Consider the following 70,191-nt stretch of genomic DNA (forward strand, 5'->3'; position numbering starts at 1 on the left):
ATCAGTGTTCCGTCATCGACACATCTACCCCGGCCCTGGAGCGCCTCCGCCTCCACCTCCATCTCCACCACCACCTCCCCCTGCTGGGACGACCTGCTCACAAATTGTTCGCCCCTTGCAGTCACACAAATGAATAATGAAACGCTTATTGTCGCAATTATTTTATTGCCCTGATATCTGTAGCCTCAAAACATACACCAAAACCCGACGAGACGACACAGGACTGGGGAAGGGGACGGGGACAGGACATGACGCTGATGACGAGAGCCCAAGCATCGGCAGCTATAACGTCCCTTGCTGAGAGAAAGGAGGATCGGTGTTTGACGACATCTGTATACCCTTCAATAATGTTAGATTATGTGATTGAAAGCAGAGTCCGTCAAATTCCGAAAACTCTTTGTGCTAATTACACATATATACATGTACCCATTTACTAGTTATAGGACTTGGACGTAAACCATACTAAATAGGATTATTTCCATACAAAGATAAGATTGTGAAGTACTTTGGTTGCCTCTAGTGACCTATATTGGTTAAGTTTACTAGATACATTCACGATTGAACGTTCTAAGAATCCAGAGCATATATTTCTATACTATAACAAATTTATATAATTAAAATTGATACGTGAATTAGAATTCCTCCCATCCAAAATCAATTTGGAAAGAGCATTCATCTCTTCGACTTTCGTTTAACCACTAAATTTCTCTTGTTGTTCAATTCCACTAGGACAATGCCCTCTCGGTCTGCCTTCGTCGAGACCCAGACCTAGAGCCGAACGCAGAACCAGAACCAGACCAAGAACAAACCCCAGGCCTGAGCCCTGCTGATGTATGGCATAATCCTTGCTATTATTCGGGGTTGATTGTTCGTGAATCGGGAGTGAGCGTTTTGTTGCTCTATAGTTTTAGGGGTTGACGTTGTCCTGTCGTAGAGGTCCTGTTCTGCTTGAAGCTGCTCGGTGCTGTTCTATCCTGCCCAAAAACAACAACAGTGCATTAGCACTTTAATGCGGCTAGTGAGCATAGAATGTAGAAACAAATGCTCTCGCGCCCATTTCAATTAAATGCTACACTGAACGGAGCAAGGGGAGAGCAGGACCTTCTACACCAAGAAGGAGACCGAGAACCGAGGACGGAGGATGGAGGACAGCATCAGCATCAGAATCACCCACCCACTGGCACTTTCATGTCAAGGCAATTTATTTCGAGGGTGTTGATGGGCGGTTTGTTTTCATTGGATTTCTGTTGCTGTTTTTCTAATGCCGGACAGGAAGAGCCGGAACTCTGAGCAGGAACTACCACGCCAAAGTATTTCCAATCAAAAGGCGAGAGTCACCACCAGGCTGACGCTGAGGCTGACACTGTGGCTGTAACACTGACTGAGGAGCAGAGCCCGAACCTGCGTGTTAAATGCCAGCATATGTGAAAATAAGCTATGACAAATGGCTTAATTTAGTCGTCAGTTCTGGGGGCCCGAGGGGCTGCGATTGCGGCGACATCACCATCGACAATTGTTTAACATGCTTTAAGCATGTAAAAATATTGGCACATTAGGCAGAGATAACAACAACCTGGCATGGCCTGGCTCGGCCTGTCGTGGGTGTCCCTCAAAAGGTTGAAGATCTTGCTAGTTGACCTGCTGTTAGCATTTGGCACGGCTTTTGCCCCGCACTTGACTGGCGGTTAGATCTAGTATATGTATGTATGTATAAAGGTTGAGATCCTGGGGCCATGCACCTGCCTGCGTGAGGACTGTCATTTTGATTTGCATGTCAGTCAGGTTTAAAAGTCGAGCAAAAGAAAAACTTTTGGGCCATAGAACATCTGCCAGCATTCAGCGGCGCTGGGGTTGGGTCTGCTCTGAGGCAGAACCAGACGCTGGCGACGCTCTGTCGACGGGTTAGACATGATTGACAGTCGCCTTATGAATGGGCGCCCATTGTAAGGGCAGGTACTTAAGCGGAGCTAAACTGGCGACACTGCAGCATTGAGCAGTGCCGAGGGTACGGCTACGGCTGCGGCTGCGGCGGGTATGGGATTTTTTATTAGGATTGCACCCGCGGCGACAGTCGGTAAGCTTCGCTCCATGCGGCGATCAATTACAGAGGATTTGGCCCGACTTGACGTTTACATGTGTTGCGGTAAGCTTTGCAGCGGGGGTGCCACCATCACCATCACCATCGCCATCAACATCGCCTGTAGTTCTGAATATGGCTATGACTCTGTAGCGCATATGTATTGGCATTGTTGTATTACTCGCACTGCTGCTCAATTGGCCAGAAAAACTGTTTGAGCACACACTCGGGGCACTCCACTCGAACAGATGACTAGAAAAGTGCATTTCCATTTGCCATTTGTGGAATACCGAATGCCAAATGCCGATTGCTGCTCATTTGATGTGTTGCGGGGAATTCCGCCTGCTTAAATCTTTTTGACTTGCAATTCGGAAATGATGGCTTATCCTGTTTTCTTTATTGGTTAAAGATTCTTCCTCTCTCTGTTTCTGTCTCTGCGGATGAATAGTTTTTGTTTTGATGGCTTAGCTGGCTAAACAATCGACAGGACGAAAGGATCCTATGGACTCTGAATATTCTCAGGCCAGATAGGCCCTGGTCTGTTGTTCTGTCTGTCTCTATTCATGAATGGATCAATGGCATGGCTGAGCCTGGCGGGCAAAGGGATGCGCTGCCAAATGCATTCACCTTTGAGCTGTCAATTTCTGAATCCGAATCCGAATCCCAATCCGAATGTGAAGGCAAACATTTGCAACAATCAAAATAAATTGAGTAATTTTTAATCATTGTAACACCAAATGCATGTATTTGGAGTTCCCTTAAGTTAAGTTTACCAAATCGGATGCTTTTGAGAGTCACAAATAAGGAAAAACCCATGAAATTGGGGCAGTTGGTTTGTGTGTCAGCTCTGGCTCTGGTTGTGGGCCCTGGGGCTGGCTGTTCCTCTACAGCACTTGAGCCATTTGAAGGACACACATGGACCCTACGATCCGAATGGGTCATGACGGCAAAGATGCCTGCCACTGCCCCTGCCACTTCCATTGCCACTGCCAGTGCCTCTGCTACCCCTGCTGAGCTATGCAAATCTGAAAGCCCAACATATAGAGGGGGGGAGGGTGTGGCGCCCACTTGACAAATACCATTTTCGAAATTGAAAGACAAACTTTTGAACAGTCGACGTCGTCTGCTGCCGCTCCTGAAAATGGAAATGAGACACAATGTGCACCAACAGCAGCAGCAGAGCAGCGGCACCAGAAGCAGCGAAGGCATCCGCATCCTGCTGACGAATTTGCTGAGTGTGTTGATTTGTTGATTCGTTTCGCCTAATCGCACCATCACCACCACCATCCGAGCGAGAGCCAGTGCTACGGCCAGAGCCATGGCCAGAACCGGAGAGCTATGTATGCCATGGCCAGAACCGGAGCCGGAGACGGCGACCGGAGCATCCGGGCAGCAGACAAACTTGTCCAGTTTCGAGCATTGTCCCAACTTTGAAATGGTCCAGCGGACTGCTTGCTGCTCCTCCTCATCCGTACGCAAATGTGTTTGTCCTCTACCAGGACATGTGTGAGTGTGAGCGAGTGGGCATGAAAAGTTTCACTCTCCTTTCAGTGTGTGTATGGGTGTGTGGAAATGTGTTGAAAATTTATTGACATTATTCAATTAATTATTGTGCAAATATTTTCGCACACAGCACAGATACACAGGCACACACAGTGATGCCGCAGAGACTCGTAAGTGGCAGGGAATTTGTCATTAATTGTGAATTAGATTGCATGAAAATTGTTGCCTGTGCTCCAAATTTGTTTATTCTTGTTGTTCTCCGTTCTCGCATTCAATCACTCACTCGTCCATTCACTCACTCATTCATTCGTTGATGCAGTCAGGCGTTTTCCGCAAACAACGAAAAGCAGCAGCAGCAGGAAGGAGAATGGTGATGGGGAAGCGCCATGACCATGTCCGTTTCCGCTAGCCGCACCGGAAGCGGTTGCCAGCCATCGCTCCCGATATGCAGGATCCTGCTAATATTCTGCTCCTCTGCCGATGATTTCACATTAATTTCGCCTGCGTATGCAAATAGATTTCCAAATAAATGAATTTAATTTAGTTGGAGATTCTGATTTGATTTTTGCCAAATGCCAAATGTTAGGCTTATACGAGTATTCGTACATATATTTTATCCCTCGTGCCAGTGTGCAACCCAACCGTAAATGCAACTGTTTGTGGAGGCTTGCATTAACTTAATTGCATTTAAATTGAAAATATTCTAGAGTGAATTCTGTTGCGAATTTTAATTAAAATAAAAATAAATAATCAACAGAAAATGAAAATGTAAATGGTTTGCATTTTACACAGGGAACTCCTCAATCAAATGGCTTTGATAAGCAAGGACTCGTTGTAGTATATTCCCCGGTTTCCAGTGATGCTTCTATAGATACATAAATTATCTTTATGTGGGAATATGGTAGAGGCACACTCTTTGAGTATATCTTTCGGCTCCCCATAATGGTTATTTTGCTGACCAAGCACTCTCCCATTCATTCATCATCTTCAGGTCCTAATGAGTCACTCATGCCACTCGAAGACCTCGTCGTTGGCCTGTCAAAACACAATTTGATTATTAGCAGCGTTGCTGTTGTTGGGGTCGTCTGAAATTTCATCCAATCGAATGGGCTGCTGTTCCCCGATAAAGGTGTGTCGGAGCTGCCAATCGATAAGCCGCCGCCCCCTGCTCCGCCTGCACATCAGTCACTGTCACCCTACAACCAACCACAAATGGCTGCCTGCCCACCCACTATCCACACTCCCACTTAATGCCCGTGCCCCCATCCACTGCCACATGCCGAAACGTGATTAATGCGTTGGCGTTGCAGCTAAGCTCGCTGTTGCCGGCCATCAACATCAGATACAGATACGAGCAAGAGTACTCGTACTCGTCCAAGATATCGGCGAAAAACGTATGGCAGGATGTTTTCAGATAATGCCCTGCAAAATTTCACACCCAACCCGAAGAGATTTGTAATGTTTTGATTGCCGGGAGAAAGCTGGAAGAGAGAGATGGACGGCGCGTGCCGTGGTCCATGTCTGACCAGGGAATCTTTACGGCAGACACGTGCCCGCATTTTCGAGCGTAAGGTTTCGCGGATTAATTTCAATTTGCTGCAAGAAGAGCACAACGATGAGGAGGGTGGAGTGGAGCTTTGCTGCTAATTATGTGTGGAATGTTTTAGATAAACACGGAGCACAATGCAGCAACAGTCAGAGGCACGTCGACGGCTGCACGGACAACCGGCCAAAAGGACAACCGGGCGGAAGGCGGCCACTTGTCAGCTCGACCCGCTGCTACTCCTGATGCGGCTCTGGCTGTGTTGCTGTTTCTGTTTCTGCTGCTGCCGGCCTAATCCGTAAGTGTCGTTCTCAAGCACGCAGCAGCGGCAGGCGCTGATAGAGCACACACACACAGAAACCGAAGGGAATGCCAGAACACTGAAGGAAAACAGGAAACCCAATAGCAAGTTACCAAAACTAGTTTCAAAATGTTTCACGACTTTACATACGAATTAAGTAATGAAATCTTCACTTAAAAACTAATATAAGATTCGGAAAGCTGAGAAAATAATCTTGATAGAAGTTTTTACAGGTTTTACAGGTTGGTTAACGTGCATATGTTACAAATAACATGAATAGTATTCGATTGATTTTGCTTTTTTGTTGTTTCGCATGTATATTTATTCCCGATGTTAGAATAATTTATTTTCAGTGTAAGTGGGCGACACCAAACGGAGGACAATGAGCGGTAGAACTTACCCGGACGTGTACCCGTACTGGCGGCTGCCCGCTCCCCCGTACATAATGATGTGGCGCTGTCGACATCGACGTGTCATCGACAACCAGCAACGGTTTTGGGTGGGGTCGTATCTGGCTCTGGCTTTGGTTTGGGCCCGGCCCTGTCTCCGTTTCTGTCCCTGGCTCTACGACAGGCAGCCAGCCTGTTGGTCAGAGATAACAGCAATTTATTTTCAAGTCATCATTTTAATTATCCCGTTCGCAATGTTGGGAACAACCTTGCGACTGGGCGCGGTTCGCATTAAACGTGACAACAGCAACAGCTACAGGCACCAACACCAGCGAAAAGAGGAGAAAGAACCACTGCGATGGCGCGTTGGTAGCCATTTTGCTCATTAAAATATAATATGTATTTTTTAATTTCAGAGAAATGTTTGCACAAAAATTTCCTCGAAACAAAGTTGAGAGCCATGCCGCTGTCTCTCCTCCCCTACATTCTCTTCCCTTTTCTCACTGCTTCTCTGTTCTGTGTCTACCCCTCTCGCTGGTTCTGTTTTTGGGGCAGTACTCGTCTTTTACTCGTACATTTCCATCTTTTATTCTATGTCTGTCTCTGGCTGCAGCTCAACCGGAGACCGAAAATCCTTTTTTGAAGCATTTTCCCATTTTCCATTTGCCTAACCGAGCCCCAGAGCCAGAACCCTCTCCCAATCGCCAACCAGCACACCACCTATCCTACCCCCAAAGACCCAACAACCCCTAGCGAACCCCCTTCATGCGTTTTTATAACCGGAAGCGTTCATGAGAAAGTTTCCGCTTTCATAACCGAATTTTAATTAACTTTCGAAAACCTAATTACAAAGTATTATTATAATGAAAAAGCAGTGCACAAAGCGAGTGGAGCTCTCAGAGAGGCGGGTCCATGGGGGTCCAACCATCCAACCATCCAACCAGCCAGCAACCAGATCCGAGCGGATGCTGCCCCTGCAGCGACAACCACGTTGCCACACTGCCTTCCTGCCTCCGCCATTGCTACGTGGCGCTGTCTTTGACTGCCACCATGGGGAAAGGAAGCAGAGAGAGAGTGAGGAAAATGCCAGATGGGGCTGGCAATGGAGGCTACCAAAGGCACTACTACTTCCTGTGTATCCATCCGGCATAAGCCGCTGCTGCTCCATGCTGTTCCTGCAGCAAAGGAAAAAAGGGTTGCGTTGCCCGACCATTTTTCTACGTGGCAGCATCTCCACTCCTTTCAGGCCCCACACCCACAACCCCAAACCCGGCTGTGTCTCGTTTTAAAATTAAATATTCCATTAGAAAATTACTACAAGATTGTGGTTCTTTATTAGCAGCAGAACAGCAGCCGTAAAACCTCAAGCCCTCGGCCGGCCTGGACTGGATTTACTCGCAAATTTCCTGCCACAATCCCTACTGAACGGAAACCGAGCTGAATTTCGGATGTATGAAATTTCTAACTAAAAATTCAATTTACAAATTTTTTTTACTAATTTCTATGTTTTGTCAATTATACAATTCTAGTATATAAAACACATTGGATATAGGGAATGAAAAGGGAGAGTGCACCGAGGTCATAGACATGCGATGATTACTCGTGTTTCAATAAAACTCTGACTCTGGCCATCATCAATGTTTAATGACCAACCAAATGTCATGACAAATTGTACACTCTGCTCTGCCAATTTCCTAATGGTTTTGTTCTGGGAAGTTGTAAAAAGTTTAACCCGAACTTGTTGTTTGTTGAAAATGGAATTTTAAATCTGTCTTCGACAGAATAATTACATATTGATGGGGTCGGGTCGCTCACAAGCGGCGGCGAGCCGTGTGGGTGGCATTTATGAATAGATATGGGAGGACATGGCTGGTTCTGGCTTGTCTGGAGAGCTCAACAAACTCGGAACACCACCATACCATCGGCATCCCCCCCATTGAGCGTCTTCAGCGCGCATGTCTGGCATTAAGGCATCGATATATAAATTGTCGACAACTGGAAATGGGGGGTGGCGCGGTTGAGTGGGTGGCTTGGGTGTTTTTGGGTGGGTTGTCGGTTTAGCCGAACCAACCCCAAGACACAGATCTCGTAAGCCCCGCACACAGATGGGGTTGTTTGCGGGAGTAAAATGAAGGAACTCTAACAAAATGCTGACAGTCACAATGTCAAGGAAAAATCGAAATTGAAGCGACAACAAACCAAGCGCCATTTTGTTGTCGCTCCCAAAGCGAGACCCAGACACAGACCGAGTCCCAGTCAGAATTGCATGGACAGACAGACCTACTCCCCGACCAAGTCCCAAGCCCCTGACGAACAACAAAGCGCGCTCTTTATGGAACAGTGCTGTTCTACCCATGGTAGAGGCCATAAAAAATGTATTAAAGCAAGTTGCCCACATATAAAATGTATATAGATATCTGTCGGTATATAGAAATGGTGACCTTCCTGCTTAATTAAAAAAGACAACAGCTTGTTAAACGTTCGCAGGGTCTGCAGCGACCAGATAAATGAACTGTTTGTGAAATTGCAATGCCTCTGGCTACCAGGCCCACGTCCGAGAATTCTGGAACCATAGATTCTTTCAAATGAATCACACCGATGATAATCAACGTTGGATAGGTTGTAACTGTCGCCCTACCAGGGGGGAAATGCGACTGATCAGGCTGTAGTTGTCGGAGTATATACATACATATATACATATAACAGAGATAAGGTCCATGATAGGGTATCGTATCGTATATTCCTCTCTTTATATTACTAGAAAGCAAACAGAACAGAACCAAAAGAAGAGGGATAGGTGACTGGAAGTATGACTGGGACTGGGACTGAAACTGGGGTTGGGTTGAGATGGGTTAGTCAGGTCTGGGACGTGGCTGTTTACCTTCTTGTTCCGTTGCAATTTATGAGTGCAGGGCGATAAGAGCGGGGTTTATCAACGGAAAACAACGGAAAACTGGGAAAAACTGCACTCTGCATCTGGGTAGCGATAAGATAGGGATGACACCTCTCGGAACCACTATCGGTCGTTCAATTTGCTGCATCGATACCATGCCCGTAGATAGGACCGGGGGACGGAGACCAGCCCAATCAATATAGAAATGATTGTTGGAGGTCAGTTGTTTATGTCAACAAAGGTAGGTATTGCTTTGATTGCCTGGGAAATTAAAACTAATTTATAATTTTTTTTTTTTACTTTTTTCATGTATTTCAAACATTAAAATAGTCGGTTTGTTGCTGTTGTTTTTGTTTTGCATGATTTATAATAGTATTAATTTTAACTAGCTTTAGAGTTTGGATTTTAATTCTTGCTTTGACATTTATTGAATTTCATATTGTGTTTATTTTACAATAAATTTCATTTGTTTCAGTGTGTTTTTTTCATATTTAAACTATTTTTTTATCAAGTTTAATTAATTAGCTTAGCTCAATGTAAAAATGTGTCCTTTTTATAATTTTTTCATACTTTACGCACAATATAACTAATATTAAAAATTATTGAATAATAATTGCATTCTCATATTCTTTTCTTTTTTTATGCTTTTTTTTGCGTGCTGCCTTCGTTATTTATGCTAATTAAATGTTAAATGCTATACAATATTTATATATGTTTAATTTTATTTCATGTGTGTGTGTGTGAGTGTGAGGGTGTGGCATAGTTTCATACAATTTGATTAATTCTCAAGTTAGTTTAAAATTGTTGTTGGTGGAGGGGGGAGAGGGTTTTAGTGGGGGGTTGGGTTCTCTCTCTTAGGAATACGTACTATTTATAGATTATTTACAAAAATGCCTAAGCCTAACGAATTCGTACAACAACAGAAGACACACAATGTAAATGTAAATGAAGTCTGATATATCTGCACATACCCGATCCGTGGATATTCTCGTATGTGTGTATATAAATGACAATTTTTCATAAATTATATAGTATAAGACGTGACGTTTCCTATGCATGGCCAGATTTCTTGTTGTATTTTGAAGATTCTTAGGGTGTTTTGCTGGACTGCTGAATATATGATGATATAGGGCTTAGTTTTTTGGTTTTTGATCATTTGCGATTCGAATTCGATTGCCTTTGGATAAAGGTTTCACTTAGTATTTGTATTTGCGCTTCTATTTGGGACATTTTAGTTTAGTTTTAGCGTTTCTGACAGAACATTACACACGATCCCGCTAAGCTCACTCTCTCTCCCTAAGGATAGTATCCCTACCATCTCTCTCTCTCTCTCTTTCTCTGTGTTACATTTAAAATGTTTAAATTTGTAGTTTTAACCGCTTTGATTGTTATTGCTTGTTTCGACAACGAAAACAAATGGCACGGAATTATATTTTTGTATTAGCAAAAGAACATAAAATTTTAACAAAAGTTCTTAGAGCACGGGGGCAGCCACATTGGATTGGTGCCTCCGATCGCTGCACTTACAACTACATCACTTTTTTCTTGTTTCTTGGTTTCCCCAACAGAACGATACACCGGGTATTGGAAAGGAAAGGAAAAAACATAAAGGCAAAGGCTAAGACAGTGCTAGCAGTAGAAGGGTTCGATGGGTCTATGTACAAGTGTGTGGGCCCGAACCTGATCTCGAGCCTAACCCTGGCTGGCTGGCTACTCACGTGCTCAAAGGATGCGCCCAGGTGCTAAAAGCCAGTGGAACTGCACTCGCTAATTGACAGGCCCATGCCCATGCCCTTGGGTGCCACAAAGCCGCCGCTTGTGCGGGGCCAGGGCTACAGGAGGTTCTGCAGGGCGGCGGCTCCATTGAACGTGAGGCTGTGATTCCAGTTCCGGTAGCTGGCGGCCGCCGCGTACTGCTGGTAATTGTTGTACTGCTGCTGTGCCGCCTGGTGCTGCAGTTGCTCCTCGCTGAGGTCGCTGGTGATGTTCGAGGAGTCCTCCTGCAGCTCCGCCGAGAGTTGGCTGTGCAACAGCTGTTGCTGATGCTGTTGGTGTTGCTGCTGCTGCTGTTGTTGCTGCTGTTGCTGCTGCTGCAGCTTCTGGGAGTAATTAACGACCGATGCTGAGGCAGTGGCCAATGCCGATGCGGAGACTGATCCCGAGCCTGAGCCTGAGCCCGATCCGGAGCCTGAACCCGAACCCGATCCTGACTTGCTGCTGGCCTTGGGTGCTGTGGTTGGTGTGGTATTTGAAGCGGATGTCAGTTGCTGCGCCGCCTGCTGCTGCTGGTGGTGCTGCTGCAAGTGCTGCTGCTGCTGCGAGCGCAGCATCTGCTCCGCGCGCCCTTAAGCTAAGGGGTACTGGTGGTGTCACAAGCTCGTAGTGCCGGCGGGCGCGTGGTAGCCGAGGCTCTGGTAGTACGAGTCCTGGCCTAAGGCAGCGTGTGAGTTGGTCAGCGGGCTGAGGGCGTTGTAACCGGCGTACTGGCTCATATCGTACATCTTGATGTCCGCCTTGGACTCTGTGGGCAGCAGGCGATTGATGGAGAATGGGTGGCTGGAGGGAGTGTAGCCTGAGGGCTCCTGTTTCAGTGGATGCATCGACGAGTGGTAGTCGCTGATCAGCGACGGGTGGCACCGGTTGGCCATCATGGCCGACAGCTCCTCCTGCTGCAGCTGGTGGTGCTGGTGGTGGTGGTGCGTCGGCACGTGCTGTGGCTGCTGTCCCAGGCAGAGCTCCGCGTTGGCATGGAGCATTGCCAGGGCCTCCGCATCCTTGCTGTGCGCCGCACTCAATACATTCACCCCGGCCAGAGACGCTCCGCCCGCTTCCTTGTGGTGCTGGTGGTGCTCCAGTCGGCTGTGGTGATGGTGGTGCATGTGGTGCGAGTCCTCGTGGTCCTTCTTTCCCGGACTGGTCGCCTCCAGGCTGCTGTGCGACGGACTCTTGTGCAGCTGCCGAATGGCCTCCTTCTTCTCGTCCTTGAAACGCTTCTGGCGCCGCAAGTAGCATCCGTTCTCGAACATATTCCCGGAGTCGGGATGCAGGGTCCAGAAGGATCCCTTGCCAGGCTTATCAGGCGTCCGCGGAATCTTCACGAAGCAGTCGTTGAAGCTCAGAGAGTGCCGGATGGAGTTCTGCCAGCGCTGCTGGTTCTGCCTGTAGAAGGGGAACAGGTCCATGATGAACTGGTAAATCTCCGACAGAGTGAGCATCCGCGTCGGATTATTCTGTATGGCCATCGTGATCAGGGAGATGTAGCTGTACGGCGGCTTGGCGTGCGTGTAGCTGCGTCTGTAGGTCGTCGGCTTGTCCACACGCGATCTGCCCAGCGAGTTGGGGGAGCCAGTCTCCATTTCCCGCGATCCAGGCGGCATCGGACCGTAGTTGCCGCTTAGGCCCGCCGCCGACATGCTGGCCGCTGACATGGCCATGCAGCCGCCCATGTTCCCGAGTGGAGAGCCCATGCTCGCGTAGCTCATGGAGCTGGGGGTCATGCAGTTGCCGCCCATCGAATTCATAGCCGCCGCTCCCATGCTGCCGGTCATGCTGGCCACCGCCGCCGAGTCGAGGACACTGGAGCCGAAGGTGGCCGCCGCCTGGGGAGATACCGAGGACATGCCACCCACCGGGATTCCCATGCTGTTCATTGTGTAGGCGGATCTGGCCAGCGGGCTCATGCTGCCGCCGTTCGAGGTGGGGTTCGGGTTGTTGTTGATGCTGGAGGGCGGAGGGCCACTCGGCGGCGGGCCCCCAGAGGACATGCTCACCGGAGCGCCGCTGCTGGGCGGCGGCTCCGCGTAGAGCTTCTGCATGATGTCAATGGTGGTCTGGTGGGGGCTACCCTTCAGAAAGCTGTTCAATAGTTGCGCCGTTATGTTGCCGGCTTTCGGACGCACTGTCCCCAGGAGAAGCGAGGGAAAGTTTGACGCGTGCAAGGGACGCGCACAAAAAACGGAAAATTAAAAAAGTTCTATAGCTGGGTTTGCCGAATTTTCCCGATAATTTTCGCTCTGCGATCTGCGATCGGGCTTTGTTTTATATTATTTGATGATATGATCTATTATCTTTTGTTCAATGCACTATCACTGCATTTATTGATGTGATAATTATTTGTGGCATGTTTTTGGGTGGTGCACTGCACTTGACACTTTCTTCAAAGTTCTACTCTCTGTTGTGGGTTGTCGGTTGTTGGTTGTTGGTTTTGGGTTTTAGCTATTCTTTCTTTTTGTTGAGATTTGGCTTTGTTTGTGCACTAAACACTTTGATTAATTTATTTGTGTGGACCGGCCCGCCTGATGCCTTAAGCAAATTTGGCAATAAAATAACGTGGCAAATATGGCTCTATTTTTTTGTAATACTATAATTCTCTTTTTGTCCGCTGCTCAGAGCCCTGCGCCGCGCCGCAACAAAAACCGACGCACGAACGTGGAACGTGAATTGTTAGCTGGCTTTTGGCCACTGAAGCTGTGGATGAGGCTGAGAACTGCTGCTGGCTGTGGCTGTATCTAGAGATGGAGCTGTAGCTGTAGCTGATGCTGAGGTTGAGTCTGCTGCTGCCGCTGCTGCTGGTCCGCTCGAGTGTCTCTTTGGCTTGAGCTCTTGAATGTGACTGTTTGCAGAGGGGAACGCTTGTCTACTATTTGGCTTGCGCTTGCTGCCAACAAATATTGTTCGAGCCGCGCTCAAGTGCCGATGCCGATGCCAGCGTCGACGTCGACAGCAGTGTGTGGCAGTGGCAGCAACAACTCTGACTCGTTCTCACCCACGGCCCAGAGGCCAGCACACACACACAGACACACCCCGAAACAACTACAACTACAACCACCGTCGCTTGCTGAGGCCTTGCCAATGACAGGCTCTCGCTCTCTTACGCACACACCGCTCGGAGCGGCGCAAGCGCATTGGCCGGAACGCGGCTCTTGGATCAACAGAGCAGTTAGCGGACGCGGGTTGCCACGACAACTGATAGTCGGACGGGGGCGTGGCCAACGTAAGCAGCGAAAGAGCGAGAAACGCCCTCTCATGCGATATGGAGCAGCTGCATCGCACTAATACACTTATACTAACACACACACACACATACACAGATAGCGCCTAATGCCAGGGCCCGGGCCTGGACCTGAGCGACGCCATGTTACAGTTAACGATTTTCCCCTAATGCGATCAATAATCGCTCGCTCCCGCTTCCACTCGCACGCTCATCCGCAAAAAAAGCGACTACGACTGGTACTCCGACTCCGACTCCGATTGAGACAAGGGTCTTCTGCTCCGAGCGCGATTTCGTCTGGGGTTTGGTTGAGAGACTCGACTCCTACTACATCGACTCTGAGTACTGCGAGACGATGCATACGACGCTCTATGTTTTGCCAGAGAACAAAAAAGAACGCCTTTTGGCTCCCAAAGAAGACATTAATAATACATATGTGTGTGTGTGTGTCTGCTGTTTCTTTTTTTTTGCTCATTCGTTCGTTTTTTAGACCCTCTGCACATTTGAGGTTAAGGTATGCCAATGTCACTCTCATTCATTCTCATTCACATTCGTGGCATGGCATTCGAGGCATCGCGAGCGGCAGCAACAGCAGCAGAAGCATCAGCAGAGCGCATCTTTCCTTTTTGGCAAGTCATTGCGAAAGTGACCCAGTTCTGGCCTCATACCCAGACCCATCCTCCAGCGGATGTCTACTACCTGGTGATGGAAACTGAAACTTAAGTCTGGACCATTCATTGATGCAAATGATGCAAAAGAGCGCGTGGATGTTGAATACTTCCTGGTAGACAGGCTAGAGAGTTCTTCTGTTTTATGGCCGCGGATAAAACGCATTTTAATTTCGGTTATAAAGAAGACTCGGAACGGGTTCCGTGATACACCGTACGCCGCTTGACGCCTTCCATTGTGCATTCCATTCCGCTCTTAACCCTTTCACCCAGCCAAGTGTGCCAGTGTCTCTACTCATGTATATGAGAGTGAGTGTGTGTATCTGTGTGATGTACGGGTGTGTGTGCCAGTATCCATGAGTGTGTGAGAGGCTCATTATTGCATCCATAAACGAATTGTTTGTTTCATTTCTCAATGAAACGATGTACTCAATTGAGATCTACCTGAAGATTCAGATACTGGCGGAAATTCCTCATTTCCCATGTTGTCACGAAGAATTTTCCGTTCCGTTCTGCTTTGCTAATAGTCTAAATTTAGGAGCTGGAATAATATATGATTTCTCCTTTATGATACTCAATGAGGGACGGGACGGGACCCCTATATTATGTTGACATGTTGGAACAAATAATAACAAACCACCATATATGTAGATAATATTGAGTTATTCCATATTTCTGCTCTTCATTCTATTCATATTTCAATCAAACATTGACTTAAGCAATCATATATCCGGAAGATCGAAAATCCTATTTGATTAAGTTAAAGAAATGCAATCAAACTCGTACATATATGTAGATGTATGTATATATATGGTAAGGTTCGGGCATATTATACACATATTAAGTATGATCTTTTAAAAAACAATAAAAGGGTACATTGTTTTTATATGCATTACCAGATTTACGAATAACTCCCCATAATCATCTATGGCTTACTTTATTCACTCACAAAGCTACATAAATGCGTTTAGTCGTAGAGATACAAATTTGTTTACAAATTTGTTTACGACATTCCAATATCTCTATCACATCAGCACCATTGTCATCAAACATCTTGGAATATACTTTATATATTTAGGTGCATATATGAGTATCTTTATGTGCACTTCTAATCACTTTTATTGTATTTCAGAGGCCGTTCAAGTGGCTCTGGATCACTAATGATTGTGTGTGCGTTTGTGTGTGTTATGTGTGCTATAGAGTGGCAGAAGCGCATCACGCTTTTATAATAATATACGAGTATATCCGTACGGTAGACTTTTTTTGGCGTAGACTCTTGGCAAATACTCGTAGTAATGCCAGCAATCCAAAAATAAATGTACATAAATGTGTACTCGTATTTATTTACCTTTTAGTCATTTATCTATTTATTTATTTGCTTTAAAAGCGCGCCACTGTAGGTTGTACGTATGGGGGTTCCATTCAGTTCGGTTTCACTAGGGTTGGATTGGGTTTTGCAACGGCACGATTTGATACAGTGCGGGTTCGGCTGCACTCGGATGGCAAATCGGGTCTAAATCCTGCTCAAACTTTTTAATTAGCCCCAGCCCCAGCCCCAGCCCCAGCTCAGGCGCAGCATCCCCGCAGTGCATTTATGGAAAATATTGACTTTACTACTTTTTCCCAGCGATGTTTTGATTTTGTTGTTGATATTACTTTAAAATGCTGCGCTTTTTGTTTGTTTTAAGCATTTCATTTCTGTGACGCATGCGCCATGTGGCAATGACTTTACAGAAACCCATACATAAATATATTTATATCTATAAAAGCATTTGACCAACATTTCTCAGATAGATGACGTCTGCTGTCTGCCTGCCGCTGCCGCTGCCGCTTGGCATGTATCCGTATCTGTATCTGTTTTATATTTATTTTTATTGTTATTATTTGTGATTGTTGATTTATTTGTTTGTTCAATATTTTCACACAAATTAAAATACTTTGCCCACTCGTTGGCCTGTCCGCGTCCGAGTCCGCATACAAATCGGAATCAACGGAATCAGCGGACAGCGCATAGGGAGCATCAATGTCGATTAAATTGTTTTTCTTTCTGCTCATTTTTTTTGGCTTAGCCCAATTATCGGTACTCATTAGTGATTGTTTAATCATTTGCCCCAACAGAAGAAGATCGCACCATTCTAATATCTGGGACAAACAAACCCCCAGAGATCTATACTTTTTATGACATTTGCTTACGATTTTTGCAACTAAATCGATGGAACGTGTTTTCATTTGGAGGCTGGTTCCCGGATATCTTCTGGGTCCTTTGAGCGGAATCCTGTTAGTTTTTTATTTTTGGTCCAAGCCTATCCGCTCATTCTTTCCAGGTGAGAACTTAACGGGCAAAATAGCTACAAAATAAGCGGCCGATACAACGAAATGGAAACGGAATATTTTTGTTATCATTTCCTAACCTTCAGTTAAGTAATATCACTTTCTATATTGACTAACAGGTTTTACCTAAATTTGAAATCTTGTTTCGGTTCTTTTTAACAAATTAGTGATTAATTTATTTCAGAATTCTCATGAAATATGATTGAGTGTTCTCTAAAGTGTAGTTTTCCAACCTACATACATATATAGTAGTATTCGGGATATCTTGTATATGTTAGCCGTTGTCTGAATGGTTCTGTATCTACAATATGTATCTATATCTTTAGCGTCTCTGTGTTGCGTGTGCCGTAATGAGCGTAACCATAAAAGCGTCTTTTGTTTTACGACCGCATTGCGCGCGTGTTTACCGTAGACAACAATACAACAATGCCAATTTTATGGCTGCCCCTGCCACGCAGACAATGCCCCGGCGAACCGCAGCGCAGCCGAGACCAGCATCCGCAGATACTCGTACTCGCCGCACTGATACAGCAACCCGGCCCGGTACACACCCGGCCAAAAGGTGACACCGAAACTAGAGCAGTTTCCAAAGGGTAAAGGAGAGAGCCAACGGGATGCCGATGCCGATGCCGCGGTCTTGCATTAATTAGAGCGCGTTGGACAGAGGGCAGCCAACCAACCCATGAAGGGTGGCGGACACGGTGAGGGACAGGGACATGGGCAGGGCTCCGATTACTTTCTTCAGAGCCATAAAACGGTGCTCTGGAATGCTGGCATGGGATGCTGGAATATATGGACTGGCGGCTCTTATCTAAATTAGGATGTGGCTTGTTTGCGCCCGTGTCTGCTCATCGCCTGCATTATTTGCGTAGGTGTTTCATTTCCGCTCCACAATCTATCCGCCGAATGTTTGCCGGCGTACTCATCGTACCTTTGCCCCTGAACTCATCTCGACACCGAGAATTTTCGTTTTCCTTACTTTCACATGTGATTTTCTTTGTTTTCTTATCAGTTTTGGCGCGTCAGCCGTCGCCGTCGCCATCGCCATCGCCATGATTCACATTTTCCTTTGCCGCCTCGTCTGTATGCTCAAAAAACTGCACTTTTACAAGGGCGAGCCAAGTCAAGACCTTAGCGCTGCAGCAGTGACGGTCGCCCTTGGGTCGGTCGCCTTCGATACGGATGCGGTTCCCTCCGCCGGAGTTTGTCGCATTTCGGCGGAGTGCGTGCCTTATCGGGGTCGGTTCCACGCCACTAGATACCGCTTGAATCACAGCCTAGTCGTGGTTTTTGCTTGAATTTTGCCACATTTATCTATTTCGCTGCGGTTGGCTATAAAGTCTCTGTGCCTTTTATCTATGTGCAAACACGCGAAAGCAATGATATTAAGACACTGGCGTGGCGACCTTATTTCCTCTGGCTCTGGGCCCCCAAGAAAACAACTAGTTTTATTCTTTTAATTAAAAAAAAAAACTGTTGCTCCCCTTCGTTTGTGGAAGAAGCATTAAAGACGTTACGGTCAGTTTGGCGATGCGTAGAAATGGGAAAATTACTCATAGAAAGGACCAAAATGAAATTTAATATTGGGGTTGGGTTTTTTAAAGTGGTACCAAAACTGATTCATATAAAAGTACGTAGAAAAATGTACAATTACGAAGGCAGAATATTTGAATAAGTAAATAAACAATACATCGAACTTGAACACATTTTGGGTTTGTTTTCTCTTAAATTCATTATCCCCATTTAGCATATTTGGATGGTATTTTCCAAACTATCCATTTCGCTTAAATCAATTGAAATGGTTTACTTGATTAGAAGCCCAAAAGCCGGTTCTCTCCCACAAAAAACCAGTCCATGGATATCGTACTCGTACTCGTACTATTGAGAGCCAGCACCTCCACACAGAGGTTTGCCCAAATTGATCATGCGAAAGAATGTTTTCGAGATTTGTTTCTGTCTGTTCTCTGCTCACAAAATGCTCGGACTCTTGGAAGTTAGCACATGGCTGCTAATTAAGTATTCGTTGCCTGAAAAATTAACTTTCCAGCTATGGGCCTGGACTTTAGTGGCACTTTTGTTGTGGCAGCCGTATCTGGCGACAACGAGACTGCGGCAAGTTTTATAAAAAAATACACCTATTTTTTATCTATCTATCTGTCTATCTAACAATATGCCAGGGCTCAGGCCTGGGCATGGGTTTGGGACCAGAAGCCAATGACGAGCCGTAGCGGCAGCCGAAAAGCTGTCAAATTGTCGAAAAAATTATTGTTATCGTGCTTCATGCTCATGTTATTGAGTGGCCGGCCATGTTCACACGGAGCGAAGTTCCACTTCCACTTCCAGAAGCAGAAACAGAAACAGACACAGATATAGCCGCAGAGATACATTTGTATCTACACATGTTGGAACAAACAATTCAATTAATTGTTGTAGAGCGGAATATGTCACATTCGGGGATATGGATGGTTAAGTGCGGTGTTGTATTGTATGTAAGCTTAACTTTTCGGTAGTTTATTGATTTACAAGCTTTGGGTCGCTATCTCAGATAGATGTACATATATTTACGAGTACTCGCACTAGTATAAGGGGGAGGACGTGGAGTCCACCCGGTAGGTATCGTATCAGATTGGGGACTGAGACTAAGACTGACACTGGAACTGGGACTGGCACTGGGACTTATCGCAATGCGTTGTGATTTTTGGAGTGTCGAAACGCCAAAGCAAATATGATTGAAGTTTTATTTGCTCAGTCCGCCCGATTGGGTCTTAATTACTTCCGAAAACAATGACAATGATGATGACCAGTACGACGAGGGGAGCAGTGGAGCTAACTCCGAAGGCATTAATCAATTTACAACGAGATTTAGGCAAGGGAATCGGTAAAATATAAAATAAATAAAAATACAAATTTGAATACCGGTTTCTGGTTTCTGGTTTCTGGCGTTTTCTTCTGGCTATCATTCATAAACTTTTGCCGGGGCTGACACGAAAATTAGCTCTTCAGCCAAGGCAGACAGCCCAGAGATCGCTACGAGACTGGAGCTAAGCTGAAGATAAAGCGGAGATGCTGATGTTGAAGCTGATGCTGAAGAGATGCAGACTTTGGACACCTGAAGAGCACCAGCACCAGCACCAGCACCAGCACCGGCCGCATAGCTGTTGATCATGGTGATGACTATGTAAAAAGCAAACTGGCACACAGCTTTAGATGCTTGAGATGTGTTGGCCGTTTGTGTTAATCCCATCAAGACCCAGCACATTATGAAGTAGCAACAACACGGCAGCGCATAGTAGAAACTGGAGCTGGAAGATGGAAACGAGTTGGAGTTGGAGTCAGACTTGGAGTTGGACTTGGAGCTGCAGCATGTGGTGAGTGCTCGAATGTGCTCCAATGGAGGCTGGCTCCATCTCTACATCAACGGCACAAGTGACATAAGTGGCGCTTACACGATGATGCGTGCGCATCCAACAAGCAGCCAGTCAACCAGTCAACCGGCCAGCCAGCCAGCCAGCCAGACAGCCAGCCCCACACACGGCTCCAGCTCCAGCTCCAGCTCAGGGCTTAAAGGTTGTCTTCATCCAGTTTGTAAGAGTCATCATCATCATCGTCTTTATGAGGAGGATCATCTGTGGGTCAGACCTCGGCTCCGGCCCAGAGACCCTGTCCCTCAGCTGATAAGAATGTGTGATGTGCCATGGAGTTGTTAAAAGCAGCACCGCATACTGCCGCTTCGTGTGTGGTCCGTCATCGATTTCGATTGATAACAGAGTTTTGGATATTTCTGCTCTATGGGTCACACATCTGGTTGCGGTTCTGTCTCTGTGTCTGTGTCTGTGTCTGTCTCTGGGTGAGTCTCCTCCTGGTTGGCCATACGCATGACGTGACGTGCCGCTGACGTGCCAAGTGCCATTGAAAATGGCAAGTCATTGGCATTTCAACTGGACATGCGGCACCCTTGTTAGCCAGAGTCTCTCTCTCTCTCTCTCTCTCTCGCGCTCTCGCTCGCTGACGCTGACGTTGACTCTGGCTCTGACTCTGTGGCAGTGACTGTAACCGTCGTAACATCCTTCGACGCATAACGGGCAGGACAGTCAACCAGCTCCATCTCCATCTCCAACTCCACCTCCGATTCCGATTCCCTTCCTGGCCCTCAGTGATGACGCAGCAAACAGGCAAAGCGTTAATTTAATAATGGCCAAAATATGGAAGGCAGTCAGCTAACAATAATTTGGTGCAATATAAAATATATGTACATACATATGTATGTTGTGCCTTTTTGACAATGCTCTGAAGGTGTGTTTGTTTTCGTGGCTGCTGCCTATAATCGTTACACTTGGCTGCACCAAAGTCACAGCTAGAAAGTCAATGACATCTAGAGCAAACAACCGAAAGTTGGTTTCAATCAATAAAAAAGAGAGTGAAAACCAGACGAGAAACTTCAGCAAAGGAAGCAGCTATAGGATACACAACGATACGGCCGGATTTTTTTCCATGCGTGATTTTTACGCGTAAGATGATAATGTTACATATATTTAGAACGGTTGACTCGGAAAACAATACCAATTCAATTAAGCACAATCCATTTTTCTAATAAGAATGCTCAAGCGTGGCAGCTGAACCCTCTGCCACCCCCTGGGTACACCCTGGCTATGTGTACATATATAGATTAACTCATGAAATGTATTCCCTATGTATGCAGGCATTCTCAAAATGCCACAATAATTTGCTAGACAAACAAAGATTCCCAGACTGTGGACCGCAACACTTCATAAATAGTTTGCATTTGCCAGCTACTGCAGCATTCCATGCGATACCATACCATGGCATACCGTACTCCTCCTCCTAATCGAAAGACGGTGTGAAGTTCTTGTGATTCACTCCACTCGCCTTTGGTCGGTGCGAAATCAAAGAGAACTCAAGCCAAGCGGCGAGCAAAAGCATCATAAAAAGGTTGTATCTTGTAGATGGCAGCCAGAAGAGTTCATTGATTTTCTGTGGGGCAACTCAATCAAAAAATAAAAAAAATCAGAAAAACATAAAACATAAAACAAAAACAAAAACAAAACAGAAGAACTTGGGAAAACGCGCACGGCGGTGGCACTCTATTAGCACCTTTAAAGCACAATTTACAACAAACATTTACAACTGTCAATTGGCAACAAAGCAAGGGAAGGGCCAATGGCCAGAAAAGAGCGGCTAAGACCAGGCGAAGAATTAAGGATACAGGTCACACAGCAGAGACACCACACAAAGGCACCGCCAGTCCCAGTGCCAGTGCCAAAGCCAGTGCCAGTGCCTGGGGATGGGGATGGTGATGATTTTTAGGGAACTGGGACTGATGAGAGCTGACGAATCGCCGGCAATTTGTTAGCATTAACACACAAAAACTCTCATTGATGAGAACGTGTATCAAGAGCATTTAATATATATGGATATATCTGTCACACGCTTGTGTGTGAGTGTCTCGGTGATGCAGTTTAAAAACGAAATTAATAAAAATTTCACTTGAATTGACAAAGTGGCCGAACGCCGTGACGTTCAACTGACGACAAGTGCCACTTGACAAGCTGCCGAACTTGAAATATTTTTTCCACAAACACAATAAAGACTGGCATAATATTTCATTTCATATAGAAGTCTGACTCGGACTCGGACTCCTTCTCTGCTCTGGAGCTGTGGTAAGAGTTGATTTGTCGGGTAGCTGATGTTACCTGTCCGCTAACCTCGTCGCACAGCTGGCGATTAATCTTGACATTGGGACGATATACTGACGACATGTACTGTACGGACAATATACGCCATATTCTGGCATATATAAATGTTCCATTGTTGACAATAAATAATTTAGCCGTATACACAATCGACGATGTCGAATCGTTGATTGTTTAGCCCATGAAAAGACGCTCTCACAGTTCGTTTGATGGCACTTGCATGTGAGATCATTATCATTGGTCAGGCTCACGTGCAGAGCACGCGGCGAGGACTTGTAAAGGGATGTACAAATAGATTCCCAGGCCGGTGCTTCACGACAAGTGCAGGTCAGCATAATCACCATCATCATCATCATCGTCCTCGACATCGCCCTCGCCATCGCCATAATAAACCGCAACTACTTTAATTACACACTTAGCCTCGAGCGAAAGTACACTGGTCATCACAGTATCTAACAAGTGATGGGATCATGGATACAAATGAAAATAGAGCAGAGCAAATCGATGAAAATTTCAAATTTCAAAGTTTTGAATGTACGCACCCACAAAAATAGAAGTGCTAAAGATGATCTATGGAAGTGTCTTTTATTGTACTATAAATTCTGCAATACTCCTTTGCCACAAACAAATGCACTATTATTGTAGTACTTGCGGTTGGATATTGGAATATTAAAGTTCAATCAAATCTCAAATTTATTTCAACACCATCTTCACATCCCGTGAAGAAGTCTGATCCCAATCAACCCTCTACATTTCTGAAATACACTTGTCAAGCAATCGTGAAGCATAAACCCTGCGGAGCAGTGTAAGTAGAGGTTAATAACTGTAGTTGGCCGTGGGCGTAGGTCGTGGGGGTGTGGTGCCCGCTCGGCAATTGTAATGCAAAGCGCGCGCGCGTGTGTGTGTATGCTTCCAGCCAGGATCCCCTCGGGCGCATTGCAAAATTCAGTTTCATTCGATGCCAAAGCTGAGCCTCGTCTCGACGCTCAAGTGGCGGCCCGCCGGGCTATTGACAGAAATCAAAACCGGGCCGGGGAACGGGTGCAGGGGATGGAGCACGGCTCAGTGGGATCAGCCGGCAGTCGCCCAAATGGCAAACGCTTTTCGTAGTTTGTTTTTTGTTTCGTTTGGTATGATGTACATACATCGTCGACAGTCGGATGCCGGTTGCCGGTTGCCGGTTGACGGCTTATCACGGCATCAAAACAAATTCGTTTGAAATTAATGCGGAGATTTGCTTTCATTAGTTGGCTGTAGCTGTTGCTGTAACTGTAAGCAAACACAATGGGTGGAAAGCAGGTCTAGGCATTGGCATTGGCATTGGCATGGGCACAAACCACCAGCCAACATTCGCATCCACGACACGCTCTGAGCTGCGGCTAATCCCTAAGCAAAACTTTTGGTTGGTGGAAGGTCCCTGCCTCTTGCTTTTGGGCCCAACTTTCAGTGCTGCCCGACACGTGGCCCTCAATTGTTACTCAGTCCTCCCCCGGCGCTGCCCTGCACTGCCCTGCCCTGCCCTGCCCTGCCCCCGATTGTATTTGGAATCGCTTTTCGGGCTGCGTCATCACTTTGCATTAAGGTGAGAATCCATTCCATGGGATGCATGCCCGTTCCCCCCGTTCCCCCCGTACATCCCGTTCCTCCCGTTCCTAATGTGACAGTTTAATTGCAGGTGAGACACACTGGTCGCGTGGCCAGGGAAGCGTCGCTGATGCAATTAGACAGCCAACGACTTTCCCTTTGTCCTACGCTGACTTCTCAGCTGGTTGTGCGGGTGAGCACAAGGTTCTGGGCATCGGTGTCCTGGTTGCTGGCTGCCCCCTGTTGTGCGGGTGCAGTGCGACATGCCAGGCCAAAGCTCCTTTCTGGGCACAATTGGAAATAGATGACTTTGTAACCGCTTTTGTGTGAGGTGAAGGCTTTGTTGCACCTAAGAGATAGAGAGACTTTCTAATGATCTAAGTTTGGGTGTACGGGTAGAGCGTTTGTTGAATGACTTCTGCAGTAATCACTCTCCGGACTTAAGCACATTCTTGGCTTTGGAAAAGAGAAATTCTATGCAAATCTGTATAGGGGATATGTAGTTTTATTTGTGGAAAGAACTCTAAAAGATATAAAGAAACTCCTCCTCCACTATTCTGGAGAGGTACAGTAAGTTCTCTGCTTATGTTTTCTGGAGAAACTTTTATCGGAATGTAACACTTTCTATACTCAGGGAACACACTATAGAACATTTCTAGACCGTAAGACAACTGGGAACATAACACTTTCCCAAGCTATGATCCATAGATTTTCATGGGTTCTGCCCGACCAAACTGTCCAACTTCAAACCAGATCAAAGGCGTTCCCTGGCCCCAGCTTGCTTTCCGTATCCTTATCCCCATTCCACAGACCCTCGACCACGCACACACACACACACGCACCCACGGTAGAAAAACTTTCTCACATTACATCACGGGCCAGCGAGGACGACGACTAAAAACAACAGCAAGAACAAGGACGACGCTTGCGAGGAACTGGAGCAGCGCTCTAAATGGACAGCGAGCAACATCGTTTAATATTGATGGGCATTGTTTGAGCTCTTTACTGTATGATGGGAAAGTGAGGCCTCTCCCAACGCTATTTTCCTCTCTTTTTGCTGCGGCTGTTGTTGTTGTACTTCAAGTGAATATTTAATTAAATTGTTTTCTAATAACCACGCGCAACTTTGTTGTAGGGCTCTGCACGCGCCCGCAAGCGTCGAGCGGCGGCAGGACACGCGGCAGTGGCAGTGGCGGTGGCAGTGGCAGTGGCTACTAGGCCGGCAACCAGGACCAGGACACACCTTGTTGTGCCAACAACATTAGCAAAGGCCAAAAAAAATTGAATAAAAGAAAATATGGGAGGGAAAACGGAGCCGAGCAGAGCGGAGCCACCCCTTTACTGCGTATCCTGGCTGGCCTATCTGTCCTTTCCGGACGCTTCTAATTTTCCAAATTACGCACCATCAATCATCGCAAGTTGCGGCACCGGCACCAGCCCTGACGAGCGCTTGTCGATGGTGCTGTCGATGTGGATGATGTTGATGATGACGTTAGAAACTATGCCGCATCAGGCACTCCACTCCACGCCCAGGATGGGTGTCAGCCATTCGTCCACCCATCCTCTAGCCAATCCCATGGCGCCATCACTTGAAGCAAACGACGTTACGGCAGCCGCAAGAAAAAATTAAATTAAACTTCAAGTGTTCGCAATGGGGGTGGAGTGGTGGGAGCAGGACCCGGACCAGGAGCAGGAGCTGCAGCCGAAGCAGGTCCTTTTCCAGAAGGATGCTGCAGCCTGGCAACGGGAATCTGTTGTTCAGGCTGTTTTCCGTTGTAATTAACGCTAATTGCGTTTGACCATAAGCCGGACTTTTTGACTTTTCCACGTGTTTTTCGGATAGTCCCAAGGATTTTCCCAGCTAATCCTGAACCCGGCCCGGACTCTATTTTTGTTATGGCTTGACTTCGCGCAACCAAAATATTGGCATTGCATAAATAAGCAAGCGATAATGCCGATCGGAAGTGATTCTCGTCCCTAAAGAGAGTTCCCAGAAATTCTGCCAGTGTGAACCCTGATCTCTGTGGGACTTTAAACTCTTGATGGCTAGCTCACTCCGGGACCCTCCATCTGGTAATTGAGAATGCACTCCATCTAATGAAAATGGTCATCATGATGGGAAGTGGCCAAAAGGATGCGACGATAGGGGGTGAGATGAATGGCTCAAGGATTAATATCGCAGTGCAATTAAGAGCTCAATCACAGTGACTTGACTCGGCCCTTGTTTGCCTCTCTCTGATTACATTTATGGAATTATTATTGATGTTTGGCAGTGACCACCACAGACCAGTGTCCAAAACAATTCTACTCCTCACTCTCACCGCGCCAGAGATTCAGTTGCGGAGCGCCCCCATCGTCATCGTCGACATCCACCCCACGCCCAATGGCATTTCTAATTTCGTTGAGTAGCCCTGACTTGGACATTGGGCCTAGCCATTTTGATTGAAATACACACACAAAGTGCTGGCAGGCAGCCATTATATTTAAGCTGGCCCTGATCTGTGCCATCGGTATGTGGAAACAGTTAACGCTCGATAGAGCGAACAATTGGTTAAATTTAATATTGCAGGGAATACACACACACAAATCGGAAAGAAAACACCTATGATTTATATATCAAACCATTTCTTACAGTCTTTTTTCATTTTACACAACTATGCCAAAGTTTATAATCATAATGCATCGAAATATTCAACCAAAACTCTACTAATTGCAGATCCACATATGTATTTCCGCAGTGAACAGATTCATTTTAAAAGTATTAATTACTATCTATGGGTAATTTATATCAAACAAACTAAAAAACTTTGATACAATCATGGGCTCGTAAGGCTATTGAAGACTTAATTTAATGTGTATGTTAGATTTGATTAGCGATTAGCTGATGGCCAAAATGCAGCCTATTATTGTCTTTCAGCCGCATATTTTGGTTGTTACAAATTTCTATGTCATTCTTATGTTTCTTCAATCTCCATACCTCATACAAATGAAATATGTAAGTACTTTCGGTTTCTTTGAGTACAACCCATTGAGTCATCACTGTATTTACTGTGCATGTTTTTATATGTGCATCCCATATCCACTCTCATACTAATCTGTATTATGTACACAGTTGATTTGCCTTCCCACTCACCCACGCACCCGCACAGGAATATACATATATGTATGTATATAAGTAACGGCACATACAATATGATTTCATTCATATGCAGAAGAACTATGCTTATGCTCCTGTCCTGCTCTGTTTTCTCTCTCTCTCAGTCTTATCATCGATTTGCAATGCCTGATGATGATGGGGTTCTGGTTGGTCCTCTATCCTATCCTCTTCTGCTGCTTTCCCTGATGTTGTGCTCTGTTCTGCCTAACTTAACTGCTGCCAAACATTTCCCAAATGTTCCCAAATTTGTGTCTGTGTGTGTGTGGTATCTGTGCTGGAGTGCGTGTGGTGGATGTGTGTGTGTGTGTTTGCCATCGTTTTTGGAAATATTATATGCTCATACCTCCGTTTTCGAGTAAATTGTGTAAATATTTGCGTTCGTAAGTGGATTGGAGATGGATGAGTCTATCAACAGAGTCAGCCAGCGTCGTTGCCGGCAGCGCCGCTGGCATCGCCATCATCATGTGCGTACCCTTAGCACAGCACAGCTGCCTGATTACAGCAGCCATCCTTTTACTCCTGCTCCCTGTATAGATGGAGCAGGAGCCATCCCAATTGGCCAATTGGCCGAGAGCCAACTTGGAGCTTGTTGCATTCGACTGAGGCCACAAAAAGATACAAGGTTGGTTTTCGGCCAGATGAAGCCTGTTGCCATCTCTGGGAGTACAGTCTGAATTTTTTTGTTTCGACAACTGAATTTATTTCACACTTGCATTACAGGTCCAACAATTACACAGCCAAAAACTGATAAAATGGGTCAATAACAGGCTATGTGAGGGGTAAAAATGCACATCAAAATATTTGTCTGTTTTACAGATCTTATTTTGTGGTTTTCTTATCGGCTGCATCTTTCTCGACCTCGCTGGCGCTTGACTCTTCATCTTCGTCATCATCCTCATCTTCGTCGTCATCGTCGTAATCGTCATCAGACTCATCATCATCATCGTCGTCGCCGTAACCGCCACTGGCACCGCCACCGTAGTAGCCACTGCCACTAGCGCCGCCATAGTAGCCCCCATAGCCCTCCTCGTCATCACTACCACCTTGCTGTTGGCGGCCAAACTTGTGCGAACGCGTCGACATGCTCAGATCCTTGGTGACGGACGTATCGTAGTTGCACTTGGGACAGGGAATGGCCTTGTTCTTGTCGTATTTGAAGCCCTTGCGGCGCACATGATCCTCGCAGTAGCATGTCTTGCAGCGCAGGCACGAGTACTGTCCCAAGCGGTTACATGATTGGCACTTGTAGTTCTCAGACTCCAGCACCTGGCAGACGAAAATTTTCAGTTTAGCCAATGGAGAAATTGATTAATGGACCTGCAAGTGGACTAACCTGACAACTGGCTTGATGCTCGAACTGATCGTCCTCGCACAGGAAACCATCGCAGAAGGAGCACTTGAAGATGCGCCCACCGTGCTCCCAAACGCCACGTTCGCACTCCAAGCAGACGGCGTTCTGCAATGGACACGTGCAGGCATGGCTGGTCAAGCACTTGCGGCCGTGGCACACCCAGGCCTCGCAGAAATCGCAAATCGCACCCACCATGCCCATGCCGGTGGTGTACACGCCGGGATGCTTCACCACGCAATCGCCCGTCTTCAACATGCACTTGATCTTTCCGCATTGGGCACAGATCGGCAGCCGCTGCAGACTCTGGCAGAAGTAGCAGAACGCCCTAGATTTTTGCTTCTTCTCGCACTTGTCGCAGTCCATCGGCGCATTGCAGGGCACATCGGCCAGCGGAGTTTCTCGGGTGCGAATCTCTTTGAGGCGTAGCTTCTGCTTTTCAGCCTTTTTACGCTGTCCAGTCTTCTTTTTCGGCATTTTTTATTTTTACGAACATTTTTTGTGACAAAAAACTGACTGGCAGTGTGACCGCAGATTTATCGTTAAAAAAACCGTCCGACTCTCAAAACATACTGTCTCATTTAAAAAATATACCGTAAATATACTGACGAATTCAAGTTCTATTTTACATATTCCTCAATTTTTATCTTCCGTCGAATATTCCCAGCTATATAGAACATTTATTTCTACCCACATAATTTTACCCGATTAATGAATCAATTTTCTACTTTACTGTTTTATTCTAAACACTTTAAACACTAGTTAAAAAAAACAGTCGCAATATAAAGATATGATGCGTGTATACCCTATTTCGTTAATTTAATATGAAGATATTGTTCAAACTGTTTTTAAAACGTAAGTATATGTTCTCAGATGATATGTTTTAGACATTTGCATGCATTTGATTAGTTTTCTGTACAAATATCCTGATCCCGATACCAATTCTTGATCTCTTAAGTACCTTTTAAACAGATACTGACAAGTTTGAAATTCCGTTGAATATTTCTAGCTAGCTGAGACACTCAACTCTGAACTCATAATTTCATTCGATTATTTCAATTTCCTAAATTTAAGTTGTCACAGGGATCTAAAATCCAGCGGAAATTTTTATATTTTTTCCTACAAAATTGTTTGTTCCAGTTAACGAAATTTCGTCTTCATTTAATTACGGGATGCAGTGTCTTCGTGTCGAACGGATTAGAGCCTCAGCGAGCTCTTGGTGTTCTTTCTAGAGGTGAGATTTCAATTGAAAACAGTTTAATTCGAATCATAGGAGTTTTCTTTTCCCGAATAGGGAATGAAGTGCATTCCTGTAAGATGATTTCTGAGTGTATTGCGGATGTGGAAAAAGTCGGCCTGAAGGCATACAGATATTTCCAGCCAGTCGTCGTCGTCTGGACTTCCCACTGCGCCCACTGGGTGGGAGTCCTGGCTGGGCCCATCATACTCGCGCTTCTTTTCAAGCTTATCTACGACATTATCCAAATACGAAGCGCAACAAATGTTGGAGTGGATCCGGCAGAAAAATCGGAGCCTGCCGAAGGGGAAGGACTGGTGCCCGCAGAGCAGGACATAGAGCGTCCTGCTGCTGCAGGGGCAGCCCGAAAGGAAGGTGGCGACGCATGGTATTGGGATCCGCTTCGTGGATTTAATCTGCATTGATTTCGTTGCTATTGCTGATATTGTGCCGAGAGGAATCGGGCGCGGCGGCACTGAGCTCAGCTCATCCCAACTGACGCCCGAGTCGTCGGAGTCCTCGGATGACTCGGATGGTGGAGTGACATCTACCTCGGCAGCTGTCGGTTTTTGCTGCTCCGCCTGATGCTGTTGTTGTTGTTGTCGGATCGGAAACGCTTCTCCTCCAAACCGATGGCGTGGCTGTTCCCGTCAGCTCAGCGCTTGTGTAAGGTCTGACGCTTGGCCGAAGGGCTCCAGTCGAGGGGATGATGTACTACTGATTTTGATTGTGTCTAAAATAAGGCTTAAGCCAAAACGATTTCCACTTATTCATTTCTTTATATGTTAATACACGCCAACTACACATTTGTCCTTGTAGAATGCATTGTGGTAGTGGTAACCTGGCACACTCGTCCAGAGTCTCTTCGCTCCATCTTCATCCGCAGCTTGGTCGCGTTGAACATCAAATGCAATATCCGGCAGGTTCTCTATTGCATATTTAAGGTCTTTAAAAGGGAGTGACTGCGTGCTTCCCTGCGAGAATATCACGGAACGACGCTCTCCGTTGACAGTGATCCTCTCCAGTCCGGCCTTGTCGTCCAGCCAGTACATAAATCCCCCAAGGCGGCAATGTTGTTCACCTGCGGGATATGCATGAAAGCAAGGGTTTTTCTGTAGCGAGGGAACAGGAGATAATACGAGTCCAGAGGTGTCCAATATGGTATCTTAGTTGTTCTTTCCATTGATGTCTATAACTTCTTCGTACTGTTGGTCCAGGGCCAGCGCCGTGACTCCTTCCAGCTCCACGCCCTCATTGCCATCGACTCGGGCCCGAGATGGCTGCCGACATCTGTCGAGAAGAGCAGACGCCTCGTCTTCATGGCATGCACGGCAATGTTGCCAGGCTTCTGCGAGTTCGCCCAAGAATCTAAAAGAGGCAACGTTTTAGAACAGAGCTGAATACTTGAGAGAGCTTCACCTCCGCACGGATACTCTTTCCGGACACCGGCAACGGCACATTCCGGCAGTCTGGCGTAGCTGGGGGGATGCAGGGCACGTCCTTGGCGAGGCTGCGGCTCTGGCCCGTCTTGATCAATGTCCCCGGTGCTCCAGTCGCTCCAGTACACGTAGTCCGAGCTGCCAACCAGTATTCGACGCTTCTTGCCATCCAGTAGAGCCGTCTCGTCTTCTGGTCGAATATGAGCTCCCGGCCATGATTGCAGCGCGGATTCGTCCATCGTGGCACGGCGTATGGAGCCCGAGGCGACCCTGTCCATGTACATGTACCCGCGACGCGGCTCGAGGACCAGGGAACGCGGCTTCTCCACTCCCTTCCACAAGAGCACATGCCGACTGCTGCCATCCAGGCGGGCGACCTCGATGAGATGAGCCTCCGTATCGGACTAGTAGATGTTGCTGGTCAGTAGATTAAGGCGTGCGCATCGCACGCATCGCACGAAGGGTATCCGCTCGTCGTCGTGGTTCCGTTCCCCTCGCTGTACTCGGTCGAGATGCGGCCCAATGTGCTCCTGGCTCCTGGCGAGAACAGCAGGATGGTACAGGCAGAGGTGAATCACATTCCCCACGGCACACGCACCAGACGCCAGAATCCTGAAGCCAGTGCCCAAATGCCGTTTCCAGACGAACAGCTGTTCCACCCCCACCCCCAGTCCAGGGTCTGTTCTTCTTCTTACTTTTTCAATTGTTTTTCAGTGAAATTCGTCTTTTGGGGGCTGAGGCAGGGCGGAGTAGTGGGCCGCAACTGCGCCAAAGGGCGCCGCTGGTCGTTTTGGCATCGCAACTGCAGACTCTGTGGCTCGACTTTAACTGTAAATGCGAAGAAGGTGGAAAGCACGGAGTAGCCGTGGAACAGCGGCTGTTTTTGGGGAGTGCCCTGTGACATCAGGACTTACTGTCATTTGAAGCCACTGTAGGCAGACACACAAGGCACTTTTGCTCATACAACAGTAGCATAAACAAACGAGTGTCGTTCTAATTGCTCATTTCTTTATTCCGTCGAATATTCCCAGCTATATAGAATATTTAGCCATGCCCTCATAATTTTATACGATTGATGAATCAATTTTCTACTTAACTGGCTTATTTTTAATACTTGCTTTTATTGGATTTTGCTAAAAAAATGTTTTTAGCGAAAAAGGTCAAAGAAGTGAAACGTAATAAAACGTAAGAGAAAAATCGTTCCAATTGTTCAATTTCTTTATTCCGTTGAATAATGCTGCCTAACTAAAACCATTAGCTCTGCCCACATCATTTTAGGCCATTAATGAATAAATTACCCTATTTCGTTGATATATATGAAGAAACTGGTTTTCCAAGCTGTTTTAAAACGTAATTAATATAGAAATGATTCCAGATTGTTATGTTTGGGACATATTAATGCATATGATTAGGGTCTTGTATATATGTATATCTCGATCCCGATACCCATTCTTCTGTATGTAGACCAAAACCTTCAAAATATCGTTGAAATACCTTTAAAACAGAAACTGACTAGTTTTGGCCTTTATTGGTGCCTTAGATGACAAACATTCTCTCAGTTCTATAATATCCATTTCCCAGGGTATGCAAAATGTTGCTCAATCCGCGCAGTGCTGCTCGATTTCACGGCACATGAGTCTGGCCCATACAAATTGAATGTTGCCAGCAGCATAACACGTAAGAATACGTAGGTGAGTATAGAATGTAAGGGACATTGTTGAGGGGAAAAATCCCAGAGAAAATCCCAAAAAAGTCCCACCAAACTTGAGCGCCAAATAGAAATTGTTTGAATGTGAATCATCGATGTTTTTTCTCAAACATCGATGTTTTTAGATTTCATATACAGGCATGAAAATATGCATAAATATGTCTAAAACATGTAAATTTGAGAAGAAGTCATCACTAATGTTTCAAATCATCTTGGAGAGAAGAATTTTAATATTAATTAAAGGAAGAAGATTATAAATATTTTCCAAGCCCCCTGTTAACAAGCAACAAGTTACTACCACTAATAGGGAGTACTTGAAAGATATTTTGTAGAAAATTTATTCTTCAATCGAATAAAACTAAACGAAATTCAAAATTCAGGAATATGATTTCCGAACATAATGAACCTAAAATAAGCCAGTTTAGCCACCATGTCTATCTCACGCACCTGGCAAATTTCATACTTTTCATAGTATTTTCTAGTATTTTCCAGTATATTATGGACTCACCCTCTTCACCAATGCACCAATGTAAAAACCGTGTAGAAATGCCATTTAGAGCCATGTTCCAGCCCACATAGAATTCGTGATCTGCATCGAATCGTTTGCCATCAAAAACTTAAATCTTTTGAAAATTTCGAAACGCATGTCTAAACGTGAATAACGGCGCTTTTTCATACTGGTGCCTCGATGGCGCTCATATGAAAAACAAGGGAAAACATTTTTGAAAGGTACACATTTTCCCTTCAGGTGTCGCTTTTGCTTGTTACATACAAATGTAGTTATTTTAAAGCAAATGTGCAGTTAGTGTGTGGTTACCATGTAAGAAAATTGGTTATGTGGAAATTGTTGTTGACCGTGTTTGTTTAAACCATATTTTATCCAATAAAGATGAGAGTTTAGAGGAAAATGATGCATCAATCGGATTAAATTATGTGTTCAGTGCTAAGAATCCTAGCTAGCAACCGAATATCGAAATCGAGGAATATGATGGAATTCGAATACAAATAATTCGTCAGTATATCTTTGGTATATTTTGAAACTGTGACGTCAGTTTTTGAGAGTCAGACCGTATATTTTATCACTGGTCACACTGCATGCCTGGAACCATAAATTTGTAATAAATTTAAAATTTAAAATAATAAAATAATGTAAATATAAACGCAAACAAGTTATATAAATTAAATTTATGCAAAAGTCTTTTCGGCGGTATAATGCGGCAAAGTGCGGCAAAAATATAGCAGGTCGATCAACTGCACGGTAATGACAAACAATTAAAAAATAATTTCTTTAATAAAGTAATAAAACCAGCCATATTTCCAATTGCGACAAACACCGCCGCGTCCTGAATGCGGCCAAAAAGTGTTTCTCCTACCTCCTCCATCAGCGGCCGCTCCACCAAAAATCAGCAAGGGACGCAACGCGCAACGAAAGGTGAGAGATGGCTGCAAAAATGCAGGCGTAATTATTTAAATGGCTATTGATTTTGCGAGTCACCCCCACCACCGCCCTCCTGTTGCTTCGCCCAGTCGGTCGTTTCCCACCCTGTGCCCTGTGCGACGGGGGCGAGATTTGCGTTGGCGCTTGTTGCTGCGCACAACAGGTGAAAGCACGGGGTATGGTATGCTGGGGGGTTGCCCTCTGCAGCTTCTTAGAACAGTGTAACGCAGTGGCAGTAGTTAACCTTGGCTTCTTCTGGGCTAACCAATTAATTGTAATTAATTATACGGAAAGAGACATGGCTAGTTGTTTACGCATGTATATGTGTGCACACATATGTACGATTGTGTAGAGAAGCCAACTTGTTCCTACCGGACCAGTTTCTGTTAAATATTTATAAATAGACGCAAATAATTTTATAAACAAATGAAAGACGGCTATCGATAGCATATATCGATGTTTCCCTGTGGAAAATTGTGCCGGCAACATGTTTTAGCGTTCGGTTCGACCATCGTTCTCTCTCTCTCCCATGTCGTTCGGCTCTGATACGTTCGCTCTCTCGCTCTTTGTTGTGAGAGTTGGTTTGACGCTGGTTGCGTTTTTGGGAGTTTTTTCAGACACAATCACCATCAAACCTGAAAAAAGTAGTAGGATTAGGAATAGCAGCAGAATGAACGGCAGCGCTCACAAATTTTTCGATCGGAGCAGGGAAACGACAAAATAGCTGACAACTTTTGAATTGAGCGGTTGCTGCGCGCGTCGTCGAACAATAAATAAATTATTTAGTAACTAAAAACGGCTATAAACATAGCAGTTGATACAATTCACGAAATATTTGCATTCGGGCGGCCAATCGCGCAACAAGCGTGAAAGAGCAGAGGAATATTTAAAAATTTCCTGTCCTTCAAATTTGCCAACAAGTTGCATCCTTTTGAAGTGCCGTTTTCAAGGTTTTATCGCGTGGAGACCCTTCTTCTAAGGCGTGTGCCGGCGCTTTTTCATCCCGGAGGACCCCGAGGCATCCAAAGAAGCGGATGTGTGCGTGTGTTCGTACGTGAGTTGTGTGTGTGCACGATTTAAAAATAAAACGGCAAATACATAACAAAAAAATATATCGAAAGCAACAGCGCCGCCAAATACCCATACAATCAAAGGCGCGACCTGTACGTGTTTACACATTCTAGACTGTCCGGCTGTGCTTGTGTTGGTGCGCACCAAAAGGTAAATAGAAAAAAAGAGCAATCTACGTTCGAACCGTGGGGGGGGGGGGGGGGGGGAACGCTCGTGCGTGTTTGGGTATGTGTGGGAGGACTTCCCAGGCAGTGACGTCTGCGCCTGCTGCAGTTGTTTTTCGCCGCACTGTGGGCGGGATACTGCATTTTGCGCAGAATGTTTTCTTTTGTCTGCAAGTTTCCAAAATTGTGTGTTTAAGAAGTCAACAAATTGCGTTTTCTTTGACCCATGAAAAATCATGTGTTTCCACTTGAAGTTTTTATATTTTGTATACACAAAATAACACACATGTACATATGTATGGATGTATATGCACATGGCAATGGTATATACATACATACAGCGCTCCTGTTTCTTATTGTTGGCAGCGCATGTCGTTGCCGTTGCCGTTGCCGTTGCCGTCGCTGTGGCCATCTTCGTTCATGGTTATATTTCCTGGAAAATCCATAAAAACAAAGGCAAAAAGAATTTCGAGTGCAATAGCACAAATAACAACAACAGAACATGAACACACCACAGTACAATCGGGTATATATTAGCTCCGCTCTCTCCCTCGCTCTTACATCGCCCTGTTGGCTGACTGAAGGGGCTCTGGCTACGTCTCCCACTCCCACTCTCCCCCTCTCCGTCTATCGCCCTATCATGCTCCTCATATTCACATGCTACTCTTGCTTTCATACTTTTCCGTCGCGACTTCTGCGCGCTCAACACTTTTATCTCTGCTTCGTTCTCTCCACTTCTTCGTCTTCCTCGTATGTTCCCCTTTCGACGTGTGTTGCGCGCCGTCCAGTGACTTGTTGGCCTGGTCTGGCCTGGCCTGGCCTGTCCTCCGCCGCTGCCTCTTACCATTTTGGACAAATTACTCTTGTCAGCGGACGGTTCGTGTCAATGACGTTGCGAGAGCCTTAACCCTTTTGTGCCCGCTGGCAGACCTGAAATCTACAAAATCCCTCGTTTCCCCTTCCACCGCTAAATCGTCACCAATAGATGTTTTAATAGATACGAGATACGATAAGCAAGGTTTTCCTTTGTTAGACTTCTCAGAAGGCATTCTTTTCGTTTGTGATCAGCATTTTAAATACTGCTGTTTACTAAAAATTCAGAGGACTTTGTGTAATATCCATAGGATCGATCTTTTATGAGCCGAGCTGTTATGAGCCAATCCACAGAAAGCTATTTCTGTCCCTTGTATTTCCGATAATCCCCAGTCCTTGGCTGAATGTGTTGCTCTCCTTCTTATCTCTCTCTCTCTTTTGAACTCTTTTACACTGATAACTTGTTATCAAAAGCCGTTTTATTGCGTTGCATTTAATCGTTCTGGCCGCAGAGACGTATTGTAAGTGGAGCACTGCCCATACAGTGGATAGTGGGGCCGGGCCTTCCATACACCATCCCCAGCTAAAGCCGATGTCTGGGGTATCTGCTGGCAAGGCTCTGCTGTACTTACACAAATCACAAACTTGCAGCTTATCAGGCGAGGGCTTATGCTGTTTTTGAATCAATCGCAATCAATCCAAAATCATATGACAGATTCATTTGTTGTATTTTAATGATTCAAAGGAAACCATTATTGCAGAACAAATAAAACGATTAGAAATTAATCTAAATGCTCGCCCCCAAAAACCCTGAACCCTGAACCCTGATGATATTTTCTGATTAATATTTCGAACAAAACGCCAAAGATTATACGTGACATTTGCAAAATTAAATTTCGGTCCAATAAAAATTACAGCCCATACATCGATACTATAACTGAACTGCTTTCACACAGGATGCACCATGATCCTGCATATTTTGTATATTTTTTAATCTTAAAAATGGAAATGTCAGATGTCATAAATCTAGGGAAGTTTTTCGTGCCTTAATAAGCATTGAAACATGTACAATTTGTCAGAGATAAGAGACAATTTTGTATTTGTTTGTCGAATTAAAAGGTCATAGGACCACTTCGCCGAATCCATTAAAAACTGATTTGCCTTCCTAAATGATATTTGGCGTGAAATTATTAGGTTAGCGACGGGAAAATTTGTCAAAAAAATCTGATAAGAGATTAATTATTCCTGAATCAAAGGCAATATCCGCTGAGCGAAATAGTTTTATCAAAAGATGCTACGAGGCACTTCTTGAGGTGAAATTTTTAGCAAAAAAATATGCAAAATGGAAAAACACCAAATGATGCGCACATCTACAAATGTACCTGTCTATATACTATAAATATTCTATGAAATGAGATTAAATTTAGGGCAAAGATTGTGACCTGATCGTGGGATCATTCTTTTTATTTTCGATGATATTTCGATTTCGAAACCGAAAGCTTATCCAGCACCTCTCTCTAAAGAGAGAGGATACTCGTGAAGGGCAGAAAGAGATACATATGTATGTATGTATGTATGTAGATCCGAATGATCAGAAGCCCAATATACCCAATGCCCTGCTTTGCCGAAACCGAAACGAAACCCGACAAACATCGTACAAAATGTCAGGCGAGTAACAACGATAAATGATTACTTAAATAACACTTGGTTTGTGCGGTGGCGGCGTCTCCTCCACTCTCCACTGTCATCGCTGTACGGCAGGCAGAACCCGTACACACACACACACACAGACACACGAACACACATGCCCGTTTACAGGCAAGCATTTGTTGTGTATACAAATACGTACACGCTTATTAAACATTTATGAGTGCAAAAACAATACCACAAAACGAAACACATTGTACGTGCGCGCATCGGATCGGGCATCGTGCATACTTACGCGGGGTATGTGTGTGTGTGTGTGTGTGTGTGTGTGTGTTCGTGTTGCTTATACAAAATTGAATAACAAAAAGTAAAAAATGTCGAAGCAGCGAAAAGTCTGAGGCAAGAAACAACACCACATTCATTGCGAATGGCGGAGGAGACCGCTGTGGGGCCTTTGGTCAGGGATCCCCAATGGGCGCATGGAGTGGGCTCCCCAATGGGAATTATACTCTGCTGTGGGGCCCTCAAGAAGGGGGGCGGCGTCCACTCGAAAAGCAACCATAATAAATATGACCAAGCCATGCAATATTTACTAGAAACGACATTTTACCCCCCAGTGTCTCGGGAACAACTGTCGCGGTTCCCACATGGCGAGTGTCCACTGTGCCTCTGCTGGCACCTACCTTTGCCGTACACACTTTTGTCTGTTCTTTCCGTTCTGCGATAAGTACGTACTGGCGGTTATCAGCAGCGGCTGCTGCAATAAAACTTTCCATTAGCCGAAAAAAGCTTTTCAGTTCAAATGAAAAATCATTGGGGCCAAGAGGGGTGTATCCTTTTGTATCTGATTCTATCTTTGTATATGGATGGAAGATAACAATTTTTTCCAGAAACACTATCAAAAATTCTTGTATGCATACTACTTTTTGGGATTAAAACTCAAAATCTGGAATCTGCACAGGGGGGGATCTGGCAGCACATGACGCTGGACCAGAGCCGAAAAGATACACACACGTGTGCATACATAGAAGATACAAACTGTTGCCTTGCTGCGCTGAGTCATCATCAAAACTCTTATCTAAGACGCTCCCAGTGCCCCGACTCCGACGCTTTGGTGGTGGCCCGGCCGCTGCCTCACTCAGCATTAATCACAGAGCTAAATATTGCTGCATTTCGCTTAACTGCTACTTTGCTATTCTCCAAATTATTCTCCCCTCTCTGTGGGTCTCTATGTGGGCTCTCTGTTTGTTTTCGATTCGCCTTTTCGTTTGCCAAAACGGCAGCAATAACAATTTGTGTGTGGGCAGGGCAGAACAGAGCAGCTGCTTGCCGGCCGCCCGAGAGCTTGTGTCAATCCCGAACAGTTATACACAGAAGTCTGCTTACCCCGGGGCAAATTTAAAACATATTAGCATTAAAGCCACTATTTTCTGCGAAAGGAAATATATATTTGGATAAATCTCTGTCGCACAGTGTAAAATGAGAGCTCTAAAGCAAGTAACATTTTATTGTACTCCGTTTTGGGGAAAAGCTAGATCAATTACTGGGAAAGATGGTCAGAATGATGGGCAAATACTTGTGTCCCTGACTGTAAATACTATGCATACTCCTCTCGTACATAAAGACGAAACAATCTATTGACCGCATTTTGATCTGCGGTATATATACATATCTATCTCATAAGCAGTGCTCACAGCTAATTGAGAATTCACAGCACACATATGTATGCAAGACGCCATGGGTTTTCCCCCCAATATTCAATTGAGTTGGTTTTTTTTCCAAGATTTTTCCGATTTTACATAGCGATAAGCGAGCGATACACAAACGGATGCAAAACCACAAAGTAAAAAGTGGCTAAACCAGTTCAGTTTTCACTGCAAAAACTGCAAATGCAAGTGCAACTGCAATTGCAACAACAAGCACTTTCTTTGCATTTCAAGGTTAGTTTTTTGCTGGCGTTTGGGGGTTGGAAAAGGGGCATTCAGCTCAAGGTCAGCGCTTGATTGGCGAGTCAGTTTCTGTGCTCCAGCCATTTGACATTTGATCTCATGAGAGCCCAATCAAATGATTTATTTCATGTCAATTGTAAATATTATTGTAGGTTTAATCGTATTACAAATTGTTGTATAGTGAAAGCGGTTTTGTTTTTATTTAATTATTATTTTATTATGGGCAAAGAAAATTCCGATACGACGCTTCAGTATTTCAGAATGTTTTGCCTATATTTTATGCATTTTATTAAAGCCGATTCCCCGAACCAGCGCCGAAAAAGATAGACGTCAATGCAAATTCAAGTTTTGCAACTGAAAACATTTTTCGCGGCCGAGAAATCGAAAACGAATTTTTATACTACACAACAGACGTTAAAGACAACAAATGGATGATGGGCAGCTCTCTACATCCGAAGATAATCTACCCTTACAGTACGGGGAGATCTTGGTTATTAGGCAGATTGACATTCCGTTCGCTTATGGGGAATTTGTACAGCGTACCAACGCCCTTCTCGACGAATGTCCCCGAATGTGCCCTAGCAGAGCAGTGGCATAAGATAACAGAAGTTCGCCTAAGCATAAGCTTCCTACATGAAGAGGATCAGACACTCGTGACATGGCTAGATCGATTTGGCCTTTCGATAGGGGCCTTATGGCATTAGTAGTTGTCAAAAAAATAGGCTGATAGACAGAGATGCATCGCCGAAAAGTCGCACCGCTATCAGTCGAACACTGCAAACACTCTTTCTGTGCCAAAAGCGATGTTCACCAACACTGTCAAAATACCTTTCTTCCGTAAAGACAAACGAGAGTATATGTATTTCCCATTGCAAAAAGTGATCAAGAGAATGCGCCATCATGCGAAATCAAAACTTATGTCGTGTGCATTACAAGACGACGAGGGACCACGGCTCTGCCTTGAAAAAATAAAATACACGTCGTAGTGTTATTACACTTCCTGAAAGGGTATTTAACACAAATAAAAAGAGCTTCGTTACACATTTGTTTTGCTCGGTGTTACGTGTGTATGCATGGGGGTGAGTGTGTGTGTGCGATTGTTTGTGGATGTGTGACGTGCTTTGTGGTCTCTCTGTTGTATACACGTTTTTAACACCCTGAAGCCCCCCCTGACGTCTTTTAAAGTTTTCTTTTGCCTCGCCGGCGCTGTCGAGCCCTGTGCGTGTGCGAACATTTATGGCAGCTTGTAAATAATATTGTCTAACATTTTGCGGCTGCAACTAAGTAAATAAATGAATTGGCACTCCACCTCTGCCCTGCGTCGTGGCCCCATCATCCTCCCTCCAGCCTGGCTATCTATATATGTAACTACCTATCCTGCTCACACACACAGACACATTCTATTGAGAGCTATAAATCGCGAGCGTTGTGTGTGTTTAGTGTGTATTGTGCGGGGCCCATCTAACTACCGGTTATCGCGGCTTTTGTTGTGGGGCCTGGGGACCCGCGGGACCCTCCGACTGGCGATTGCGCGACCGCAACGGAGTAAGGTTTATCGTCAATATATGTACATATATATGTATGTTTGTTTGTCCCCCTGCCCTGCTCTGCTCCTCCAGCGCATCATTATCATCAAACTACATCGGTTCCCATCTCGCAATAAATACATTTCGGGCTTTTAGCAGTCCATAACAAAAGTTAAATAAAAGAAGCCGCTAAGTTTTTTTTTATTTTGTGTTAGCGTGTCTGCGTCTGGATCGCTCTTGTTTTTTCTTTCTGTTTCATTGAGCGTTGCCAAAACTGGATTCGAAGCACCTCCGAACTCCGAACCGCGAATTTCGAACCTAATGAGATTTTTTTTTCGTCGTCGCTTGACAAGGGTTCTCATTGATGGATTGTCGTTTAGTTCGTTATTGATTTCGTTAATTTCCATGGTGGTGTGCCGATGGTGGGTTTTAAAATAATGAAAAAGCTTTACTGCTGGACATCTGCCGTATTCGAACTGTATTTCTGAATACCAATCTAGGTAATTATTTGTTCTAGTAGCTCTTATACTGAAACCATGTGCGTTGTACACCTATGACTGTAGTATAAGAGTTTCTCTGTTAATGTTCAAGAGTTACTGTATAAGAGAGTTCTGCTCTCTTTATCTACTATTACTGTTTGCTGGAATTGCGATGGCACGAAAAGTTTTTTGTATTAATAATAATAATTGCTGCCGGTCAATTTTAATGATCTTCAAATATACTTATTTATATTTATTATTTAAATGTAGAAATAATCTTCTTTCGCTTGGTAATCTCCAGGGGCTTAGTATTTTGTACCGACCCCAGGGAGAATCGCACATCCAATTCTTAATATCAAAATCGTGCTCGGCCTTTTTTCTCAGTGTATTGTATGGTACGCATGTGGCTCTCTGAGATCGCGCCGTGCGAAAGATAAGCTCTCCCCAGAGTTGCCGAATTTTGGAACTGGAATGGAGTGGAAACGACTGGGAATTGGAACGGCAACAGTTCATGATTCCACCCCAGTGACGACACTCGCGGCCACCTAACACATATTTCACGCTGAAGGGAATTCCTTGTGCTCCCCAAGGGGCAGGTGGCTAGGACGCACTCACCCGTACACATTTTCGTACATGTATTTTGTTTGGGCAATTTTAATTATTGCCCCCACGCATGGGTATTTTCGTTGATAATACCCCTGGGTCTGGGCTGTGGCCCATCCCTCTAATTATTTATTTGGGGGCTATGAATGGAGTTCCCTTTTTGCCAAAAATTTGCATAATTATGCCATTAGCCGACATTTCATAATAACGAATGGTCTTCTGCTTATTCGTGCTGTAGTCTATTCTTATATGGGTTTTTTTACTATTTCCAGAAATATTCCTGATAAACAGCTAGAACAAAAACTAGACTAAACGTTGGCTGGCTTTTCCACGGAATCATTAGAACGCTATTTAAAATTTGAAAAACTGACCCGATAAGGGCAGGGCCTGACTGTTCGACTAGCTTTCCACCTAATCCTCGGGCGCAATCTTTCACGGCAACTGATTCATCAACCTGCCTGCCTGCTGCCAGCCCGAGTGTTGGCCAACAAGGGCAGATGGCCCGCTTATCAAAATGCAGAGTGAAGTATATATAATACTCGTAGGCCAAATTTCCAGCAAACTTCGATTATTCTAACTACTTCGGGGTAATTTTCATATCAATTCATAAAGTGTAGTACAACTCTTGCTCCTCCTTCCACATGGGGTCTTATCATGACCAACATAAAAGCACAGAGTCCCCTATTGAGATCTTCAGTTGTGTTCCTTCGATTGATCGCTAAAGGCGCTGGGTAAAAACTATTTCATTCAAGAAATATCACATTTACGGCGTCAGCTCTCTCTCTCCCTGTGTGCGTGTGCGTGTGTGTTGTGTGTGTTTTGATTTGAAAACGATCCTATATTTGTTTATAAACAAACTGTTTTTCATGCTGCCACCTGACAGCAGCCAGGCTAGACGGAAGGGCTGCTCAAATAACGCCAAAAGGTGGGGCATCAGCTAGGGAAAGGGAATTCGCTTGAAGAAAAGCGGAGCCCGTCGATACGCCCACAGTTTTCTCAGTTGTTTGTTGTTTATTTTTCTGAATTGTTGCCTTGTTAACCTTAACATTTGTGCGACTACCGCTGCTGTCGCTGTTGCTGCATCGATCTCTCGTTTCATTAGACAGCAATCAAAATTATTGCTGATAGCAAGAGCGGAAAAGTACTGCCAAACCGGAGGGGGAGGCCATCCATTGAAGGGAAAACTTTGTACCAACTTTAGCCCGTGGCTTCTTTCCGACTGACTTGGCATATTAGACGGCCAAGAAAACCTTGAACTACTTTGGTTTTTCGAGTCCGAAGGGCAGGCAGCAGCAGCCAGCAAATTTATGAATAGAAAGAAACCTGTGTGTGGTGGAGAGATACTATCGCCTGTCTCGGCGACTACCTAAGGCCTGGACTGGAACTGGAATTGGAATTGGAACTGGGACTGGGACTGGGACTCGTCTCGCTCTCTCGTGTTCTTTTTTGGGATCATCGTTAAGTGAGCCGCACATCCGATTTCTGTTGTTCCTTGGGCCGCCGAGGCACACAGGTAGTATCGCTTCAAAAAGGCACGACCTGTTTTCATTTTTCTTTACTTATTTTTCTGATTTCTGGTTTTCTTGTTTTCTTGTTGTAGGTTTTTGTCCCTTTTGTTTGGGCTGCACTTTCGACTGTTTTTCGGGCTGTGTTTCCAGTCATTAGATCCTTATCTAATTTCGCTGCTGCTTCTGAGCTGCTCTTTTCGACTGGTTTTGGCTCGTTCCATCTCTTGTTTTCTCTGCTCTCTGCTCACAGTTCTCTCCCGGAATGACCGGCCATTCATATTTGCTACGTGATCCCAGCGAGCGTCGTTCTGTTGTTGGCCTTTTTTCCGGGTAACTACAGAAATTAGCGTATCGACCACAAAAGCAAACACGCTTTGCAGTCCCTGGCATTGGCATTGGCATTGGCTTTGGCTCGGGGCTTAGGGTTTGGGTCACGTTTTGACGACAAACAACAGTCCAGAGAGGGGAGCGAGAGGCCGTTCATGCCAGGTCCTGCCGGCCCCTTATCAGCGCTATTTAGCATGGCTATAAAGAATCATATTCCCCATAGATCCGACCTGTCGCCTGTCTGGTGCAATTTCGTTTCACACCTGTTGGGCCGCTCGCCCATCGTCTAGAGTTCTACCCGACGAATCGGTTGCTCTCGTCTCTCGTCTTTCGTCTCTCGTTCTGTTTCTGTTTTTACTCGTATTTTTATTTGTTTGCTTTCCCACTGGCGTGCGAGTTGTTTGTTCTACGCTTTGCCATATTGCTATTGCCCATTGAGGTTGTTTTTTGTGTGTTTTTTTCTGCTATGGTAATTAGAGGCTTGTAGCCTGGTAGAACCCTAAAACCTGGGTTTATGCGCCAACATAAATTCTGTGCTTTACAGCTCCCATAAACGATGATGATGTTCTACGGCTAGATGTCCTTCTATAAATATTTATATTTTACTCTGTTCTTTATTCCGTTTTCATTATCAAATTAAGGATATTTTTCTTTAATAAATAATGCCTCAATTATGATAATTTCTTCGGAAACATTATATGAAATATGCTTATTCTTTGTACTTCGGGTTTATCTTATGAAATATTCGTTGCATCTAGAGTTTTTCCTTAACGGTAAACGGTAAAACTCCAAACTCAAAACTTCCAAGACTTCTCTTGGACCTTTCCTTCTCACTCGCACTCAGAAACACCAAGGACCGCAATCGTCTCTCCTCTCTGAGCGAAAGCATCCTCTCCCACCACGTACTCTCTCGAGTGCAGTACACAATGACAAGCCACACATTTCCCTCTCTCTCTCTCTCTCTCTCTTTCTCTCTTGCACTAAGTTCTTTTATTGCCTCGCTTTTATGGTACTCCCTGAGCGAGAGTACTCTCTCTCAATCACTCAGAGGAGTACAGAAATATAGGTTAGGTTAGGTTACTGTCCAGAAAAGTAACGGGGACAAAAGCACAGGCCGCAGAAGATCATACATTGAGAACAATTTGATAGTCAGTTGATGCACAGGCAAATGGCAAATTCACTGATAATAATCAATATATGGGTTAGTAAATTCACAAACCGCATAGACCCATTGATCTCTGACCCACTAATCCGGACATCAAACATAATAAACATCAGTCTCATTACGTCCCCACATTATTCAATTTGTTGCGCGCAATAGCACTTAAAATATTATATATGTACAATATAGTATATTGGTTGCATGGGATACAATCATCTTTGGCTAAAATCTCGCACTTATCACAAAAAAATGTACCATATGCTTGTGTATTTATAGTTTCCTTAGCAATTCTAAATCAATCGAAAGCGAAAACGAATACCAAAATCCAAACAGAGCGCAGATATCATTTGCATGTAACGATTGCATTTTATGGACGACTCAGATTCATTTGCTTGTTGGAAGTCAGCCGGACGTTGAGCGAGCAACTGAAAACAGATCACAATATACCCAAAATATCCATTCAGCTGTGTCCCAGCTAAACAAAAAGCATCCACACACTCATCCCACAAATCGAATCGAATAAGAATCAAATCATCAATAGAGAGAGAGATAGAACATCGGGTAGGAGCATGAGCCTGTGGAAGCGCATCTCCAGCCATGCCGACTGCGAGGCTCGTATGGCAGCCTACTACGATGAGAAGGGTCTCTTCGACCTGCGTCTCTGCTTGGCGGCCTGGATCGAAGACAGAATAATGTGAGTAGATCATAACGTGGGGGTGGCTGGCAGCAGTTGATGTCGGGATGTGGGCGGGCATTGATCAGATCTAGAATTAGAAAACTGCTTCATTTATAATTCAAATAATAATAGTCCCACCCCTCCTCATACAGGTCCGAACAGATCACACCAAACTCTGCGGAACAACTGGAGCGCGTGGCCCTCAAGTTCAACGAGGATCTGCAACAGAAGCTACTCTCGACGCGCACGGCCAGCGATCAGGCACTCAAGTACCGAGTTGTAGAGCTTTGCACCCAAATCCAGCGCACATCTGCCCTCGAGCTGTACACGCATTTGCGCGGCGGATTACAAAAGGAGCTGCAGCTAGCGACGGAGAAGAGTGTGGCTACACCAGGTCCATCGATGCCCCTCAGTCCCTACAACATGAACAATCCATCCGGCTACATGGATCCCAGTGAACTGATGGCCGTTCAGCCAGCGGTTGGCGCCGGTTTGGGAGTCATTCACAATGCGCTAGGCACGGCAAAGGTGGAGCTGTTCGAGATCGAGCATCAGATACTGCAGTACTTTAATGAATTCAGCACCTGCGGCAACTCCCTGAAGATGCTCGTCCAGAACTACAGCTACATGCTGAACTCCACAGGATCCCCAAATCCCGAGGAGGCGTTCAAATGCCTGATGACGGAGAAGGCGGCCATTGTGACGACCCTATGCCGGAGCTATATATGCTACGAGCCGCTGCAGGAGCTGATTATCAGCGAACTGAATAACTGGCGCCGTCAACAGGCGCTGGCCGGCAATGGGGCCCCTTTCCAAGAGAGCACTCTTGATCAGATTCAGCGTTGCTTCGAGCTACTCGAATCCTTTATTGGCCACCTCCTGGCGGCCGTCAAAGAGACGCTTCGTGTGCATCTCGTCAACGACGAGCCAGAACTGAACAATCTGCTCGAGCGTGTGAGAGGTGCACAAAAGAATCTGGTGTGCGCCGCCTTCATTGTGGACAAACAGCCGCCACAGGTGATGAAGACAAATACGCGCTTTGCGGCCTCTGTCCGCTGGCTGATCGGCTCCCAATTGGGGATACACAATAATCCGCCCACCATTGAGTGCATCATCATGTCGGGTAAGCGTCCCCATAGAGATATCTACCGGCATTTACTAATCATTCCCTCCCACTCCCTCCCCGTTTGCAGAGAACCAGGCAAATCGTTTCGTTACCCGCGGCACCCAAATGGACAGCACCCTGGCTGGTCAGTCTTCGGGGGAAATACAGAACTGCTCCAGCACCATGGAATACCAACAGAATAACCACATCTTCTCGGCCAGCTTCAGGAACATGCAGCTGAAGAAGATCAAGCGGGCCGAAAAGAAGGGCACCGAGAGCGTCATGGACGAGAAGTTTGCCCTGTTCTTCTATGCGACGACCACAGTCAACGACTACCAGATTCGGGTGTGGACCCTGTCGTTGCCGGTGGTGGTGATTGTTCATGGCAACCAGGAGCCACAGTCGTGGGCCACCATCACCTGGGACAATGCCTTTGCGGATATTGTACGGGAACCATTTGCGATCACCGATCGCGTGACCTGGGCCCAGCTCTCGGTGGCGCTTAATACCAAATTTGGGTCAAGCACACAGCGGGCCCTGACCAGGGATAACCTGGACTTTCTCTGTGAGTCCAGATTTTTTGGTTCCGTTCGTCAGTTTTGTTACTGATATATTTCTCTTCCTCTTCCTGTTTCAGTTGAGAAGCTGCAACGCGATGAGCGTAGTGATTATATCACGTGGAATCAGTTCTGCAAGGAGCCGCTGCCCGATCGCAACTTCACCTTTTGGGAATGGTTCTTTGCCATCATGAAACTCACCAAAGACCATCTGATGGGCATGTGGAAGGCCAGCTGCATTATGGGCTTCATCAACAAGGCCAAGGCGCAGGATGATCTCATGCGTTCGGCCACGGGCATTGGCACCTTTCTGTTGCGCTTTTCCGACAGCGAATTGGGTTGGATCAGTTGATTGATGTATGCAGATAGATGGATATTAATGTGTGATCCTTTATTGCAGGTGGCGTTACCATTGCCTATGTGAATGAATACGGATCGGTTACCATGCTTTCGCCATGGACTGCGCGTGATTTTCAGATCCTCAACCTGGCCGATCGCATACGCGACTTGCATATGCTGCGCTGGCTACATCCGAGCGACACCAATGGAGTGCCCCAGGAACGGGATCGCGCATTTGGCGAGTTCTACTCAGCTCGTGATGGTACGAATGGTATATGATTTCCCCCTCGAATCGAGTAAATACGGGTTTTGTTTGCTAATTGAAATTTGAATTTTGATAGAACCCAAAGCCGGCTATGTGAGAAGCACGTTACACGTCCAGGTACGCAATGCGATTGGAGATAATGGTTCCATTATTGGGACACCACAGCATCCCATACCATCTCCACCGCAGGATAGTAGCATGTCAATGGGAAAGTAAGTTTCGATGCATGACCGATGCCCCAGGCACACACAGCTAACATGCATCTCTGCAACACCGCAACAAGAATATTGTACTATAATGTGATATGACTCCCCCTCTGCCCCCCAGAAAAAAAAAATGATTAAAACTTAACAGCTCCGCACGAAGACCCTTGGTCTTTGGTCTTTCCTTAAATTTTATTTGCTTTGCTTTTGCGTTGTTTTGTTTATGATTTTGTCAAAAGTTTTACTAAGATTGCAATACTTTGAATTCGAGAAAAAAGAAAGGGGAGGAGACTCTGCCTGACTAACCGAGCGCCTACCAGGAAATTTGTAAATTAAACTGATATGATTGAACCCCACAATGGGCTATTTGTAGAGCTCTCAATCCCCAAACCACAGCCCGTTCCCCAATTTATTTAAGTTAATTACAACACAGCCCCACTTATTGTACGATTTGTTTATTTTCATTCTCCAATTGTATACCATCGGTTGATTTTTTGGGTGTTCTGTTGGTGTACCACAGCCCTGAGGACTCTGATTCGGATGATAGCTGTGTGTTAGATGCCATAGAGAGATATGTGGCGGACACATCACCCGATGATCCCGTATCCCGTGAGATCATTGCCACCATTATGAGTGCAACGTGTAAATCCCCACTTTCCTCGAGGTATAACTATTTAAGTATGATATTCCGCATCCAAAGATCACTCTCCTCGATCAGATTCCACCCAAAACCTCTTCAGCCGACTGCTGTATGCTGTTCGCTGAGCTGCTCTCTCTTCATCTGATTGATTCGCCGAGACGCTGATTCCGACCCCTCAATAAATCGTTCGATCCATCAGCTCATGCTCATTCCAACCAACACCACCATATTATCAGACGCACTCGACTCCCGTCACGTCACGTCACGCCACGCAACGCCACGCTAACCCCTCGCATTCATCGTATCAGATCCGTTTCAGATGCCCTGCGCCCCCCAAAAAACCGTATTAACAATAGCCATTTAGCTGGTCGCTAGCTCAGTATATAAGAGATATACATATGTCGAATATAAGCTCAAATTGTATGCATTGTTTATGTTTTTATAGTCTTTTTGTTTTTTCAAAGTATTGCCATCTTTTTAGACTTTTTCAGCCGCGAATTGATCAAAACGCCTAGTCAAGCAATAATTGGCTTTAACAAATAAATGATTTTCCTCTAACCATTCTTCCATTCTCCTTTTTCTATATATTTTGGCTATGAACGCAGCTTGCAGAATAGCACCATCATGCACCTGTAAATCTGAGATCTCTAGGCTGAAACCAGCAACCAACGAAGCAGCATAACAAATTAATTTTTAATATTAAGAATATTAAGGGACATGCAGTCCAACGAAATTGCGATTGGCTATAATTGAATTGAATTTAATTTTCTTGCATGCATTTTTCGAACTAATTGTCCGTTTGCCTGCTAGATAAATTGATTGATTGCTTGCTTGTTGCTGTTGTCATTTTTTGATCGAAATGTTATTGTTGTTTAAACAAATTTTTGGAAAAAAGAGATACTTTTAGGGACACAAACATTCCATTTGCTTTCTCTGCCATACCCCATATCTATCCATTTTTGCCACAAAGAAACTAACCCACATAAACCCCTTTCATTTTCCACTAACCACTCCTACCATTTGCACGATATTTTCCAACATATTTATTTTTCATTATTAATGTTTATTTTTCTTTCCTTCTAATTTTTATCCACAAAAATCGCTATATATTTTAGTTCCGGTGACTTTGCAATGACGGATTTCGATTCGATGACGAACTTTGTCGATGTGTATAAACAGATTATATAAACAATTGAAAGTGTGCCGTGTGGATGCCCTCCCCCCCGACCTAGACGATATAGATATGCCCCCTTCCCCCCAGCAGCGATTGCAGCCATCGTGGAACTGCTTTTTAAAAAAGTTTTTATCGTAAAGTTTTTACCTAAAATGTAATTGTAAGATTTTGGGAATGCATCGTTGTGGCATGTTTAGTTTTGGTATGTATTCGAACTCTATTTATTTCGTACCCATTATCCACACCTTAAAAGTATTATACAGTACACATTATAGTAGTTGTATTTTTGCTCAGAGAAAATTATACAAAAGACAACGAACGAAGAAACGCATCGAGTCTTAGGTAAAATATACATTAATAATCGTTATACAGAGTGCGGAAAATGTTAAAAAACAATAAGCTATTTATTATGCTAATATTCAAATATTAAATGTTTGTTGTTAAATGTATTTGAAAAGTTAATTGCCGTTTCACGCTATACATAATTAAACGAGTTCTCGTTTTGCATCGAAGGATGGACTCGCGGATGGTACTACGCCTGGTTTCACTGGTCAAGGATCCGATTAGCATTGTAAGACTAGATAGACGTAAATACAGGGAATGGAACGAATTACGAATTTACATAAAGAATTATTTCAGTTTACATACAGATTATAGGTATATTTATAAATATGTGTACAACAATTACACTCGTGTACCTATCGCCTAAAATTAAAGAATAGCGCATTGCCTTTAGTTTCCTTTTCCTTCGGTTAATCAAACACTATGTTAATCGATTCTATTCTGTTCTTGCAGCATTTGTGAAACGACAAACAACTCTACCAAGAGCAATGCATGCAAATTGCCACCACACCCTAAACACAAAATAAAAAACACCTGCAGCACACAGCAGCCAATTAATTGTATCTATTACGATTCTAATTATGTGTGATCTATGGATAACTTTAAGGTTTTCCATTGGAGTGTGTCCGCATGTTATTCGTTTTTTATACACTACATATATATTTTTTTTATACATACAATACGATATATTTTTAATTTGTTTAAATACTGTGTGACAAAGCATTCATTTTACGACGAATTGTGACGAGAGAATCGATTTAGTTAGCGAGTAACTATTTGTTGAATCTAAATTTTTGATTTTGATTGTAATTTTAAAGGATTTATTTTTAAACCAACTATCAAATCTTACCAACTAAACTACCTTCGAGTTAAGGTCTAAGTTAAACGAAGGAGCAGCGAAGGCAAATTTTAATTGCATTTTAGTTTTAATTGTATTATTTACATAATATTGTGAAATGCTTTATGTGAGAGAACCCTTTAGAACCCTACTGCCCCCTTTATTGGCTTCCAATGCTGAAAATGCGCAAAAATCTAACCGATCCGTGTATATTTTTAATTGTTTGTGTTTGAGTATGAGTTTTGAGTTTTGAGTTTGAGAGTCCAGGGCACAGTTTGCAATGCATTTCAAATGCGACAAATGCGATTGCCTTTAGTCAGTTTTTATGGAGAAGCACGAGGAGAACACGAAATACATATGTACATTATATATGAGTAACAAGAGCATAATATTTTTTCTACACAACCATAAAACACTACACTATACACTATATCCTACACTATGCTACACTAAGCTTTGTACCGTGAACCGTAAGAATTTTATAAGACTTAAGTACAGACCGCCCAAAAATAAAACCACCCAAACAAATAAATAAATAATTCAAGAACTATTTTTAAACATTTACATGCCAAGAGGCAGGGCAGACGATTGTGTATTTGATATTGATATCCTAATCTGTGTAACGTAAAGTTTTAAATTTTTAATCGTAAAACTAACGCACACAAGAACACACACACACATTCCCCAAAAAGAAACACAGATACACCCGAGCGCACTTCTATGTACTAGATATGTACATATGTACAACTACTATGTTACGTGTATTGTGCAATGCTCGTTTAGAAACAAAGTTGATATTGGGAAATGTATTCAATGTATTTAAATGTTGACATTGTGTTTTAAATGTTATTTCAAAAGCGCTAATTGTGTGTCCAATTTGGAAATATATTTGTGGGAAACAACTAAAGAACTATTCTTGTCAAAATGGCCAATAAAGATTTGATTTTAAAACTAAAAAATAAAGTTTATTTTATTAATCCATAAAGTTTATTCCGAAAGTTTACATATTTTTAAATGCCAACGAATCACTGTGTATGCCAGAGAAGCAGATGTATTCCTTATTAGTTCTTGGTGGAACAACACTTATCCTTGGGTCCGTTCTTGCAGGCGCACTGGCACTGCTGGCTGCAGGCGCAGTTGTCGCCGCACTTGGTGGCCGAGCACTGGCAGTCTGTGGATCAGATCAATGGTTTACTATTTAGACATTCACTCACCGTTTTTATGTATAAAAACTTACTTGTTCCGCAAGCCTTGCAACCCATTTTTGTTTTTGGAATTAGTTTTTGTAAGATTCAGAAACGGAGTTTATTGCCTTTGCTGCTAGCAAACGATTTCTGATGCATCCAGAGGAGAGACTCTACCGTTTTATAGCCCTGCAAGTGTGTGTTTGACTTTGCACACCACCAGAAGGGAACTCCGGTCGATGTGTTCCTCCTATGTGGGCTTATCAGGGGGCGTGCGCAAAGCGGCTTTATCTCTCTGTGGGCAAAGAAACGCGTACATTTTTTGCGCACGCTGAACGAGTGAAACTGCACACGACTTCCTTATCTAATCAGCAGTGAAACTATGGAAACATACAATTCCAATAGCCCCAGACTGGGTATAAAAGCAAGCATTCTTCAGACAAACGGAATCAAACAGTTCCAACGGTTTCACCAGTCGTAGTGTTCAACAGTCAAATTTAAAAAAAAAAACCAACAAGATGCCTTGCAAAGGATGCGGAAACAGTGAGTAAAAAATTCTACACTATTAAAACTTAATTCTAATAATTCGAATTCTTCACTTACAGACTGCCAGTGCACATCGGGCCAGTGCGGAAGTACCTGTGCCGGTAACACCCAGTGCCAATGCGCCGCCAAAACAGGAGCCAAGTGCTGCAAGGCCAAGTGATTGTGCGGTCACTTGTAATATGAATAGTACTTAATTAGTTCCACAATCTCCGACTGATCCTAATGCAAATCTGAAGCTAAATAAAACAAACATTATGTTATAGTTCAATTAAATACAATGAATTATTCTTTGGAATTAGAAATGGCGCTTAAATGAACACCTTATACAAAAATATTGTACATGAAGGTGCATACATGTAGTTCTTGCACCGCCAGCTGGAATATAAATATCCCTTAAATGTCCCAACCTATGTTTATATCTGGTACTCAGAGAATATAGGGACAGGTTAGACTTTGGTAAACATATGTAACAGCCAGAAGAAAGCGTTTCTCGCTCCATGAATTATTCTTTGGAATTAGAAATGGGGTTTAATATATATATTGTAATCTACATAAAATAAATAAGAACAAATGAAATAGAAATACCTTGTAACGATTCTTGATTAGGATAGAGCTTAGACGATATAGCCCTGTCCGTCTATCTGCCAGAACCAACGTAGAATAGGATCAATACTGTATAACATACAGCAGGCATATTACTACAAGGCCTTGGTGCGCTTAGACTATATATGTAGGCGGTTTAGGATTTTTATGTATCTTCTATATTTAGTAGGGACTACTCGTACCTTATTAGAAAATTAAACGTCATACACGTTTCGAATCATATTCGAGAATTTTGTATGGGTCGTAAATCTTTCTGTTAATTTATGAATTTTTAATAATAGTAAGATAATTTTTATAATGAATAATTTTTTTAATTTGAGTAGAAGAATCTCAAGCGTTGCTCACATATTTGTATGACGTTCTTTATAAAGAATTAAATTCCAGGTCCACTCTTGCCATAAGTTTGTAATCTTTGGGGTTTATTTAATTTACATCCTGGCAAAACAACATTTTCTCAAGTGTGTTGGTGTCTGGGTGTGTGTGTGAGGGGTTAGGTGAAGGACCATCAGTAGTCAGAAGGGCACTCGAGTCGCCGCAGTCTTTAAATGTGCAACTTGGAGAGGCGAGTGAGCAACGCATGCATGTCTGAGTGCCGTGTGGCACTCTGTCTGTCCTTGCCAGAGTCCTTTAGGATGCGTGCCCTGAGCGGGTCTGACAAGCAGACAGGCAGGCCAAAAGCCAAACAGATTGGCAGCCGAGGCCGTCAGGTTGTCAATTCGCATCCGAAAGATGCATTAAGCGCGCTAATTGCAGTTGACAATTTTATTTCATACGCAGCCAATTGAGTATTTCTCTCCTGTTCCTGCTACTGTTCCTGTTCTGGTTCCTGTTGTGCTGTTGTTGTGGCAGTCGGTGCGGGCTTGCGAGTGGGAATGGGGGGATGTCTGTTATTGCTTCTAGTTTGTAGCCTTGTAGCTTAGCACTTGGCCGAAATTTCAATTTCAGCGCTTTTAATGACGTTAAGCGGCGGAAATGGAATCGCGCCTGCTAACTGCCTTTTTGCGCCAAGTCATCAAACTTAATTTGTAGGGAAGTTGGGAGCTCAAATGTTTTTACAGCCATTTCCTGTTGAGGGAGGCAGTCAAAATGCCAGACAGCCCCCGACACCGACACTAGACCCAATCGCAATGCCAATCAGAGCCGTTCCATTGCCTGCCGTTGGCTATATTTGAGTTTGTTTTTGTGTCACGGCTTTTTGTGAGAAACATGCTGATAAAGTGACACACGTTCCCAGCCGAAGGTTGCACTTGAATATGTCCGACTACAGGATGTCCAAATTGGTCACGCGAGGCTCTTAAATCTGGGCTCAAGACATCACGGCGTATACGCGATTTCAAGCTGCCAGCTGAGCTGCCGTCGCCTCAAAGCGCAAACGCAAACAGTTAATTATGTCATTAAGTTTTCATGTCACAGAAGCGGAACGAAGTGCGACGAAGCGGAACGGAAACAACTGCAATGCGGACACTTCGTGAGGACTTTGTCGCCAGGCCAGGCGCCAGGAACCAGGCACCAGGGCTATGCTCCGTGCAACAGAGTGGGGCAACAGCGGCATCACTTATGCATAAGAACATTTTAACTTTTCGTTAGCCACTTTTGAATGGACTTGGTACTGGGGGATGGAGAGATGGGGGGCAACGTTCAAGGATGCCTCTCGTGTTTATCTTTTGCGTGTGAATTTCGCCTCCTGGCAATGTAAAGTTTTTCTGCGGCGAAATCAAATTATCACCACAATGCTTCTCACACACAGACAGACATAGATCGAAAGAACTTTTGGCAAAGAACGCAACATAAATTAATGAAATGCACAAAAACTGCGAATGTATTGCCAGGAAGAGTCACTCTCTCATCCCGTCCCGATCCCAAGGCCTGTGTTGTGCCGCAAATATTCTTAATAATTTATTGCAATTTGTTTGCTAAGCGCTTCAGAACTTGCTGAACTTTTCAACATAAATTAACAGATTAGTTGGCTGCCGTCGCGCCGTGTGGCACACTACAAAAAAGCCCCAAAACCAACTTTCAGCAGGTGCCAAAACAGGAGCAAAAGAAAAACAACCTAAAGAGAGCGACGACGACGACGACGATACACACGGGTTACAGCTGCTCTGAAGCTTCGTTAATTTCTGGGAATGTGGCCATCGACAAAGTTTTTAACCAGCACGCACTGTGGTCTGTCGACCAGGGCCCAACGCTTTTGGCCACTATAAATCTTTAGCCATTTTGGGGCAGCATCCTGTGGGTCCTGTGGGCTGTTAAATCTATGGGGAGTGGCGTTTTGCCAGCAGCAAACGTGACTTGTAAAGTTTTACACATTTCGCATAAAATATTCAGTTTTAATCTGTTTTGTTTGCAATGCACTTGACAGACAGAAAAGTACTGGTTTAAATTTTTGTGGCTGTCCAGGAATCATAGCCCGGTCAGAGTTCAATTAGTTTTAAGTGATTGCTTTCTGACTTATTGAAGCTCAAATTACGAGTATGGATATTTCCCAGGAAATTGAAGAAATCACTGTAATCGACCAATAAGAAATTATCTTGAATTTTGCGCAATTTGTTCTTTAAACGTGTCGCACGCAGGAAAATTAAAACTGTCAACTGCGACATTGATTTCGATTTGTGGCACACATCGAGTAGTCCCAGGTGCGTAATCAGACACGCCCACAGAGAGAGGGGCAGCTGGGTGGTCTGTCTGGGTGTTTATCAATCGCTTGGGCGACACACATTTAACACGAAACTCATTTTGCTTTCGTTTCGTTTTCAGTTTTCGATTTGCCGCTGATTTCCCCAAGCACTTTAAAGCCCCCGACGTGCGGGTGAATGTGTCACAACGTGATGGCCATAACTATGGCCCAGGAATGGCATTCGCTTTGGGCCATCGCTGACAAACACATTAGGCAGCACATCCTGCGATTGTGGCGAAGCGGAAGTGCTTCCTGCTCGGACCCTGGACTATCCGCTCTTGGACCATCCCTTTGTTGACAGCCATTTCATATGCACGAATGCACCATTAGACGATGTCACACATAGCAAAGACAAAGGCAAGGAAGGACCTAAGCCAACGCCCCGTATCACGGCATTCAGGCTTCTTGTCCGCCTGTCACTCCTTCGAGCAAGCAAACAAAATTACAGTTTTGTCCTGGTTGGCCATTAGATTTATTATAAAACTTTAATGCAGTTCCAGAGCGGATGCCCATCTACCACCCCCACCCCCACTCCCACCCCAGTTCCACTTCTAGTCTCAGTCCCAGTCTCAGTCTCCTCCTGCCATTCCACTGTCCTCTAGGGTGTGTGTGTGTGTGTGTGTGTGTGTGTGTGTTAATGCTGTAATGCTGTTAATTAAGTGAACATGGCCAGCACAGATGACTTGGCAGCTGTCCGGCATGTATCCTGTCGCCCAGCTGCATGTTCCCCGTCCCCATTTCTGTTAGTTGCAACAAACTGGGCGGGGAAGGGGAAAAAAATGCAAAATGTCAGCGACAATTGTAAAGAATTTCGCTCAGTATGCCAGGGCCAACCTCCGGAGCATTGGCCACTCTCTATCTCCAGTCCTCATTAGCTAACTGGGCACGTCCTCAAATCAATTTGGGACTCCACGTCCTGGACTTCTTCCCCTAGCAATGCCAAAAACAATCATACGACGCGTTGTCCAAATGGCAATCAAAGTCAAATGTTCTTGGAGCTGCAGCTCTAACCACAGGGATTTCAGGGGAATGTTTTAATAAGCAATGCAGGAGGATGCCATGAGAATGGAATATGGAATGCTTTGCTTCCAGGATGGCTGCATCTTCGGTTAGTAGAGTGAAATGCAGTTTTTTCCCTGAACCTCTCTGGCACACACTCAGCTGATGCTTATCCTATGGATGAGCTCTGGCAACCGCTCTGATAAGTGCACTTCATGATGTTCAAATTATATGGCTGCCATCAGCATTACCCACACACCTAACACCCACACCCTCGCCCAGCACACAGACACACATTGTTGCATAGACTATTAAACACACTTGAGGAGGAAGTGCTGAGGACGTAGATGAAAATGCATTTTTAATGCAGCGCAAATGTGGCAAGTGTCTTTTCAAGGCTTAGAGACTCCTACTCCTCCATCATCATCTGGCTTTTCGGTGGAAATTCAATGCAAACTTTTTGGAGACCTGAAACTTTTGACTTTTCCCTCCCTAATTAAAGGCCAATTAGGGTTGAACTTTTTTGGTTTTTTTTACCACGGACTCTCGAACTATTTCCTGCCTGATTCAGGTCTATTGAATGACACTTAATCTCTCTCTCTCTCTCTATCAGGGATTAAGTACCCGTTTGCACGTAATCCTGGCTGTAATTGTAAGTGACTCTCGAGGACAGCCAAAGCGGAAATTAAATCACTGAGAACTATACTAATGTGGTTGGAAACAATCACGTGACTTGCCTGCCCAATGCCAGATAATAATGTCATAAATTAATCAAGTCCAGCCCATGCCCAAACCCAAAGACTGGGTAAATAGTAAAGCTCCTGAGGCCTAAGGAAATAAGAAGCAGATTCAGCAGCCACTTGTGACACGGTTTTGTGTGTCTGTGAGTGAGTGTGGATTTATTTAATTGCCAGCCAAACAAACGGGTCGCTGTGTCAACAGACAGAGACCACGGAACACAAAAGGAGGAGCTGCTGTAGCAGTGTCCTCTGCAGCGCATACAAATCCCGGCCACGAAGTCCATTTGCATGCAATGAAAGGTGGCCTCATTTGTGTGACTCGATTGCTCTGCTCAACGCTCGACGCTCGACGATGGCAAATTGAACTCTTTTTACTCCCGGACTCTTCACTCTAATCAGGGTTCAGCAGCATCACGTTCCGTTCGCTCAGGAGCAGGACCATATACAGGATGCAGTGAGCATTGAAAGCCAAAGCCGAAATCGTTGCAATTTGGCCTGTATCCACAACAATGGTAATGGAAGCGGCCAAAACCCAACCAAACCAAATAGTTCCCGAATGTCAGTAAAAAGCGAATCAGCCACAGAGCTACAAAGCCACAGAGCCACAGAATAGCAAAAGGAGCAGCGGGTGGTACAAGTAGATCAACCAAATAGAAATCAGACCCGATGCGAGGCACTTTTGCGACGAAACCCAAACACTGGCACAAACACAATGCCCATAAGCAGCAGGAAGCGGCAAAAGAATTGGATGACTTCATGGTGTACCCTCTTGGTTGATTAGATGATTCTTCACTTGGAACCACTCTGAAAAGGAACTCGAACGAGTTTGTTTTTAAACTGAGAGATTCCATTGAAGCTGCAAGCGGCATTATTTAGAGAGCTCTCTGTTTTTATGAGGATATTTGTTTCGGCTCAGGCGCTCCCTGTTCGGCTCTTGGGGCACATTTTTTGTCTACTTTTACGTGCCTGGTGCTGGGGCTGAGGCTGAGGCTGGGGATAAGGCTTGGGCCTTTCCCCGGATGATTTATAAAGTGCAATATACCCGCGACAAGCCAAGCGTAAATGTTAACTTATGCTGCAGACTCTCAGCCTTTTATTTGGCGACCATCCTGCCGATGGCTGTACATTTCCAAATCCATGGCAAAGTTCTGGCAGGTTTGATAGGCCGTCATTTGAAGTTTATTGCTTTGTGGAGGAAAATGCTGTTCATTCATTTGCATGCCGCTAAATAATGCAGCTGATATTTTTTGTTTTTGTCTGCAATCTCTTTCTGGCAGACCGCTGAAAATGCCGCTCTGTGGTTTCTGACTGATGAAAAATGTATGCATATGAGTGCCGACTTAAGTGGCTCTAGTAAGCCAGGTGTTCGTACATTTACTGTTATATACAAGTGTGTGTGTGTGTGTGTTGGTACGGAGGGGTTAAACATGGAAATGCTCTTCCAAAAGTTGTTGGGCTTCAGCCGAGAGTGGAAGTGATTCAGATTCAGATTCAAGGAGTCCAACGCTAGGCAGCACTCAGAAACAGAAACTTAATTAAAAGACATATCAATTATTTGCTCCTGGGGTGGGGTGTGGCTGGGGGTTCAATTCAAATTTTTAGACGGGCTACGTGCTGGTTTCAATGAAATGAAAATATAAAATATGCATTTACAACACCCCCCCCTTGTTCAGAGCCTGGGGATGCTGCCTTTGCCCGGATAAGTATGCCACGGGCCACGTGATGGGGAATTGCGCCAAAAATGCTCCACCAACATGCGCCCTTGCATTCAAATGGAGTCACAGTCAGGGTAACAGTTGGGATAGTGAGGGGGAGACGAATGGTGGGGGGTCTTTCCTGCCTGCCACTGAGTGCATTGTTCGACTGTCTGCGAGGCGACAAAGCCACTCAATAATAAATGTAACGAGCGCATTACAAACACTTATGGCAAGTTTAAAGTGCCGTCGCCGCTGTCGTTGCATGAGAAATGTTGCTGCAATGTGGCAGGAAGCACACTCCTGCACGAAGAAAAATAAGTATGCATGTATAAGGCACACTATATCCGTACTATTCGAGCCATAAGCATCTGACTGCCACATAAATAATTGCACAGTTGCTGGCAAATAAAATGGACATCAAGACACCAACTTAGTCGACTAGTCTCCATGTAGTCTCCATCTGTACCGCTCTTCCGTTCTGTGTGTGGCAAGTGAAAACTTGTAAAAGTTTTGTATTGTCAGTGTGAAGCGGGGAAGGAAGGAAGGTGGGCGGGAAAGCACTGTTAGAGCCCAGTTGCATCCCGGGTCGCTTGCACTTGAAGTGGAAAAACTTTGGTGCATTGCGTTAGGAACAAACTTTCGACGCTAGTTGTAGTACCACCTCGAATAAAAAGCAAATGTTTGACGTCAAAGCGAAAGTTAAAGCCTGGGCACTGCAGCTGCTGGAGCAAAACAACTTCAATATATATCGAAATAAAATAATTCCCGGCATTTACTTGAGCAGACATGTCGTTGGGGTCCTCAACTGAAAACGTTCACTTAGGAAAACTAAGAAAATGATTTGCAAATTACTCAAATTTTGCATTTACTGGACAGGTGACACCTGAACTGGTGGACCACGTAAACGCTGGCTCTGACCGATACACAGAAATAAAGACGGCCAGTGCCATGGCCGGGGGTGATATGTGAACCCACGCATACATACATACATACTCGTATCGAAATGGCACAGAAACTTTCTCGTATTCCCCCAGCAAGTTACACGAACGAACGAGAAAAAAAAATTCTCCACAATTGGCAATCGAAAATTGGAAAACTTTTCCCTATATTTGTTTTGGCTTCATTGACTTGATTCCCCCTTACTGTAACACTGCTACACATTGCTTAGATATACACCCACACAAATACAGATACACAGATTGCTTAGATACACACCCACACAGATACACACTCACATGGGCAATCGACTACCGCTCAGCTGCTGTGCTACTATTATCAAAAGTTTTGGCGCGCGCTTGCTCTGCTTCAGCAGCAAATTCTCAGCTCAACCGAAAGCCAAGCGAAGGCAAAAAACTTTAATAGATCTATACTATATGTAGGTGTATCCATGGGATTGCGCAAATGGCAGCGACTTTAATTGCAAAACGGGCACTTTTCAATTTGTTTTCCATTCGTCCCGTGGCAGCTTTACTGCACCGCCGTTTGCTCCACTGCCCCGCTGCGCTGCACCACCACCTCAAAGCGACCCCCCAAGATGTCGGCCCCAAAAAAATAAAGAACTTCGCAATTAGAGCGCAAATAAATGACGTTTTATGTGTTGGCTTTGCTTAGGCGAGTTTTATTTCTGCCGCTCTCTCTCTTTCTCTCTCTCCCGTGAATTATTAATAGTTGCCCCGCGGGGCGATACTGGCAGCCATGGCAGTCGCGGAAGTCCTGGCCCCAGTAAAAATCTGTCGACACTGAAACGGCAAGCGGCGTATGCGTAATAAATGTACGAGCTAGAGGCCTGCAGGTGAATAAAACTTTGTCGTTGTCGTTGTCGAACTGATTCGTAGTGGTTCGGAAATTTAATTAAATTTTTGCATTGTTTGACATGGTCGGAGTTTGCACTTTGGCGGTCAATTTTTTTTTGTGAATACTGGTCACACGGTGAGAAAATTTTAGAACTTTTGCAATTGCAGACTTATCAAAGGATACGTCAATTTAATATTCAACCAGTACACCAAACTACATACTATCTTCTAAGTATAAGGTAGATGATTCTCGGCAAAAGTTCTTCTAACAAGTGTCTCTAATACCGAAAAACATGAAAGGTTTTTAATGACATTTAATGACTTGGAAAATTAAGATTCAATATTTTACTTATTAGTAAAAAAAGTGTTTTACAGATAGTCCCACCAGATTGACAGAATTTTGTAATTTTATAGCCAAATCTTAAAAATCACTTCTGTTAGGTAATATTTTAGTTTATATCTTAGAAATCAAACTTTCGATTATTGTATTTTTTTCTGAATAACAAACTCGCCCTAACATATAACTCTATATTATATTCTATATAAACAAAAATAGAAGAATAATTTTTAACCTTTTTTCTTTCTTTTTTAAATTTGCAATAATTGAAAATAGACTCTAAAATTGTATGGTCTCTGCTTAACGTACTTGAAGTACGTTTAATTTTCTTCGAGTGCAGGAAAATATTGGGAAATATCATAGAACCAATAGACACGTTCCGGTTCACAGCATGTTATACGTACTTCTATCTATGGGTATAACGATATGTGTGCTCTGCGCTGCGCTGCGCTGTGCTGCGTGTGCCCCACGCCCCACTTTGTCGCCGGCGCTGATTTCCCCAAGCAGCACAACCTTCACTCATATGCCGCCGCCGCCCCCAACCCACTACTCTCTCCCGTCTCCCGTGGAGTTATCAAAGCGAGTGCGAGAGTCTGTCAATAGGCTTGGGGTTGGGGTTTATGGCAAAAGCTTTTCGCTCGACTATGATTTAGGTAAGCGTCCTGGGAGACGCCACCGATGTCGATGTATGGATGGTGGCTGTGTATATGGATATGGATGTTGATGCTGATGCTGATGCGACTTGGACACCGACCGCACCAGACACACTCATAGGGCAACCAGTTAGTGATTTTATTATTTATTGTTCTGCGTCGGTCCACAGAGAATGGGCATGGCAGGGCGATGCAAAAGGATTTAACACATAAATATTTCATTTCTGTGCGGTTTTTTGTTGGGGAACTGCTTTGGGGGCGGCTGGAAAACATTTTTGGAGTGCTGTCAAAAATGTTTTGCATTTGCATTATAATCGTCGCATACAATACAAATCTATGCCCCATGCCTCATGCATATTTTATAAATGGTCCTCGGCCACATAACACTCTCAACGATCCCGTGAGAATGGCCCGCCCCCGTACTCCCGTTTGTCCATTCAGGATGAAATGTAGAAGCATTTTACTTGAACGAGTTATATTTCATGCGATAAATTCTAATGCCCTGACGGTGGGCTCATACATAGGTACACGAGTGCGCGTGTATGTTTGGCCATGTGGCTTTGACAAATTGAAATTAAATTTCGTCTGTTTGCAGATCACATTCGAAATTCTGTGACATTCCGGGCAAGGGTTTTATTTAATTACAAAAATGTGAAATGTTGAAATGTGAAATGTTGCGTTTTGCATGGGAATTGATTTCTGCCCAAAATTGAAATGCCCTTCAACTCGATTAGCAGGATTAATTGACTTTTACTGCATTGACAGAAATGCGACTCATTAAATTGGGGCATGGCATTCATGTGGACGTGGGGTCGTTGGTCCTACCCAACTCATGTGACCTTCGCTCTTATCATTTGATGTACGAGAAAGGGAAAACGTATGTACATTGATTATGTTCTTGGCATACTTAATTAACGCAACAAATAATTGTTAATTAGTAAATCATTGCGGTTACCGCATCTAAATAATCTAAATAGTGAAAGCAAACTAATTACAATTAAAGGTAACTAATTGCATTCAAAGCCGACCGCAAATGGCAATTAATTAGGCGAAAACATCAATGGGTTTTCGATGGCTGCCCGTTGGTTACCCAATGGCTGCCCAACGGCTGCCCGATGTTTGATGGTTGCTAACGCTGAGGTCATCCATCCAGGGACCCATCCGGCGCTGTGGTTCCTATGGCACCCGTCCTAGGGGGCTGCTCAGCTCTGTCTGCAGAACTCTATTTTATTATAATTCTATTTGTGGGACTTTTTTAATTTCATTAGCCTCCACTCCACTCTGTTCTGCCGCCCTGTCCCGGTTGAAGCTTGTAATTAAAATGCCACAAACCGACGCCAGCCAGTTGACGAAGAGTCGCACATCGCACATCGCACATCGGCGAGACGGGGCTCGTGGTCCGGGACCCGTTCCGTGCCCCAGGAGAGCTCATCTCGCGCGGCACAGTCGAGTGCGGATTGTGGACGCGCCCACGCATTTTCCTATTAAAAATTTCAATTGCCGCGTAAAAACGCGCGTGTAGAAAATAAACTCGCCTGAAATGGAATAATTAAGCAGGTTCATTCATTAAATTTTCCATAGCAAAAGTTAAATGCAAATCGGAGCCACAGAAGTCCCTGTCCGCTTGCCGCCGCAAATTCTGTTCTATTTGCCAGGTTTAGGATATTTTCGGTCAGAAGCGGTGATTTCTGGGCTTTACTTTTTTTTTATGAATGTGGAATAAAATGAATAGACTTGCGGCAGAATTTGCTGACCGCTTCGGTAATTATAGAGCCGGAGTGCAGAAATAGAATTGTGTCAACAGAACTGGAACGAAACTTTTCCTCAACGGGGAACTGGGAAAACATGTGGCCAAATTGCATGGAATGAATATGTATTTGCAACACGAAGCGGCAGTGCTGAAGGAGCCCCAGTAGCAGGTGCGGATTATGCATAAACATAAACCCACTGGCCGTCCCAGCAGGATGCCAGAATACCAGGACTACAGGACAGCCACAGACAAGTACTGCAGCAGGCGAAACCCTCGAGAGGCCATAATGCATGCAAACTTGCAATAATTTTTCCTTGCCGAAATCGTTTTCTTTATATTTTTTTTTTGTCTTCTTTCGAAATTTCACAACCAATAAATTTTATGTTTTCTGTGCAGAAGCGCCAGAGGAGGAGGAGGAGAAGGAGCAGCAGCAGGCAGTAAAAACATTTGTGGTCGTTCGTAGATAATTAAGTTTTCAAGAGCCGAAGAGCCTGTTCTATATTTATGCCACTGAAAATGTGTAAAATCTTATTCGGAATTGGCTATTTCCATGGTTTCTAAGATATTGGCCTGACAGATGAAAAGTTGGTTATATTTTTAGCAGACTTTTAATCGATGATAGAGTATAATGTAGGAGAATGTTCTTGGAACAGGCCTAGAGCTATTGGAGAACACAGAAGTTTCTCTAAATTCAGTTTCCCAAACTTAGGGTGGACCCTGCTGCATTTGTGAACAGTTTGGTCAGTGAACAAATCAAAAACGAGTTATGTAACTCCATTCTTCTTGTGGATCCTCGTGCGATACACATGCATTACTTATCCCGAGCTCCACTCGCTTGGGAGCTGCAGCTGCCTCACACAGAGTGCCAGTGTCAGCATATGAGATATTGAGTCTCTCCCCCCCCCCCCCCCCCCCCCCAAGAGTCGGAACAGCTCGAGGGTTCTTACCGAAAATATCAAAACGAACTGCACAATCATGGGTTGGCATGAGTTTTCACGCGCACCGCAAGCATCCGAAATAAAGCAAAACGACAAACAGAACGAGCCACTTGAATCCACACTACCATTCTTATGCCCCATCCTGAGCAGCGGTAGTCGTTGCAGTTGCAGAGGCTGCATCAGCATCAGCACCATGTCATACGCACCGAAAAATGGGTTACTACCGGGAGAATGGCTTTGGTGACGCTCATGCGGAAGCTCTGGACAGAACAACAATGCAGAAGGTAAACAAAAACACGTGCCACAAAGTTATCCGCAGAGGAGATGTGTGTGCCTCAAATGCGCATGAACGGATAATGGAGCAAATATTCGCCTTCGAAGAGAGTCAAACCTCAAGCGGATAAAGAGAGCCGGAAGGACACTGCGGCGTATACGCAATGTTTATGCTTCTTGGTTAGGGCACATTTGAAAGATTTCTGGCGACTTACGCCCCATGTGGGCCTACCATTTGGAAGCGAAAATATTGTTGCCATCATTTGGGCATCGTGTTTACTTTGAATGGCTTTGAATAACCTGACAGCTATCAATCGCGGTTGTCAATGGCTTAAGTACGGGCCCACATTGATCACCACAAGTGTTAACGTTAAACGCTGTAAAAATATTTACAAAGTGTTCATTGAAAACTTATCGAGGCGTAAAGGCAGATGCAATATATATCCATTTTAAATAGCACACAGGACCCCATAGGAGGTGGGGTGGCTCTGTGTGTTTATTTGCGAGTATGTTTGTGTGTTTGCATCCAAACAGGATGCTGGTCTCCGATGTCTGGCTTGCTTCCATTTATAGCTCGGCTTTTCTGGCCCCTTCTGTGGCTAGTGGGGGGCTCATAGCCAGTTTAGGCCGAATCTGGCCATAAATTAGATGTATGGTAACCGTAGGTGTGTGGCAATCGGGAGTGGACGGGTTTGAGCTATAAATAAACCCCATTCCCATCGAATGTGCATAAATTTTAGGACATTGAACATTGAATTCGAATCCATTCACTTATCAAACTCAATTTCTATTTCAATTAAGTGAATAATGCTGCGTTGAATGTTGCACTTCACTCCGAGCAGGAGGCAAAGTGAGTTGTTCCCATCGATAGCTGTCATTGTGTTGCTCCTATTGTGGCTGACATTTGATGTATTTGTTTCCCGCTGCACTGCCATGCCACGCGGTGCCTCCCTTCGTAGTAAACCCATGTAATGCGCTCGTAAAGGCCTGTCATACCATATGTTGCCCGGGTGGCAGGAAGTCTATTAAATTTTGTTTGATAGCCCCATCTGCACGAGCGATAACTTGATGAAGGAACCGCCAATTTTTATATGCGCGTATGACAGCAAAGCTCATTTCGAGGCCGTTCAATTAATATGCAAGCGTATGCCAGACGTTGATATTTTTTAATTAAATGAGCAAATGCTGTCATTTCTTTCTTGAGAGCGTTAAAAGTACTTATTAATATGGCATACGCTCCTTATTTATTTCTTTTTTGAGATTATAGGAGACCTATTTTAGTGACCACAACGTTAAAGACAGGCGTTCATTGGCTCCTTCGAAGCTCTTCAACAGTCAACAGACGAATGAGAAATGCATAAACTTCCGTCAAAACCGTTCTGTCTAACTGTCAGTTTGGTTTGTTGACCCTTTTCTCCCTTCTGTCCCAGAACGAAGTGAATATTTAATGCATTTGTTTCGAGTTGGCCTATGGCACTGGGGTTTTTCTTTCTTTTTTTGTACATTTACTGTTGTATAAAAGTGGGATATTTCTTTGCTGTTTGTGCTTTTTATAAGCCACTCTCATCTTTTCTTAGCCGGCTCATCGCTGCTCTTGGCTACGCCTTGCATTGCCGTTAGCCTTCCGCTTTCAGCCATCCGTCAGTCTGGTAGTAAGACGCATTAATTCATTTTAGTTGAACATTATTAAAAACTTTTCCACCACAAAGCTGAGCGAAAGTTCAGCTAGCTAGCGCGCACCTCGCCTTTGCGGTTGAGTGCGAGTGTGGTGCCAGTGTGGTGCAAGTGTGGTGCAGGTGGCGTTGGTAAAAGTTGCACACTAATTAAGCGCTAATAACATTTTAGCACAGTTTGCCGAGAACTTTTAGCCCGTGCATGCAAATATGATCAACCGCACAAAAGGGCAGGGCAAGCCAGAGCCAGAGAGCATACAAATCAGCATACAGAATTGAGCTGGAGGGCTGGTCAGTGGGCGCTTGGCCAGGCTCCGCAATCAATTTCACACACAGACAAGTTAAAAACATTTTAATTTCCATTTGGCCAGAATACCAGGCTGGCCAAATTGCAGCGATTGCCATCAAATCCCAGGGCGCTGGAATTTTCTCGGCATTTTTAGGCAGCTGCCAACTGTCACACAGGTGGGCGTGGGCGGGACACGGAACAGGTTGTGGCCCCTGGCGATCTCTCTATGAAAATACCAGAGGTGGAAAGCTGAGAAATGCTGCTGCCAGCTCGCATTCAGTTGGGTCTGCTGAGCTGCCAGAAGCTGTGTAGCTGTGTAGCTGTGGAGCTGTGTGCTGGTGTCACTGCACTTTACATGTGATGTGAGCAGATAGTAAGTCCCCAACTGGTCATGGGGTTAGTTTTCTTGTTCGCCATATCCTTGGGCTGCGCAAAGCTTGTGTTGCAACTTCCAAGTTGCAAGTTGGTGCCTTGAGTAATGTTGCTTTGCAGCCATGTGATTTGGCTTCGATGCTGAAGCAGAGTAGGAGTTTGAGTTGATTTATGACCAAGCCAAGGAAATTTCACTTGACATAATCTTGGGCAATTATCTTGAATATGGCACCCCAGTGACTTCTGGGCAGAATCGAATTGAATTCTAATTTTACAAGACGGCAACTGGAGTACAATTAAACTAAAAGGGGGGGCTAACGAGGTCAGTTATTCCCTTCCCTCTCTGGTTCTAACTTTGTCCTGTCGTGTCCTGCCTCGTCTGCTAAGGCAAATAAACGCTTATTTGCACACTAATTGCACCTGCGACGTGCTTTGTTATTATAAAATTCTATATTTACACAAGCGCCGGTCGTGCCTTGTCTCCAGCTCTTGTTTTCGTTTTGCTATTGTCACAATATTTGTCTTTGTTAGTGCTGAAAGGCTTTTTGGGCTTCTGTTCTGCTGAATACATTTTTCAAAGTCTTCAAAACCATCGTGGAGTATGATTAACCATGCAGATGCCGCTGCTGCTGTAGCCACTGGTCCTGCTGCTGCTGCTGCTGCTCCTGCGGTTGCTGCGTGCTCGAAGCTTAATTATGCGCAAGGTTAGCCTGTCTTTGCTCCAGCCGTGCCACACCACTCCAAGCGCTGGCACATACTCGTGCTCGCACTCGTACTCGTACTCGAACTCGATGCCTCGTGTGCATCCTTGACCCAGGATGCGTGCTGTGTGCAGTGGCAGCGACAGCGACAGTGGCAACAGTAGCTAAATTATGGTCATTAAAAAGCTTTCAGCTCGTGGACATATCAAATGACATTAAAACATGTGTGCAAATGCACGGATTCAAATTGGTTTGACCTCTGGCCTTAAGCGGCTGCAAATGCGAGTGCATGCCACGCGTGCTGGTTAGATGATTGAAGCAGCTGCAGATTGGCGGCGGGAACAATTTGACTTTTGACCTCTTTTCAGGTCGTATCCGGGTGCACTTTCCGGCGCTATCTACCCGGCAATTAGGAAAAGTTAGCTGCATTTGCATTCGAGCTAAAACAGCTTCGTCCAAGTTGCGTTGCGTTAACCTTCGGGGACTTACGTGTGTCCAAATGGAACGGAAAAGGCGACTGGGGATCGAAATGTTTAAGACTTCTGTTACTGCTGCCGATGCTGCTGCTGCTGCTGCATTTCAAGTAGGTAAGAATGAGAAGGCAGACTGGTAAAAGCGCAAAAGCCCCTCCCCAGACTCCATGACTCTACGACTCTTTCTTGTCCGGCAAGCGGAGCAGGGGGCTTTTGTAATATGCGCTCCAGTCGCTGGAACTTTTGTCAACTTGAAATCAAAGGGGACGGCCCAGGAAACTGAAAAGTTTCGAGTTTTCTGCTAAAGTTACTAGCAGAAAACCATTAAAGGCTCACGTAGTCAAAGTCAAAAGACAAATTTGCATTGGTACAGTTCTTCTTTTTCCCATTTTCGCTTTGGTCTGTTCTACTTTTTCGGCTTAAAGGTACAAAGCATCCGCATGAAAATTCCCTTTAAGCACGCCGTGCAATTTGCAGTTATTCAGTTCTCAATTTTTTTAAGATTTTCCATTTAACGGCTTTGTTTGTCGTGCATTCAGTCGAAATTGTTTGCACTTAGCTGCGTTTGCTTTGAGCGCACAATTAAAATGCAATTTGGAAGAGGAGATGGGGGACACAAAGGCACAAACAATGAACCCCAAAGCTAAGCCAAATGAAAAACCCTCTTCTCAGGAGGAATTTCGACACCTGCTCCAATGGGCATGAACAAATAATTCGCCTGGAAATCCCGTTGAGTGCCCCGAACAAATGGCGCATTTAATGGGGATTTGGAATGCAACTGAAATGCC

At 44.7% G+C, this 70,191-nt stretch overlaps 6 protein-coding genes across 9 annotated transcripts; 2 read left to right on the forward strand and 4 right to left on the reverse strand.

The window, feature by feature from the left end:
* Positions 1-9,235: 9,235 nt before the first annotated feature.
* On the reverse strand, positions 9,236-13,291 carry LOC6587915 (protein fork head). Its single transcript, XM_026995316.1, is given in 1 exon segment — positions 9,236-13,291. A coding segment is annotated over 1 exon segment (1,983 nt). The 5' UTR covers positions 12,522-13,291; the 3' UTR covers positions 9,236-10,538.
* A 14,528-nt stretch (positions 13,292-27,819) lies between these two features.
* On the reverse strand, positions 27,820-28,978 carry LOC6587916 (zinc finger protein 330 homolog). Its single transcript, XM_002013293.2, has 2 exons — positions 28,481-28,978; positions 27,820-28,413 (listed from the first exon to the last, which is right to left on the reverse strand). The coding sequence occupies exons 1-2, from the start codon at positions 28,970-28,972 to the stop codon at positions 27,967-27,969; spliced, it is 939 nt and encodes a 312-aa protein (XP_002013329.1). The 5' UTR covers positions 28,973-28,978; the 3' UTR covers positions 27,820-27,966.
* A 1,768-nt stretch (positions 28,979-30,746) lies between these two features.
* On the reverse strand, positions 30,747-32,032 carry LOC6588014. 2 transcript variants are annotated; one of them, XM_026994909.1, is made up of 3 exons: positions 31,166-32,032; positions 30,872-31,100; positions 30,747-30,813 (listed from the first exon to the last, which is right to left on the reverse strand). In XM_026994909.1, the coding sequence occupies exons 1-2, from the start codon at positions 31,453-31,455 to the stop codon at positions 30,899-30,901; spliced, it is 492 nt and encodes a 163-aa protein (XP_026850710.1). In that variant the 5' UTR covers positions 31,456-32,032; the 3' UTR covers positions 30,747-30,813; positions 30,872-30,898. The 2 variants fall into 2 exon arrangements, with proteins under 2 accessions (XP_026850710.1, XP_026850711.1); XM_026994910.1 differs by lacking the exon at positions 30,747-30,813 and having other exon boundaries at positions 30,880-31,100; positions 31,152-32,032.
* Positions 32,033-34,188: 2,156 nt separating this feature from the next.
* Positions 34,189-52,255, forward strand: LOC6588035 (signal transducer and transcription activator). 3 transcript variants are annotated; one of them, XM_026984234.1, is made up of 10 exons: positions 35,101-35,538; positions 45,843-46,260; positions 46,395-47,365; positions 47,436-47,912; positions 47,985-48,242; positions 48,305-48,505; positions 48,585-48,720; positions 49,232-49,375; positions 50,467-50,727; positions 51,321-52,255. In XM_026984234.1, exons 2-9 carry the CDS (start codon positions 46,136-46,138, stop codon positions 50,537-50,539), a joined length of 2,385 nt encoding a protein of 794 aa, XP_026840035.1. In that variant the 5' UTR covers positions 35,101-35,538; positions 45,843-46,135; the 3' UTR covers positions 50,540-50,727; positions 51,321-52,255. The 3 variants fall into 3 exon arrangements, with proteins under 3 accessions (XP_026840033.1, XP_026840034.1, XP_026840035.1); XM_026984232.1 differs by lacking the exons at positions 35,101-35,538; positions 45,843-46,260 and adding an exon at positions 34,189-34,311 and having other exon boundaries at positions 48,305-48,514; XM_026984233.1 differs by lacking the exons at positions 35,101-35,538; positions 45,843-46,260 and adding an exon at positions 34,189-34,311.
* Positions 52,256-52,669: 414 nt separating this feature from the next.
* Positions 52,670-53,023, reverse strand: LOC6588005 (metallothionein-4). The gene is made up of 2 exons (XM_002013296.2): positions 52,943-53,023; positions 52,670-52,876 (listed from the first exon to the last, which is right to left on the reverse strand). Exons 1-2 carry the CDS (start codon positions 52,965-52,967, stop codon positions 52,767-52,769), a joined length of 135 nt encoding a protein of 44 aa, XP_002013332.1. The 5' UTR covers positions 52,968-53,023; the 3' UTR covers positions 52,670-52,766.
* Positions 53,024-53,345: 322 nt separating this feature from the next.
* On the forward strand, positions 53,346-53,708 carry LOC113564906 (metallothionein-2). Its single transcript, XM_026984235.1, has 2 exons — positions 53,346-53,432; positions 53,495-53,708. The coding sequence occupies exons 1-2, from the start codon at positions 53,408-53,410 to the stop codon at positions 53,593-53,595; spliced, it is 126 nt and encodes a 41-aa protein (XP_026840036.1). The 5' UTR covers positions 53,346-53,407; the 3' UTR covers positions 53,596-53,708.
* Positions 53,709-70,191: the final 16,483 nt, after the last annotated feature.

Source organism: Drosophila persimilis, unplaced genomic scaffold, assembly GCF_003286085.1.
Source record: "Drosophila persimilis strain 14011-0111.01,24,50 unplaced genomic scaffold, DperRS2 tig00000000-arrow-pilon, whole genome shotgun sequence".
NCBI classification, from domain to species: Eukaryota; Metazoa; Arthropoda; class Insecta; order Diptera; family Drosophilidae; genus Drosophila; species Drosophila persimilis.

Excerpts from the sequence above, each read along its gene's own strand:
- LOC6587916 (XM_002013293.2), bottom strand. The coding sequence starts at position 28,972 with ATGCCGAAAAAGAAGACTGGACAGCGTAAAAAGGCTGAAAAGCAGAAG. Across the intron at positions 28,414-28,480 it reads AGCATCAAGCCAGTTGTCAG|GTGCTGGAGTCTGAGAACTA; the intron begins GTTAGTCCACTT and ends TTCGTCTGCCAG.
- LOC6588014 (XM_026994909.1), bottom strand. The coding sequence starts at position 31,455 with ATGTACATGGACAGGGTCGCCTCGGGCTCCATACGCCGTGCCACGATG. Across the intron at positions 31,101-31,165 it reads GTTGCCGGTGTCCGGAAAGA|ATTCTTGGGCGAACTCGCAG; the intron begins GTATCCGTGCGG and ends TGCCTCTTTTAG.
- LOC6588035 (XM_026984234.1), top strand. The coding sequence starts at position 46,136 with ATGAGCCTGTGGAAGCGCATCTCCAGCCATGCCGACTGCGAGGCTCGT. Across the intron at positions 46,261-46,394 it reads TGGATCGAAGACAGAATAAT|GTCCGAACAGATCACACCAA; the intron begins GTGAGTAGATCA and ends CTCCTCATACAG. Across the intron at positions 48,243-48,304 it reads CTTTTCCGACAGCGAATTGG|GTGGCGTTACCATTGCCTAT; the intron begins GTTGGATCAGTT and ends CCTTTATTGCAG.
- LOC6588005 (XM_002013296.2), bottom strand. The coding sequence starts at position 52,967 with ATGGGTTGCAAGGCTTGCGGAACAA. Across the intron at positions 52,877-52,942 it reads TTGCAAGGCTTGCGGAACAA|ACTGCCAGTGCTCGGCCACC; the intron begins GTAAGTTTTTAT and ends TCTGATCCACAG.
- LOC113564906 (XM_026984235.1), top strand. The coding sequence starts at position 53,408 with ATGCCTTGCAAAGGATGCGGAAACA. Across the intron at positions 53,433-53,494 it reads TTGCAAAGGATGCGGAAACA|ACTGCCAGTGCACATCGGGC; the intron begins GTGAGTAAAAAA and ends CTTCACTTACAG.